The following is a 61,630-nucleotide window of genomic DNA, read 5'->3' as shown; positions in this document are numbered from 1 at the left end:
GTGGACTTTTCTACAGCAGAAATCTGCTTCTGTAGTATATCTTCCTCATCTGCATTCTTTGACACTTGATCTTGCAATTTTGGGTTAGTTTCATCAAATACAACATGCATAGACTCTTCAATAGTCATCAATATCTTATTATAGACTCTATATGCATGACTTTGTGTAGCATAGCCTAGAAAAACACCTTCATCCGCTTTTGCATCAAATTTGCCAAGACTTTCTTTGCCATTATTTAAGATGAAGCACTTACATCCAAATACTTTTAGGTGACTTAAAACAGGCCTTCTCCCTTTGAAAAGCTCATAAGGGGTTTTCTTCAAAATTGGCCTAATCAACACTCTATTTAAGACATAGCAAGCAGTGTTGACTGCATTAGCCCAAAAGTACTTAGGTAGTGAGTTTTCATTCAACATAGTTCTAGCTATCTCCTCAAGTGATCTATTTTCCTCTCAACAACACCATTTTGTTGTGGTGTTCTTGGTGCAGAAAAATTATGGTTGATACCATGCTTTTCACAAAAGTGTTCAAACTTTTCATTTTGAAATTCCCCACCATGATCACTTCGAATGGACACTATCTTGGAACTCTTTTAATTTTCAAGCATCTTGGCAAGTCTTTTGAAAGCATGAAAAGTGTCATTTTTGGCAACTAAGAACAAAGTCCATGTGTACCTAGAGAAATCATCAACAATGACTAATGCATAAAGATTGCCACCAAGACTCATGGTTCGAGATGGACCAAATAGATCCATGTGAAGCATCTCTAAAGGTCTTTCAGTTGAAACAACATTTTTGGATTTAAAAGAGACCTTAGTTTGTTTTCCTTTTTGACATGCTTCACACACTCTATCCTTCTCAAACTTGAGTTTTGGTAGTCCTTCAACCAACTGTTTTCTAATCAGCCGATTGAAATGCTGCATGTGTATGTGACAAAGTCTTCTATGCCATAACCAAGTATCATCCTCTTTTGTAAGCAAACAATGGATGTTAAATGATGCATGATGCAAGTCAAGTAGATATATATTATTGACTCTCTTGCCTATCAAAACAATACTACCATGTGCATCATATATCAAACAACTATTTGGTTCAAACATGACTTTAAAGCCTTTATCACATAGTTGACTTATACTTATCAAATTGTGTTTGAGTCCTTCAATCAACAACACATTCTTGATGTTGAAAGAGGATCAATTGCCTATAACTCCATTTCCAAGGATTCTTCCTTTGTTGTTGTCTCCATAGGTTACAAACCCTTCCTCCTTCAACTCCAACTTTGCAAATTTGGTTTTATCTCCTGTCATATGTCTTGAACAGCCACTATCAAGGTACCACAAATCTTTCTTATCACCTTTTATGACCTGCAAAACAGATTTGGATTATTTGGTACCCTTTGATAGGTTGGGTCCATCATGGTTATGCCTTTCTAGATCCTTTTGGGATCCATTTCATAATCCCTTTAGGAACATCATATTTTCTAGCATGACAGTTCTTAATAACATGACCTTTTTGCATACAATAGTTGCATGAAATGAATGGCATGTCACTTGGCATGCTTTTAGAAAAGAAACTAGAGAATTTCTTGGTTTTCTTTTGAAAAGAAGGATTGAAACCAAGTCCAGCTTTGCCGAACACACAATTTTGTGAACCAAGAACAGCCTCTAAGTTTGCTTCTCCTCTTGTGAACCTTGCACAGGTTTTTATAAGGTATTTCACTTGATTTTTCAAAACTGTGCAGTTTTCACAGGATCTTTCAGCTGATTGATTTCTAAAACAGTCGGTTGAATTACTGTAAATAATTTCCAAATGTTCAAGATCAGTTTTTAAATCAGCTGTTTCTTTTTCCAGTTGACTAACTTTGTTTTCCAGCCAATTGTTTAAGCCTTTCAACCGATTGTTTAATGTAGAAATTTTGTTTGCTTCATTATGCAACTCTTCAAAATCATGCAACAATTGATTATAGTCATTTAAGTCTATAGAACTTACTTGGCTTGAGGAAGATGACTCATAACCAGCCATGAGACACAAGTTGGCTTCTTCACTCTCATCTTGTGAGGAGCTACTTGTTGTTGAATCATCATTGTCCTCCCATGCAATGTATGCACGTTTCTCCTTTGGCTTCTTCTCCTTTTTCCTATCAACACTCTTCTCTTTTTCTTTGTTAGCATTTGGACATTCAATCTTGATATGTCCTTGTTTTCCACAGTTATAACATGTAAAATTAGAAGAGTTTGATTCATTGTGTTTGGAAGTATACCTCTTGGGATTACCTTTGATACCTTTCCTTTTGAGATACTTACCAAACCTCTTGACAAGGAGATTCAAGTTCTCACTTTCACTTGATTCAGCCACCTCATCCTCAATTTCCTCATTTTTCTTGGTGCTAGTCTTCAAGGCTATGTTCTTGACCTTTTTCTCACTTGACTCAAGCTCATTAAGCCTTTGCATCTCAATCTCATGCTCCCTAAGCTTACCAAACAATGCGGCTGTAGTCAAAGTGGATAGATCTCTTGTTTCTGAGATAGCCGTGACCTTTGGTTGCCAAGATCTATCAAGACATTTTAGCACCTTGATGTTTAACTCTTCCTTGTCAAATTCCTTACCCAAGCCTATGAGATGGTTGACTATGTGAGTGAATCTCTTTTGCACATCCGCTATGGATTCTCCTTGTTTCATCTTGAATAGCTCATATTCTTGAATCAAGGCATGCTTTCTAGCTCTCTTAACATCATTGGTTCCTTCATGAGTCACTTCAAGAACCTCCCACATTTCCTTAGCACTCTTGCATTGTGAAACACGAAAAAACTCATCCATGTTGAGAGATGAAGTGAGGATATTCTTTGCATTGCAATCATATTGGGCTCTCCTCCTTTCTTCCTCATTCCATTGAGTCCATGGCTTATTAACCTGTACATCTTCAACAATATGTTTAGGAGTATATGGTCCATTTATGATTGCATCCCATATCCCTTAATCTATTGACTCAATAAAGCTTTTCATCCTAATTTTCCAAAATTGGTAATTAATGCCACTAAACATAGGTGGTCTATGAATTGAGGCACCTTCACCAAAGGGTAACTTGTTTTCAGCCATTTCAAGTAGTTCAAAACAGATTTAGGACCTTACTTGATCAAATTTAAGGTACCTTGCTCTGATACCAATTGTTAGTTTTGAAATGGTTGAAAAGCCAATAAGGGGGGTTGAATTGGCTAGTTAAAACTTTAGGCTATTTTTGCAAGCTAAAAACCTCCTTTAATTGAATCAAATAGATCACCAAGTTAGGATGCAAACAGTACTAGACTATACACTTTCAGTCGATCAAAAACAGAGTTAACAGATTGATTTTACTAAACAGATTTTGTTCTGGTATAATCAATCGATTGAAACTGAAAAACAGTCGACTGAAATACTGGGAAAAATGCAGAAATGTGAATTTAAATTTTAAACCAGAAACAATGCTCAAGAATGATCAAGATCAGTTCCAAATGATTATACAAACATGCTCAATGCTTCAGATGCTATGGAAACATGCAAGAACATGAAAAAGATGATTAAAACACAAGTTCTTGAAACTTTAAAATGAAAATGCAAGAGAGAAAGGTTAGAGAAGAGAGGATACCACGAATTTTTATACTGGTTCACTCAAACCTGAGCTACATCCAGTTTGTCAAGGCAACCTGAGCTTGACTTTGTACTATTTCAAAAGTTTTACAAAGAATCCACCCTTACACTTCCAAAATATGCAAAAACACCACAAAAGACTCTTGAATCACACAAGAATCACACTAGCACAGCAAGAACCCTCTTGCAGACCTGGAAAACCACCAGGCACACACACAAAGCTTGAGAAAGATCAAACCTTAGTGGTACAACAGCCTTGCCTACCACAAACCACTTTCTCGAAGCTTCAAACCAAGCTTAAAGCTTCAAGAATTGATCCAAGATCATTCTTCAACAGCTGCAACACTTATGATCACGAAGGAGAGAGTTTCCACACGTTTCCAGAACCAAATTGTGCTCTAAAATGATCAACAGACCTCTCTTTCGAAAATCACAGCTTTTATAGTCAAACTGTTACGAAATTCAACAGGTTGATTTTCAAATCAATCGGTTGATTTCACTTGACTTAAGTGAAATCAGTCGATTAAAAACTAAATCAACTGATTGAATTTGTTGCAGTTTAAGACTATTGCAACCAACCTTTTAACCTGTTGAAAAACCATTCAACAGATTAAAAGAGACATTTTAACTTGTTGAAAAACCATTCAACAGATTAAAAACACAACAAAGACCAAACTACATCTAATTAATGCTTTAAGGTCTACAACATGAATTACAAACTATAAGTACACTTTCTTAATGATGTAACTACATGGAGAGCACACATTCCAGCTTTGATCACCATGGATATCATCAAATCTCCTTTCCTTCATCAATGTAGGCTTCATTCCAATGTTTATGGCTTCAAGATAGTTCAAAAGAGCTTCATTCAATCTTCATCAAATCTTCAAGAAGCAAACCACCTTGGCTTCTCATGTCAACATAAAGAACATTAACCCATAAGATTAAAAGTTCATGAAAACTTCAGTAACACTAGAATTTTTATTTTAATTATTTATTTTTAAATTATACTAAAATATTTCCAACAATTCCCCACATAATTTAAAAATAAAATAAAACAAAATATTGTAGTTCAGCGTAAGGAACCTTCCGTGTTTGAGCCTTACACCCAATCAACGGCGGACCTAGCATGTGACAAAGGCGAGCCACGACTCCCCCAAACTATTTAGTTTTTAATTTTATATATATTTATATATTTTTTAAATTTATATTTATATATTATTTTTATTATTATTATTATATATATATATATATTATTTATATATTTTTAAAAAATAAAATAAAAATTAATTTGATGGATCTTGATTAATAAAGGATTAAGGTTTTGTATTTGACAATAAAGTTTTTTTCACAACAAACCGTTAATAAAATGTAAATATGAAAAGAAAGATAGATTGAGAAATGAAGATGGGAGAACAGAGAGATCAAAGAACTCATATTCACAAGATCTCGTGAATCAGTATCTTAGTATCCTAGTATGATTTATGTAGGTTAGATTTATGATTTTTCTATTACGATATTTCTTCTAAATTAAATTTTTCCTAAATTAGTATGAAAACTAACTTGATTTTAGAGATTATTTGGTGAAATTGACATGAACCCTAATTATATTTTTCTCAAATTAGTATAACCCTACATTATAAAATGTTGTGATTTTATGTTTTTTAGTGCATACAATGAATTAGTTGAATAATTTTGAATTGGATTAGAAATTAGAATACTCATTTTGCGTGAATTCAATTAATTAGAAAGATTAAAAATTGAGAAGTGTGAATTGTAATATTAAAATGGTTTAAGTAAAAGAAATAATTTTTTTAATTAATAAATTATATATAAAAAATTTAAATTGGCACCCCTAAATTTTTTGTCCAAGTTCCGCCACTGCACCCAATGTTTATAAACTTCCACCTGAAAAAAAATGCAGAGACTTGATATTCTTGAGTTGCATCCTTGTGATCAGGTTTTAGTAAATAAAACATACAATATCAGTGTTCATTATAGGTTATAATTAGTGGGTCCACGTTACGGTCTTGTGCATGTATCTTGTTTCATAAGTGTCAATTAAAGACTTGCCCATGTCTCACAATGGCGGCTCCACCATCACACTTACTAGGCAAACTCTCAAATGGTGGTTTGTGACTAGAGTTGTCATTTTTTATTTTAACCCCTAGGCCAGCCCTGGCCCTATAAAACAAAGCCCCATTTTAGTGGCCCATTTGTTAGGGGGCTTTTTTAAAGCCCCTGACCCCCAAAAGCCCCCCAAGTAGTGGGTTGGGACAAGCTAGAGCCGGGTAGCCCCCTCAGAACCTCTATTCGTTCAAAAATCAACGTACACGCGTCTTCTTCCTTCAACAATTATTCTTCTTCCTAAATTTCTTTCACCCAACTTCAAGCTATATCTAACATTTTTCGACTACCACCGTCTACGACGAAGCTTGACAGCAACATATGATGGTGTAGAGCAGTGGTGATAGTGATAGAAGAGGAGAATCGTAATTTGTCAACCTCTTTGAAATCTAACTACAAATCCCCTTTTGCAATTTTTTCTTCAGTTTTAGGGACTACAATTCTGATATAGAGCAACTTTTAAATTCTTTCGTGATCTTAGGTCCTGGTTGTTCAGAAGAATAGTGGATCATTTCAAGGAATTAGAATTTGGAAATTCCCTACTAGAGTTGTTGACCAGGTAGATGTGTTGGATATAGTTCTCATTACGGTCTAAAAGTCTAATGTTTATGCATATAATCTACTCGTTCAATCTATACAGGGAGAAGATATTTGTGTAGTAGTAGTAAGAGAGGTCAAAGAAGAAACAAGGGTAAGTAATCTCATTGTTGTACTAATCAAAAGTGGTTAGTTATGAAATCAGTTATATATTTAAGTTTCAGTAGTAAAGTTTATGGTTGTTTCAAGCCTAACTATTTTGGGTTCTCCTAATTTTCAGGTTGATTTAGAATTTTGTGGAAGTATTAGCATTCAGGTAGCATGTTTATATGAATATATCATAACAATTTGAATATGAGAAGTTTCTATAGGAGACAGAATTTTTAAATTTCATTGATCCGGGGATATAGGGAATAAATCTCAATTGTAAGGTCCATTTATGTGTCTTGTAGAGTCTAACAAGAATAGTTTGCTATGTTAACATATCCATTTTAGCTATATTATTGTCTATGGGAGAATATGCTTGAAAGATTTATATTCTACAAAATCTGTTGATGAATTAGTGATTTCTTTCTTTTGTGATTAAACTACAATATGAATTATTGAGAATTCTTTTCTTGTTTCATCTAAATATTTGATTGGCAGACAAAGTCATAATTCATTCTTTGAGAAGTCAGACTTTTTGATCTTCTGTGTATATAAATGTTGTTGTTAATAAATGATTATATAAATGCAACGAGTCAATTATTTTGGAACATCCTCAACAACAAAGATTAACAAAAGAATGGTTAAAGATCTAAGGTAGTTTGTAATCAAGTAAAACTATTTGTAGTTTGATTTTGTATACTAATTCTTTAAGTTGTATTTTATGGGCAATCTCAACATATTATTGGAAATGTCTTGTTATTTTATAACTTGTTTAGGTAAAAGAAATGGATTAGAAAAATGGGGACAAAGGGATTGTGTAACTTTTAGAGGGAGGGAAGATGTTATAGTTGGAACCATTAAGGGTCACCATTTAAGCAAAGCAAAGCAAAATAAAAACCTTATAGTAACTATTACTATGCAGAGATCATTTTCCATTATTTGAATTACTAGTGTATTAATATATATATATATATATATATATATATATATATATATATATATATATATATATATATATATATATAAAATTATATCTGGTACAAGAATTTTTAAATTGATATTAGTGTGAGGAGAAATAAACATTTAAAAAGAGGACAACATAAATAATGAAGACAAATTTTAAAGCTTTATCCGTCGAGAAGATAGGAAAAAAAATTGTGATAAGAACATATAAATAATTTGATAAACTAAATGCACTAATTATATAATTAGTAAAATAATTCTTAAATTAAGAATAAAATGCGTACTCTTTAAAAAGTTTTATTCAAAAACTACTATTTTTAAAATTTTGAGTTTACAATGATCTTAGATTTAATGTAATATTAGTTGATACCTTTCAAGATTATCCAATATAGACATCTTCAAAATTTTGAGTTTATAATGATCTTAGATGTAATGTAATATTAGTTGATACCTTTCAAGATTATCCAATATAGACATCTTCGTAGTGAAAAATGTCTAATTATATTGTTTAGCTATCTATATTATCTAGCAATTTTAATCATTACAATGAGGATTGAATCATTTGTGCTAAAATATTCTATGTAGTTGTGTGGAATAGCTTTAAAATATGGATCCCTCTAAGAGTAACCCTTTGAATTTGGATGATGATCTTGTATCTGAAACTCCTGGTCCATCTAAAAGTGTTGTCACAAATAAAAATGAAGAATCAAATGCTTGGAATTTTTTCACAAGAATAGGTAAAGACAAGGATGGAATTGAAAATTCTACGTGTAAGTATTGTGGCCATCACTATAAAGTTGGCAAAAACCCTAAAACCAAAAACAATTATGGGACTTCACATTTAAGTCGCCATATCTATTCATGTAAAAGTATTGCAAACTTATATGTGGATCTCAGTCTTGATCAAGAAGGAAAGTTTGGGACACAGAAAATCAATCAAAAGGTTCATCGTAAGTTACTTGCGAGAGCCATAATTAAACATGGTCTTCCTTATAATTTCGTTGAGTACAAAGGAATTAGGGAGTGAATAAAATACATTAATCCAGATGTTGACATGAAATGTAGGAACACCACTGTTTTAGATGTGGAGAAGGAATACATTGAAGAGAGGGATAAAGTTAAGCAAATCATGTCTAGGATTCCTAATAGAATTTGTTTAACTTTTGATGTTTGGACTGCAATTACTTCTGAGGGATATATTTGCCTAACTGCACATTTTGTTGATGAAAACTAGAAATTGACAAGTAAGATTTTGAACTTTTGTCGAATGAAACCACCACACACGGGTGCTGAACTAGAAAGTGTTGTATTTGATTGCTTATAGCAATGGGGTATTGATAAGAAAGTTTTCCCCATTACCTTGGACAATGCTTATGCTAATAATACCTTGGAAGATATTTTAAAAAGACATCTTTGTGTTCAGAGAAATTTATTATGTGATTGTTAGTTTTTTCTCGTTCGATGTTGTGCTCATACTCTTAATTTGATAGTTCAAGATGGTTTAAAGGTGGTTGACAAAGCACTTCATAACATTAGAGAGAGTGTTAAGTATGTTAAATCATCGGATGGAAGAACTCTCAAATTCAAAGAATGTGTTAGTGATGTTGGCATAAATATGAGCATTGGTTTGAGATTATATGTGATTACAAGATGGAATTCGACTTATTTGATGCTTGAAAGTGCAATAAGATACAAAAAAGTTTTTGAAATTCTCAAAGTGGTTGATAAAAGTTATAAAAATTGTCCATCTTCTGAGGAATGGGATAGGGAAAAGAAAATATGTCAATTTTTAGAATCATTTTATGAAATCACAAACATGATGTCTGGTTCATCTTATCCCACTTCAAATTTTTATTTTATGGAAATTTGGAAGATTCAATTAATCATTGAAGAGAATTTGTTGAATGAAGATGTCATTTTAAAGACAATGTCTTTGAATATGAAGGAGAAGTTTCAAAAGTATTGGAAGGAGTATAGTATTGTGTTAGCTTTTGGAGCTATTCTTGACCCACAACTAAAGGTTGATTTTATAATGTATTGTTATAAAAAGTTGGATCTTCTAACTTATGAAGAGAAAACTAAGAAAGTGTTAGAAAAGTTCAAGATGTTGTTTGGAGATTATGCAAAGAACTTATCTATCTCTTGTGGTTCTCTTTCCCAATCTCCTACGGAATTTGTCTTCATGTTTCAGTCCAATATCGAAGAGAGTAAGGCCAAAAGATCAAGGATTATTTCGGTAAGTATTTTATACTTGGTGTTCATTGTTTTCATTTTTTCTTGTTTTGTTTTGATAATTAATATGTAAATGTAGGATTTGATGAAGTTGTGCATGATATTTTTGGACATGAGGGAATCACTGATGAGTCCAAACTTCTTGAAGATGTTGAAGATTGACAGGTTCGATTACTACTTCACAAGAACATGCTTTTAACTTCTGTTTGCTTTTGAAAAGCATTACTGTTTTAGATTCAGATATTTTGCATAGTAATAATATATGTAAATGTGTGAAATATATGTTTAGATCTTCAATGGATTTGATACGAATATATTTGACAACCAAAGTAAGCATTGATAACTATAATTAGCAATGACCGAGTAGATGTAGTGTATTTTGTTAGAAAATTTTCAAAATGAAGATATCAAAACATATCCCTAGAAAATGACAATCCTTGAAGATGAAAAAAAATGTCTTCGGTTGGTTTTTTTGGTTTTAGAATACAAAATTTATTTATTGCTCTGATAGAGATAATTTTTCAGATTTAGAAGGTTAGAAAAGACCACAAACCTTGACAAAAATTGTATAATTTGAAGGTTCATGCAGATAAAATAGTATGAAGTTTAGTAACTGAAAAAACATCTTTTCCTAATTTAATTTTAAGTATGACAACTAGCAAATGCTTACTTATTAGCATTGTGACCAAATTTCTCAATCATGTTCAATTCATCAGGCTAAGGACTATGCAGACAAAGATTTTGGTTCATGTCAAGCTAAGGAGCTTTTTGATCACTTGGAAAGTGTTATTGCTGGTGAGCGTGTCTTTGTTAAAAGTAGTCCAAACATTGTGGAACTTTCAATGTAATTTTAGGTTGGTCATAGCTGGAATGCATTTTGGTACTTGATTACTTCTTAAGAACTTGTGTACATCAAAGAAGTTAATTTAGTACTTAATTTCTGAAATGTGGTATTGCTCTTGTTGGACTTTGGGTGCATGGTGTGAGTAAGGGTATTTGTCGATCTATTTTATTTTCTAGCAGTGGTGCCTTCATTTATTGATATAAGGTAATTCTTGATTGGGAATGAATGAATGATAAGGTTGTGAATGTGTTGTATGAAGTCATATCTCTTTTTGGCATGGGTTGTTCTGATTTATGTACAATTTTCAGTGAGTGATGTGTTTATTTCTTTTGCAAGGGCTGGTACAATTAATTAGGATTTGGAAGCTTTGGACTTTTGTCATATAATTTTTTTTCATGTTTATAAAAAAGCCCATGGGCTGGCCCTGGCCCATAGGGTTTTTGTGGGCTTTTTAGCCTTGTGGCCTTTTAAGCCCTGTGGGATTTTTTAGTGGGAGGCTTTTTGGCCATGTGGGCTTTTTTAGCCCCAGCACATGTGGGCCAGGGCCAAGTCCTGTGGGTGCGGCTAAATTGTCAGCTCTATTTGTGACTCATACCCCTACAATAAATTGTCATTGGGGTTATTAAGAGGTATTTTCTTTAAAATAATATATAAGCATAATAATGCATATACATCAACCTAATTGTTGCCACAATTTATAGTACACCTCGCCATAGGAATGAGACATAAAATTTAATGAAATTAGTTGGTGAACTTTAGTCAACAACAACTTCGTTGTTACCCATTGAACTCCATTCCATGGGATCGCCATTCATGTGGAGTTGGGCATCCATTGTTGCAACTAATTTATAGGCTTTAATCTCATTCCCCTCAAAGACTCAAATTCTTGTTGATGCATCAACCCTTTGATAAGCATATCTACAATATTTATTTCTGACCTTGCAAAGTTAAGAGAGACAATATCATGAGTAATTAAGTTTCTAATATATTTGTCTCTAATTCTTATATGTCAATTTCATTGACATTTTTACTAAAACATTTAAATATAACAATTTTATTATCAGGATGCATTGGAAAAAGGAATAATTTATGCTTTCATAGTAGATCATGACAGAACAACAACTTTTTAACATATTCCATGATCGTGCACCTCCATCCAAGGTTAAAACATAACCATAACCAATGGTTATTTTTGTGTCACCAGAATCAATATCCAATTTAAATTAATATATCATTCAATCATCTCAAGAAAATGACATATTGTCATAACTAGAAGAAACAAAAATAATATTATCACTAGATGACAAAACAGTACTAGAAGTATCACAAACAAATTTAGTTAATTTATCATTTGAAGGAAACATTTCGAGAAATTTATCACTATAAATAACCAAAGATTTTTTTTTCACATCAAGAGGTATATTAACCTTTACAAGACACTCCCACACTTTGAAATATTTTAAATGTGGTTCTTTTTTCTTTCATAACTCATAAAAAGTTTTATCACAATCTTTTGTGTTCAAAATGTTAGCAGGATATAAAATTTCACTAATATAATGTTAGCCAAGCTAGAACTTGTAGAATAAAATTTACCATATCAAAGCATTTTTTTTTCGCTGCATCATTAGATTAGCACTATATGAAGATGTTACTTAATAAGTAATACCATGAATTTCACACAAAAAAACACTCATTTTATAAAGACATGTATCATTAATTCTCTATTTAATTAAGTTTTCACCTCAAAATTTGATAATTTGAATGGTCTCTAAGTCAACATCTTAACTTCTCAACAATTATAATAATAGCATGTCATATATCACAACTTCCAACATATGAAATAATCAAATAAGAACTACTAAATATTTTATTACAAGACAAAAGGTACTTAAACAAACCATACAAATCTATCATTTACCAACCAAAACCAAAATACATGTATAGAATAATAATAGTATTGCACTCAAAGACCACTTCATAACCTTGTTGAGTAGCAAGGAAATTTTGAATCCAGAAATAGGAAAAACTCCTTTTTTTTTTAAAAAAAAAGAAAAAGAACTCTAGAAGATAGTTTAATTTTACTTGATCATCTCCTCAATTTTTGATATGAAGATTTTTTTTATTAGCTCACCCACGATCATAAGCATGATATCAAATAAAATAATTCATTTAATTTCATGTCATTAACAATATTTTTAAATTCATAAATCTGATACAAATATTTATTATCAGTCATTTTTCTTTTCATATAAATATCAAGGTAATTTTTTTTCCTTGCACATGCATAATTTCATAACTCAATAATAATTTTAGTATGACAAACATTTTATAATTGTTTTTATACAAAAGTAGGTCCTGTGCATATGCACGAGTCTTTTCTTTCCTTTTTTACTTAGAGATGATATTTATCTATAATAATTGAGTATATTAAATTTGCTTTTTAGGTAGGTTTATTACTTAATAATATTTTATTATTTGTAGAAAGTAAAATATCCCTGCAATAGATTCAGGATATCTTTACAGTATCTGAAAAAAAAATGGGTTTTGTAAAAGTTAAGTTATCAAATCTAATAAATGCTTTTTTTAGAATACGTTTAAGGAGTCTATGGTTCTAGCATTCTGGTTTGATTGCAGCAAACACACTCTTGTTCTGAAAAACAGAAATGTTTCCTTCTTCTTCATCCATTGGTAAATATAGTTTCAAAAATCTCTTCCAGAATTCAATTATGTTACTTCATCCTGGTGAGGTAAGCTTAAATGTTCTTTTGTTTACTTAATAATCTTGCTTGCATGATTGATTCACATTTTTTATTTCTGTAGATATTTTCCTTCTTTGATTTCACTTAGTATATTCACCAAGGATATTTTTTTGTTAATTTATTTAGGAATATCTTTCCTTCGAAGAAGGTTTTATGATTGAATGGGGATCTAAATTGTCACTTGGAACTAATTACTTTATCGATCCAACGGGGAATGCATTTTATATGGATTTTAAAGAAAAGTTAATTAGGAACAAATTGTTTCGTATATCAGCTGATTTTAAAGATTTATATGATTTAGATGACGTGCATTATATATGTACTCTATTTTGTGGAGATCGTTATTTCCGAGTAAGGATTTTTAATTTGGGTTGGGATGAAATCCGATATCCTGGCTTAGCAAGTGCTGTTGTTGCTGAGGAGAATTTGGTATGGTCTCGTTTTTTATCTTTAGTCAGGGTGAAGTTATCTCCAGCAAAGGTTAGTTTTTCCAAATGTTTTGATGAAATTTTCCTATTTCATGTATTTGTTATCTATGAATGTAATTCTAAGTGTTTATGTCAAACAGTTATGTATCAAACTGGATGCGTTTTTTTACATTTTCTGGGAGAAGAAGATTGTAAATGGTAGGGAGATGCAGTTGATTGATCCAACTATGAAAAGGTTTAAGTTTGAGTTTTTTGTAAACGAAAGTGATAGGCTTTATTTAAATGGTGTTGTTGAAGAGATGATTGAATACTGTAGTTTGAAGAATGTAGTTTACATGCATTTAAACTATGTTTTCGAGAATGTGTTCTTGTATAGAATATTTACTTTAGAAGGTACGATGTTGGATTATAGGCGTGGTACATGATCTTTTTCAGATGGAATGAATTCTCCTACAAACACCATTATTATTCTAGTGATGTTTCGTTGATTAAACAATTAAGTTCTTATGATGTTGAAGTATCATCCTTGGTAATTGTATTTCTTTTTTTTTTTTGTTTGGTAATTTTTTGTTTCTCTGATACTGTAATATTTTGTTGATTAACTTCTTTTTTATCAATTTCAGTACCTGAAATCAAGCTTTGTTGGTACTGCATTCTCTAAGTCAAGGAAGAATTACGTACTTTGTGTTGAGAATTCAATGTACTGGCCATGCTCAATCAGATGGTCTGGAAGAACTCCAAATGAATGTTATCTGAGCTCTGGATGGAAAACATTCGTCAAGGATAATTTATTAGTTGAAGGGGATTCCATTAAGTTAGCAGTTGATAGAGAGTATGGAAAGATTATTCATGTGACGAAACTTTAGTATTTTTGTAACATCTGTAGTAAACGGTTGTGTTGTTTTACTGCAGGGATGTTTGTTAATTTGCCCGGTCCAGTTATTAAAGATCGTTAGTATTTTCTCAGTTAAAGAAGTTCGATTTTAAAACATTGTTATGGTTTTATGTTTTGTTTAGTACTATGTGGAACAATTCAGTTATTGTAAAATATTAATTTATTTTAAAATATCCATGTTATTGTTGTCATTTGATTTTGAATGTTTGTTTAAGAATTTCTTATAGCATTCATTATTGAGAATTATACACTGATGCATTATAAGAATGCAAAATAATATTTGTTATTATAAATTCATTTAAGTATTATAATATTTGAAAATATATTGTTATTTAAATAAAATGAATAAATAAAAAAGTTGAATTTCATTACTATAAATACGTACGTTTAATATAGTACGTATTTTGTTTGTATTAATTCTTTAATTTATTAGTAATTAATGGCATACGTTGATTATTTATGTTTTTTATTATAGTTTATGTATTAATGGCATACATTGATTATTTATGTTTTTTATTTAAATTGAAAATAATGATGAAGTTATATTATCACAACAGTTTTGGTAATGTACTATATCACATGGTTGGTGTTTATGATCAATAATGAGGAAATATAGAAAATGAAGATATTTAGATAGTATGAATGTCTTATAATTTTGGAAGACTTCTTTGAATACAACATTTGTTGTAGAAAGAGGTCTTTTCTCATTATCATGGATTAAGATCTTTAATCCTGATTTGCTTTGAACCCTAGAAACAGCAACGTACAATTGTGCATGGCTAAAAACTGAAGTTGGTAAGTACAATCCTACAAAAGCTAAGGATTAACCTTGAGATTTGTTTATAATCATGGCATAGGATAACATAATTAGAAATTGTCTCCTTATTAGCTTGAATAGCCATGGAGATTGGAATGGTGACATAGACATTCGGGAGATGTAGACCTCATTTGCATTTTTGTTTCCTGTAATAACCCTTGCAACAATGACATGATTTTCCAATCTTGTGATTATTAATCTGGTTCCGTTGCACAAACCTTCTGATTGATCCAAGTTCCTCAAAAGCATTATAGGGGCTCCAACCTTTAGCTTAATATTATGACTCGGAACTCCAGAACTTGTCAATGAATTTAGAAATTCTAGAGTAATGAATTCTACATCATCACTTGCTGATTTTTCATAATCATCTATTGAGTCGGCACTAAGATATTTTTTGGTTTCCCTTGCATAATATTATTTGTAATTTTTAGGACTGCAATGAAATGTATAATATATGAATATAAATATACACACACACATATATATATATATATATATATATGTATATATATATATATATGTATATATATATATATGTATATATATACATATATATATATATACATATATATATACATATATATATGTACATATATATATATATATATATATATATATATATATATATATATATATATACTAATTCATCAAAATTGGTAAAATATGAAATTATTTACCAGGAATCAAGGACAATACATAGTCATTTATTTGATCCACAGTCTCAATCCTACTAGCTAATATTGCTTTTGACTTTAAATAATTTTCGTCCGTGTAGTTTTGAAGTAGCTCAGGATATGTGGATGAAACTATTGCTTCAATAGGGTCATTGAATTTTGAAATCAAGAATTCTGGTGGAATTTCAATGTCAACAACTCCATCATTTGGTTCAGATAATTTTCCATCTCCAACTTTAACTATCCAATCTGAGAACTCTTAAATTTTTGATGTTGTAGATGTTTGCAATCCAGATTGTAATAATCACATATTCTTTGTTAATGTTAATACCTCACAGTGGTCCCATAAGTATGATGCATTAATGGTTGCATGGACAATGTCTGACCGAGTTCCTCTAGGAATGATTGGTAGTATCTGTTTAAAGTCTCCTCCAAAAACTATAACTTTTCCTCCAAGAATTGGATTGCTTCTTGTTTGGTCTTTCATTATGTCATTCAATGTTTTGTCTAGAGCTTCAAAACAAAATTTGTGTGTCATTGGGGCTTCATCCCATATTATAAGATGAGCTTGTTTTAATAGGTGTGCTACATCAGAACCTTGTTCGATATTGCAAATCAAATTTTCCTGTGTAGGTATTGGAATTCTGAATTTAGAATAAGTTGTTCTTCCTCCGGGTAACAAAAGAGATGCAATTCTACTTGATGCAACTGTTAGTACAATTTTGCCATGTGATCTTATTGCTGAGGATAATGTTTTCCACATGAACGTTTTCCCTGTTCCCCCATAGCCGTACAAAAAGAACATTTCTCTTATGTTGTTCATCACTGCATTATTGATCTTTTCGAATATTTTCTTTTGTTCACCTGCGTAAATAAAGTAGTTAGTTCATGATAGTATCATCTTAATCATATTACAATAACTGTTACCTGTCATGCAATTAAAGTTTCTTTCGAATATATTATGTTCTTCACGAACATTGTAATCAAGTTCAGAGTATATCAATCTATTGACACAATGAGCTGTTACAAATCCATCAGGGTAAGGCATAGATGAAAATTGCTTTAAGGTTCTTCTATTGTTTTGTAGAAGTTGTTCGATTTCCCACAAAGTCAAATTTTTCACAATTTCATTGCTGAGTTGCAGTTCTTCATTATAATGTATGAATTTTATAATACAAAATTTCGAAATAAATAATTCATTTATTATGGAGAAATTGTGTACCTAGATTGTTAGCTATTAATCTTTCCCTGAATAGTATTCCATCAGACAACCAATTCGAAGTTTTTTTCCATACTTGATTTGGATTATTGAGATTGTCAGAAAATAGCATGGTGACAAATAGTTTCCTCAGAAAATGTCCAGATCCCCAATCTTTTGCTTCTTTAATGGCTCCTATGTATTTATTATCATTTGCTAAGAATCTAGATGCTTCACAAGCATCTCTAAAAGTTGGGTACACAATATTTTTAACTGTTCTAATATCTTGGTAACACAATGGGCCTTTGACTACTATTAGCATTCTCCTTAGATAGAAAAGTTCTCCTGTGCTTGGCGGAACCCAAATTAATCTTCCAATTGTGTTTCCCATTTTCCCTTGTTTCCATGTTCTATCTTTTTTGACATATACAAACTTCGAAACTATCTGTGGATAAGTTAAACTTCTGGCTTCTTCATGCTTTTTGTTGCATTCCATCCAACCTGATGATGAAGGATTGACCCCAACCAAGGATGAAGGCACATGCTTAAGAAGACTAAGCATGTTTAGAAAGGAAGTTCACTAATCCCTCATCCCTTTCATTTGTGTTTGTTATTTTTGATTCCTTAAATTGACTTAGTTGAATCAACTTTAGTTGAATTGTTGACCTTTGACTAGGTTTGACTTGTTGACTATAGTTGACTTGACTTAAGCCAACATGCTAATCTATGTTTATTTGCTTTGTAGGTTAATTAGGAGTAAGAAAGCAATGCTAGGTGGCGCATGGTGATTGGGGAGCATAAATGATGTGGAGGAGAGAGTAAAGCAAAGGCATAAAGCATAAAGTAAAAGCCATGAAGCAAGTGTACCTATGTACCTTTTGTCTCCTTTGTTTTTAGCACACTTCGGCCAATTTTTGGAGAGATATGAGACACATTCTTTGTCTCCTTTTGTGCTAGAACGAAATTAGCCTTGCACACACCATAGTTGGCTCTTTTGTCTCTCATTTTTGTAACCTTATTTGACATAGCTTCTAGAAGCTAGGGTTAGGTTTTTGTAGAGACATCCTTAGGTATCTTTTATTTTCTTAGAGGCCCCTAAACTCTTCTATATAAGGGGTGCTCCTAGACATGTAAAAGGGTTGAACATTTTGAAGTAAAAACACTCTTGTTTCTCAACCATTTGTGAGAGTTTCCTCCCTAGGGAGTGAATACTTTTAAGCCTTATCTTGCATAGCAAGTGGCGGCACACATCCACTCATATTCAAGGTTGTCATGGCTTCTAGCCTAGCCTTGTAGTGGCGTGCTTCTCACATTTTTACCATTTCTTTCCTTTCCATTTTATGTTTTCTTCTTCCTTTAATTGTTCTTGGTTTTCTATGGTTTATGTGCTTTCCATTTCCTTTTTGTTTTGAATCAATCCATCATCTTCTTCTCTTGAGCTTTGTGAAAGGAACCTTCACATCTAGATAGCTTGCTATCTTAATGTCCAGTGGGAATTTTCAAAAAGCTTTCTTAAATAACTTCACCATATTCATAACTCTAAAAGAAAACAAGATAATCCTTCATCACCTGTGAACATGGATTCAACAACAATTGCTTTCCCTATTATATCTTCAATATGATCATTATCATTGAAGTAAACAGATTGCTCTCCAGGAAGATGGAAGTACAGTCTTTCTATGACAAGATTCCTTCCATGAATGGGAAACAAAAATATTCTCCAGCATACTTCACTCAGATATATATATATATATATATATATATATATATATATATATATATATATATATATATATATATATATATATATATATATATATATATATATATATATATATACAATCAAGATATTATTTGATCTCATATACAGGGTCGTGTAATGCAGTAGATTCATTAGTATTATTGACAATGGTTGTCGTAGTCCTGTTATAGCCCTTATTAATGTATTTGAATAGGTACTTTATAGAAGTACTTCTATTACACCATTCAACATTTATATGTGCTTGATATCTGAGTAACAACTTCGGGTTGTATGGAACAATATAATGGTTATCTAAAGAAATATCATTCTTTATAACCGTCGTGGAATTATCCCTCCTACGGTAGTGAGGAAAACCATCTTCAAAAATAGTAGTTGTTGCTTGAAATTTTTTAGGAAAAAACCGAGAGCATTTACCATTCTTCATGCACGAAAGTGATTTGTTTGCTATCCCACATGGGCCATGAATCATATGTTCTTTTACACATTGGTGTAATTTCGGATTCGCTATAGGGCATGGTATTTCAGCTGATATTACCTTGTCAATGTCATCTACCGTTGGATATTTGCTATTTGGGTGCAGAAAAAGAAGTAGATGTGCATGTGGCAGACCACGTTTTTGGAATTCAATTGTATACATATCTGTCAATGGAAAAACAATTAACTTAAACATATTCAGAATAGTTATTTCATAGTAATAGAATGTGGATAATTACTTACATGCAATAACTCTACCAATCAAGTGATTCTTAGTTAGGTCTGCAAGCAATTGACCAAATTTAATTCTAAAGACCCTTGAGATTATGTTTGTCCTATCAGCTGCTGTCAAATTCAGATTAGATAATGCCCTTCTTATTTCAGGCCATTTAGGATTGAATGTAAAGGTAACAAATAAATCTGGAAATCCAACATTACTACAAATAGCCATTCAATCAAAATATAGTTGATTCATAAATCTAGTGCTTCCAACAAAATTCGAAGGTAACACAACTCTTTTACCCTTGTTTGATCCTTCTTGCTCTGTAGTGGAATTTGGTTGACAAAGGTTGATGTACTTATCCACTCATAGCTTTGATTGGTTGTTCCTAACAAATGATAATCTCTCAGATTCTATCATAGTATAACCATTTACCACAAATTGTTGAAACAATCTCTTAGATCTTAGCAATGTTTGTGGTTCATTTTGTCTACTATGAATTCTAAAACAGAACCATTCTCTAATTGTCAGTCGATTTCTTTTGTGTTGGTTGAAATAGTTGTATCACGATGGCTAACATCGTGTCTATATCCATCTTCTCCATATGGGAACAGTAAAGGATACTGAAAACCTAAGTAACTAGTATGTAACTCATTAATTCTTTGTAGTTTTCCACTTTTGTTTTCCATTATAATATCCCTTGGTGAAACAGAATCAACATCACCAACTATCAATGCTACTACTTCAGAAACATTTGGAATATTATATATCCCGCCATCTTTAAATCTGTTAGCAATAAGTCGCAGTTTAAGAATAGCAAATTGTTGTTCTCTATAACGATCTCTTAGCATTCGAAATGATTTTGCATGAACATTATGCTCATCTAACATTGGTGTCAGTTTTTTCACAATTTCCACATCTATCTTGTTTTGATTCCTGAAAATACAAAGATATGAATTAGCAATGTAATATGATTTAATGTTCTATTATATAAGCAAATTATTCAATTCATTTACCTTAGTGATTGGATTCTATTATGAATTTCGTTCTTAGTATCGTAGATGTAGAGTTGGGCAAATTTTGGTAATTGTCCTGCAAGTGGAAGAAGACTTCCAATCCTATGGCAAGCTTGGCCTTGTATCCGCAGGTTAGGTGGACCATGCCCATTGTTATAACTGTTATCAACTTTGGCCCCAGGTGATGTAAATGCAAACATCATACTATATGTTTTGATATTTTGCTGATAATTTTTGTATTCATTTGAATTTGATTCAAATAATAGCTTCTGTAAACAATAGGTGGATCTTTCAACAAAGGCAACTGTACTTTGCCATTTCCGCAACATAAATGGAATTTTGGATTAGCCGAATGTGCATGTTTCTCAATCCTTTCTTCGTACCACATTGCTGCATTACAGTTTCTACATATAAATACTGCATCACCTATATTTGCATACAAAGTGAGACATCACACGTTTTATTAATAATCTTCATTTAAACAATGAATTTGTAAAAGGTCTTTAAAATGAACTATATTTCGTATCTTTGTATTGAGGTAGATGAATTCGAGGTCCCTCCAGATATTGAATTGTGTTCATCTGCATCATTATCTAATTCTGTAATATGGAAGTTACAATGATTATTTCAACAAATTTGACATAGTTATTATATTTATATATAATAAAAATATTCATTAATCCAAATGCGTTAATGATACCTTCAATATCATATTCAGTAACTGCATTACTATTGGTCTGAGCTGTTTGTTAATTTCCCAAAGAAATAGTAGGTATTGAAGATTGGTGAGAACTGCATTCCACATTACAATGTAACTGATTTTCTTTTGTCTGGCTTGAAGCTGCCATATTAAACTTCTCCAACAGACTTTGTCTTCTGAAGAATCTGTTATCTGAATTTGAATCATTATCTGCACCATGTATTGGTAAAGCATTGTTTATTTTGATATATTTATTCACAAAATGACTTGTGACATCACAAAGTGGGGTAAACATTCTTCTCTTAGATTGGTTTGTGGTTATGTTTGAACATTGTTCCCCATTTTTGTTGCTTATATTCTTCTGTTTCATAACCATTTTTCTTTTGAATCTTACATTTGCAGAAGAATTGTAGGATAATATTATCAATCATATATTAGAAAATTTTTATCTAGTAGATGTACCTGTAACAAAAAAATTAAATACATGACATAATTAGTTAATCTATCTCAATAAAATGATAAATGAATTAAGAAGTAGCATTTACCCATTTAAATAGCCTCTGAGTTTTTAGTAGATGTTGCAGCTTTGTTTTGAATTGCATTCTTCCATGAATATGCCCTTTCATTGAAAGATTTTATTTTTTTCTGGTTATATATGGATGAACAACCTTCATCTGCTATAAAGAATGCAATGGCACGAAAGTAAAATTCTTTTCTTATTTTATTAATGCAAAGATATGGTAAATTGTCATGTCAAATTAATAAAAGCTTGTGAGAAGAATGAGTGTTGTATGGTTTAAAGTCGAAAGTACAAAAAAAGTAATTATGAAAAATTATGTGATTTCTTGCCATGCATTTAATGACTGTTAGTTTTAAGAATCAGAATTTATATTTGAAGTTAAATTTGCAGCCTTTTCAAATTCCAGAGAAATAAATTGTTTTTCCTAAAAATTAACTAAAATGTCAGTTTTCAATAGTTATATATATATATATATATATATATATATATGTGTGTGTGTGTGTGTGTGTGTGTGTTTTCGTTAACATTACCACTTCTTCAGTCGTTTACCATCCCAAGAAATCCCTATTCTAGTTACCACTCAAATGGCTTCATCTTCTGGAAACTGCTCGAGGAACTTCCACCCATTTTGGATGTCCATTCTGAACCCTGATAAGGTAGAGTTCTTTTACTATGTAATTTCTTTACAATTCATTCATATGTTTTGGTTCAAAATCTGAACGAATCCAGATATTTATCGGATAAAGTCTTCATTTTTTTGAAAAGGGATTGATCAATGTGGGTAAAGATATTTCGTTTTAATATTAGGTGAAATCATATGATTTTTTCCTTACTATGTATGGGAATTCCTTTACCTATTGCTTTTCGATAGGAACATGTTTTGGATTATTTGCTTCCTGTTGATTGTATTTGTTTTTTGTTTCCTGTTGATTGTATTTTGTTATTACCATATACTTTAAGCAATACATGATTCATATAGAAAATAAGATGGATATGTTGTTAATGCAATATCATATCACATTTTATTTTTATTTAAGATTTCATAATTTTTGCTCTGTTTGTAGAATTACATAGGTATTGAACTGACCTTCTATTATTATTTGGAAAGGGAGATTCGTCTTAAAAACTTCAACTTTATTGATCCTGAAGGAAATGTGTTAGCAATTGAAATGGATGAATCAAATCTGCGTGAAGGAAATTTGCTGTCTTATTTGAAGTAGTAAGCTTATATAAAATAGGAAAGATGTCATTGTTAACCATCCGTTATTTAGGAGAAAACTTCTTTGAGTTAAGAATTTTTGATTTAGACTAATGAGATAGATTACCCTATTCCAAAGAAATCCAATCCCTTTCTGAAACCGCACAAATCAGTTAAGTTCTTCACGTGTTTCTCTGTATATTTGCTAGTGAAACTAGTAAGTTTTAATTTTTTGCATTTTAAATCATATTCTTGTTCACATATGTGGTGATATCTTTTGTTTATTGTTCAAAACAACAATACATTATACTTCACGATGGCTTTTCTCACTTTTGGGGACAAACATTTAAGTCCAACAACGTAGACACATATATGAAAGTAGATATGATTGATCCATTAGGGAAGAATCACGAAGTCTATTTTCAGGGATTATACTCCGGAAGGATCTATGTTAACAATGGAATTCTAGAAATCATATCCTATTATGAATTACATAAAGATCATGTCATATATCTTAATTATTTGGGGGATTACAAATTCCAGTTTAGAATATTTACTTTCACAGGGGATGAAATAATTTACAGTCAACCCCCAACGGTCAATGATGATGCTAGAAATGTAGAGAGTGATGATGAAAATTCGTTTTACTACTCAATGGAGAAGACTTTAACTGAGTACGACGTTAAATGTTCTTCCTTGGTATGTATATTTATCTAACTTAAAGTCTTGTAATACTCCCTACATATTTTCTGGTCGTAATATACTTTATTGTTTTAGTATTTGGATGCCCAGTTTGCTTTGGTTGCATTGGTGAGGGACAAGAAAAACCATTACCTTCGAAACTTCTTTGGTTGGTCGTTGAAATGTACAATAAGATGGACCAAAAGAAGATCATCAGAATGCTATTTAACTTGTGGATGGAAGTACTTCTGTTGGGAAAATGGATTCAAAGCTGGAGATGTTATTCGCTTCGGGGTCAATAAACAACGTTCAACAACTATTAATGTTGTAAAAGTTTAAAAACGCACTTTGTCTTTAGTGGGTTTCTATTTTGGTTTGAGTGTTTTGTTGACATTAAGTACTTTATGTTATGTTTTTAAACTTGAAACCTTTGTTCATAGTTGGACTACTACTTCACTAGCATATTACTTATATTATGCTTAATGTCGTGAACTATTTTATCACGAAAATGTACCGATTATAACTTCATGTTTTGATTTAATGTTCATATTCGATTGTAAGAAACCATTGAGTAAATCTATAATGTATTATAACTATATAATCGTTAAATAATTCAAATGACTTTGATCAACTTTTATATGTTGGACTACAATATTTGATTTATTTATTTTTATTTTGTTAATTCTGTAAATTATTGATAAATTTACACAATTTAAGCATTAAATATATCTGAAATTGGATTTAATTCTTCAAATAATCAACATTTTAGCATATTCAATTCATCTTCTAAGATCAACAACGTTATGTAAATATTAAAAAGTTACAACCACGACTTAGATAACAATTCACATTCCTATCCAACAAAGTTATGTAAATATTAAAGCATCGAAAATATTTAGAACAAAAGTTTAGTGACCTTCCAATCCAAAATTAAACAATTAAGAAGGTTATCCAGCATGACCATAGTTAAATGTATTTAATATGCCATTAAAGTTCGAAGTTATAATAATACAAAGCATAATAATTCAAAACAGACAAACAACACAGGAAGCTTAATTCTTCTCCTTCTTAATAGTTTTGATGCTCTTGGTGGATGATAGTTGGCCAGAATCAATGTCCTGGGAGGAATCACAGCAGTCCATATTAGTTGCCATAATTTTCTTAGTTGGGGTTTTCAATACATCATTTTCAGGTTCATTATCCGCTGTTGCGCTTAAACTCATCTGTAGAAATATTTAAATTTTGTTAACATTTGTTTATTAATAATAATTATCAGATTATGAAAGCTCAAATTATATGATACTTACTATGTCATTTTCATGGTCTACTACTAAATTACATACAGCTTTGCCATATAATTCAACAGTCTAACAATACAACAACATGAACAAATTAATGAATTTTGAAAAACTGAATGTCAATAGAACTTACAATGCCAATAGAACTAATTCGTAGATTAGTAAATAAAAGTACTTACAATGCCAATAGAACTGTCACCTTCAATATCAATCATGCTTTTATCACTACACTCAGCAATCTATTAAAAATAAAATGACAAAACAACAAAAGTTAAATTGATTTAATTTAAGAAAAACATATTAAAACAACCACAATATTAATTAAGTTATTACTTCTACCGGTTCTATCAGACTTTTTACATGATTCACTATATTTGGAACGTCAGTCATTTTTATCACAGAAGCACATATAGTTCTTGGTTGGGTTCAGACTTTAAATGCGAAAGTACAACCTAACATTACATCCAAATCATCAGGGAAGCACTTTGGATCATCTTCACCTACCTAGTTAGCAATAAAAACAAAAATAATTTTCATTATTTTGGAATGACAAATTAAATAAAATAGTCTAAGTGCAAAGGATTACCTCAACCATTTTCTTTTGTAAATCTGCGGCTGATATACCAATAATTCTTCTACACTCTTGATCCCACACAAAGAAGTTGGCAAAATTAAATGAATCATCACAAACTTGTAGTTGTAACCTATACCTAAATAAGATTCCAAAATTATAACAACACAAAACAATATGAAGGAAATATTTACATACTTGAAAATAGGCATGACATTTTCCATTTCACAATACGTGCATTTGAAAGATCTTGTTTCATAAGTCTTTTTATTGCAATGATTGCAAAGAAGGTAGAACCAGCCATCATTATCCAAATTGAACTTAACTGTGGTTCTGACAGTTGCACAAATAATTTCCTACATTAAACAACAATTCTAAATTACAGTAAATCTAACAAAATACGAAATCAAATTTACATAATAAATAACCTTAAATATATATATTTTTTTATGCATGGAATTTCAGACTAACCTTTCATTAAACATTTATACACAAATCTATCTGCATCACTATATTGGGAAGACTGAGTAAGTTGACTCCCACACTAGGTCATCATCAATTCATCAGGAGATATTCTGACATTCAATTCAAGAAAACAATAAGAATAAAATTGATTATAGAAAAAACACATAATTAAATAATTATCACTATATTACAACATATACAAATCGAAATTTCTATAACTTACTCCTTTAATTATGTTTTGAATTTAATAATCTCTGGAACATCATCATCCATGATTAACTTTGTACCATTCCACGTATTAGATACTGAAACTGGCCATTCTCCTGTTCAACAGAAATAATAAGTATTATTATTACTCATAATAAAAAATAAGTAAAATGAAAATTAAGTACCCGTTGCAGGTTTAACTTTGACTTGAGTAAGAATAACCACAAGCTTCTCGGAATCTGGTTTCTCATAATACCTTTCTAGAAACTTCCTACAATAATCATCCCATAATGTACAACAAACTACACCACCGTTGCAAATCACAAATTTCAAAACCCAAATAAAATAATCAATAAAAATATAAATAATCAATAAAAATATCAATATCAATATACATGAATATATTTCAAATGAAAAATAAATACAATTGTTTTTCATTACCTGAGGTCCATCAAAGAAAACATGACATTCTTGGATTAAACATTCTTAGACTACGACTTACTTTTAACGTTATCAACCCAACCAATCAAATCTAAAAAAATAACAAAAAAAATTATTCAGTGAAATAATAATAACAAAAAATAATAATAACAAATTATTCAGTGAAATAAAAAGATTCCATCTGTGCGACATACCAATCAACAAATCCGCATAGAAATTACCAGCTACTACTTCCAATATACTTTGAAATTCATACACCTTCTTCGGAATATTTGCAATAGGTTGGGGCTTAACAGAGGTGGCTCCAATAAAAAGTAGTTTAAAAGGGTGTTCACAAACCCTATATTGTCCATCATTCTTCAATATTTTGAAATTATGCATTATATATGTTTCACCCTCCAACAACTTGTCATCCCACACATCAAATTCTTCCTTCTTAACTACACAATGTATCTTGTCCCCCTAAAAACATGTAACACAAATAAAAACAAATACAAATTAAACACCTTCAAAAAAATATTAATGGAAGGAATATTAAATATGTACCTTTTGATCAATTAAGATCATCTCAAAGTGCACACTGGAATCACGGTTATTAACATACCAGTGATCAAATACTCTAACACCCAACTTTAGAGTCTCCCTCTTACCGTCAATATACTTGATCATATCGAACTTCTTCGCCATTACAACCTACCTAAGGGAAAAAACGTACTCCAAAACAGTACAATACCAAACAATCACAATATTAAAAACCAACACAAAACATAACAAAAAAAGAACATAAATAAACTCATCTTTTGAAAAGCTAAATGGAAAAAAAGCAACAAATGAACAAACACCATACCTGAAGCATTAGGGCACAGAAAAGAAAAACAGAACCAACGGCTAAAACAGTTCATAGGGTACATAAACAAAATGATAATGCAAAATGGAAGAAAGAATCACATGAAGAAGTAAAAAAACAGGACCTTTACACCAAAACATATAAATGATCGGAACAACAAAAATCAAAAATGCACCAGGAATGATTAAAGATGAATGCTAATGCAAAACAAAAACGATGAATAAGCTAAAGAAGTCAAAAAATACGTCAAAGGCCAGCAAAAGCAAACAGGAAACCACAATATAAAAAAATAAAACCAATCAAATACCCATTTCAAAGATGTAGACAAAAAGCAAGAACAAATGGAAACAAAACAACAAACGAAGAAAGAAGCAAACCCGAAACATTAGGAAACAACAAATAAAAAAAAGAAACAACTGTTATAACAGGTAATGGAAAGAAAAAATCACTTGAAGAAGTAAAAAAATGGGACCTTAACACCAAAACCTATGAATGATCGAAACAAAAAATAACAAAATACAACAGGAAGAGTTAAAGAAGAAAACCTAGTGCAAAACGAAAAGAAATAATGAACTGAAGATTAAAAAAATACCTTCAGAAACCCAGCAAAAGAAGAGCAAAATAAAGCGATCAGGGTTCAAATGAGCGGAATGGAAGACGAAGAGAAATGAAATGTACCTCCAACTACTACCTAGAAGCTTCTTAAATCAAAATGCAGTCTGAAATGAAAGATGTCATTTCATACACAGTATTCGCACCATTGCATGAAGAGAAAAAGTGGAAATTGGCTGGGGCAGAGGAAAAGTCTGATAAACCAGGAAAATGAACAGTTGTCGCCAATATAGGTAGGGTTATTTAGGTAATATCCCTACCAGTTTGTTTTCTTATAGTTATAGTAGACACTTAAAATATATCCATGATCTATAACATCTTTATCAAATGAAAGAGTGTAAGATATTAAATCATAAATTAATATAATAGAAAAAACATTAGCTTTAGACATCACAAAAAATTATTCAATGAACCAGAATTTTATTTATCCATAATTTCATTTGTTATTACCAATAGAAATAAAAAAACAATTATAGACATAAATTTGTAGGCTTAATTGAGACTTGTTTAATTATAACCATACCAAACACATTAGTCCATAACAAATGTTTTCAATCTTCCCCTTTATATTGTCTTTAATTTTAGAAAAGAATCCTTAGAGAGAAAACGCCCAAATTGCACAGGGCACAACAAAATCATATGCATTTCTCTCCTAAGATGCAATAACCCGTCAAATCAATTGAATACAGCGAAGGATCTCTGAACCTTATGAACACCATTATTTTAAGAGATAGTACATAGAAGAAAAGAATAACACTTTTGAGAAAACTTTAGTGTTTGTTGTGTCTTTGTTATTTTTGTTGTGTCTTTCCCCATGCACCTAGGTGGTATTTATGGGTAGAAAAGGGAGACGCAAGAGTAAATAGTAATAAGAAATATAGTCGTTAACCATAAATAACATTAACCCATAAGATTAAAAGTTCATAAAAACTTCAGTAACACTAGAAACTTTATTTTAATTATTTATTTTTAAATTATACTAAAATATTTCCAACAAAATGTACATCAAGAATGTCATACTTGACGGAAATAAACAAGTTTACATTGCTCCATATGTAGTAAAGTTTATCCTTATTTAATAAGTTATATATATATATATATATATATTCATTTTAAATATGTTTGAACTAATTTTCAAGCAATCATCATTAATAGTTGTTAATTATATCAGTAACAGATCATATCACTACATGGTTTTGGTCCTTGTGTAAAAAGCCTTAAAGTCACTTGAAAAATATAATAGATATGTATGTCTATTTAAAGAAAAACTTACTACTTCATTGACCTTGAACATACAATGTCATGTTTTATAACATTAAATGTTATTATTTTAGTGCTTTTAGTGCACAACACAAATTGAGTGGTAGATGAAGTGCCACAACTCAAAAAGTCATAAGCTTATTGAGCTTGTGAAATAAAAACATGTTAAAAATAACATTTCAATTGCATAAATGTTCTTTGAATATTTTGAAATGTGTTGATACAATTGTCGTTAAGTTAAGTTCATGAAAGGTGTGAAAATAAAATGATTAAAGCCTTATGTTTTTGAGGTATTTCAATTGCATAAGTGTGACAGGGGGAAGCCATGGCTCCCCCAATGATTTTTTTTATTTTTAATATATTTAAAAAAAATATTTATATATTATTACTTTATTTATATTAATTTGGTTTGAAAAAGCTTTTTTAAAATTTAAAAAATCATGTTTTCCTTCTCTATTATAATTTATGATACTTCTTTATTTGATTTCTCTGTTTTTTTTTTTCGTGCCTCCTTCTCTTTCTCTCCTCTTATTTTCATCTCAATTTTCACCATCAATTCCTTATTATTTTCAAAATCAAATTACACTATAGCAAAATTGAGGAGTTAAGGAAAATTTTGGACTGAACAATTTATTCTTTTGAGTAAGTTCATTTTTTACCATTTTTTTTGAAGCAATATGTTTTCCTCTTGTATGTAGCTTTTCTACGCTCTAGGCATATATCTATCTATTAGAGATAATAAAATCATGCTCTAATTGTTGATCAAATTCTTCTTTGTGTAGATAGAGCTATTTTAGGCTTTAAAGTTGTGTAAGGGAAGAGCAAGATTAGGAATCTACTCTAAGGTAAAGGAAGCTAATCATTTAGAAGTTATTAGTTTTCTTAAAATATTGAGTCTTTTTTTTAAGATTTAATTTGGGATATTTATAATTTTATCTATTTGTAAATAGGTGAGAGGTGACAAATTTATATTAGAAAAAATATGGTAAAGAATAAAAGAATTGATTCTTTTTTCAAGAGGAAGGCTTGTGATGAAGATGAAAATAATGCATCTACGTCATCTAAAATTGTGAAACTTCATGAGAATACAAAAAATGAAGAAAATAAAAAACAACTCTCTAAGGTTCCTAAATTACATATAATGAATTTGAAAATGCTTTAGAATGTGATCCGGGGAAGCGTATTTAAATTTGGCAATACCCACTAAATCAAATTGATGAGGTATGAAGGGCTTATCTAAAATGCAGTCCATATCAAATGTATCTAGAAAATTATTCGTTGTCTGGATTATCCAAGAAGATTTCAATATACATGATTTAACTTATTTCCTTCGTGGTTAGAGTATTCGCCATTAAAAGATGTTGCATATTGCTTATTATGCTATCTTTTTAGTAAAAAACCAAGCGGACGACTTGGCTCAAATGTTTTCATTGTTACAAGTAATTGAGTTGATTTTCATGAAAAGGAATATTGCAACTAGTTTCAGTTCTGATTCAATTGTTCAAGATTTGAAGTCATTGAAAGAACGTAGAGGAGCACTCTAACTAAAGGTAACTTTTATTTTTTTTTAATATATTATTGTTGATGATAAACTTTATGTTACTCTTTCATATATATTATTGCCATATTGTTTGGATTCTATTATCATGAGTGCTTGTTTTGAATAGAGAAAATGATATAAAGAAATGAAAAAAAAAATTAATTAAAAAAAATTTATATATAATAAATATAATTTGGTCCCCTAAAATTTTTGTTCAAATTCCGCCACTGGTGGATGCTTGAGTATATAACTTGTTAAAATTTCACTAGTTGTTATCTGTTGTGTTGTGGTTTTCTCCTACGAAAATCATATGCTATATGTGAGCAAAGGATGGTGCAGATGGGAAAGATGTACAAAGCAAGACTATTGAGAGCTTCTTTAAAGTGTAGTTTTCGCTTATGCTATGTTTGGATATGCATGAATATTGTTCATGCGGATGGAAAGTAAATTGCGGACGTGTTTGATTCTACTGATTTGTGCTGATTTGAGAGGACAAATTTGCACATGAGTTACATATTTTAACACACTCTAAAATGAAGAGAAATGCAGAAAAAATAACTTTAAAATTATTTTATTGTCCCTGTATATAAAAATTGATTTGTTTTATATATAATCGTTTATAAAGATAACATATATAATAATCGTTATATATATATATATTATAATAATTATATATATATATATAATAATTATAATTATAACTATTATAACAATTACTATTATATAATAAATTATATCTAATAATAATATATTAACTATATGTATAATATATAATGAATTATATATAATAATATATTAATTTTATGTATATTATGATAACACTATATATTAATATATATATATATATATATATATATATATATATATATATATATATATATATATATATATATATATATATATATATGTATATATATATATTTATATTTATATATATTATAACATATACTATATATAATAATCATATTATATATATATATATATATATATATATATATATATATATATTATAATAATTATACAAATATATTTAACCATTATTTTTTTAAATATGAAAAATAATAATTATAATATTTAGTATTATATAATAATAAATTATTATTATATTATTAATATTGTTATTCAAATAAATATCTTTTGTAAATGACTTAATTATATAAAATAAAAGAAATTTAAATAAATGTAAAGATATAAAGTAAATAGTCTATATTATAAATTATTTTAAATTATCATTGAGAATAATAATAATTTATTTTAAGTTATTAATGATAATATCAATAAATTATATTTTTCTAGTTTTAAATAATATGTTTAATTTTATTTTAATATCATTTCTTCTATTTACATCGAAGGGTAAAATAGTAATCATAATACTTACTCTATTAAAAATTATAATTTATTAAATTTTATCAATCACATCATATACAAACTTTCATAAATTTTCTACTCATATCCACTCAAATCATATCATATATTTTCCTTAATCCAAACAATATGATTTTTACCTATAAATCGACTCAAATCAATACAAATCCACTCTCTTAAATTCACACCCTCAATCCAAGCACAACATTAATCATATGACTTTCGTATTTTATAAATCTCCTAGTTTATTGAGTTTTTTATATATTTTAAAAGTTTAAAATTTTTATTTCTCATTGATGATTGTAAATATATTTTATATACTTATAATTTGATTATATTTAATACTTTAATAAGTAGGGTGATCTACTTAATTGGAAGGTTACATTTCATCCTTGTATCCCTTATAAAAATAAATTACACTTTTAACTTTTATTTTATTTTAACATAGATTCGCAAATTTACATGTTAATCAATATAAACTAATTAGTAAGGTAATAAAAATATAAAAAAAGATAGTATGGTGAAATTTACATTTATTTTATTTATATATTATAATTTAATAATATCTTTAATTGATATATAATTTTCGACAATAATAAAATTTAAAATTTTAAGAAAGACTCCGTATATATACATAAAAAGAATGACTTTTTTTTTAAGTATAAGAATAAGAAGAATATTTTTTTTTAAAGTATAAGAATAAGAAGGAGAGGGATTATCATTTTATATTTTTGAATGTTTGATAACTTTGTGCATTATCGTATAAAGATTTACGACATCTAAAATAAAAGTTATAAAATTAAATTAAATTTAAAGACTGAGAAACTGTTAATATTCCTTTTTTGCTTTTTATGTCAGATTGATTTTAAATTTAAAATAAAAAATTTAAAACATCAAATTTTATCTTTTCATTGCGTAATAATACTAAAAAATAATTTTTATTATATTTTTAACGTCACATTTTATTTTTAATTATTTCTTAAGTATCACTGAGTCAGTGTTATTAATTTTTGTGTTTACTAATTTATATTTATTTAATAAATATTTAGAGTAAAACTTCCATTTCGATTAAAATATATTAAGGAAATCCTTTGTGCTGTAATATATTTTTATGAAAATATTAGTAATACTAATTAGATAAAAAGAAAGTAAGGGATGATTTTGTAATATATTATATTGTTTAGATGTGTGCTTTGACTGATTTGTAGTTAAATATGTTATTAAATATGTGTGTAATTATTTTTTAATATTTGATTTTTATTTTAAAATATAATTAAAATTAAAATTAAAATATAAAAAATGTATCGAAATGCTTTTTATAGTTATATCGATTAAGATCTTTCAAGGGATAAAAAGTAACGTATGTATTAGTCAATGCCCGACATAGTTGATTAATTGAAACAGTTATTGATTTCTCCATTAATTGGCACTGCAGGGTAGATGTGATTGAGAAAATCATGTCAGCTCATTTACAAATTTAGTTTGGTTCAGTTGTTTCGTGCTCTTTATTTATAGGTATAATTATTGGTTTAATCTTCTAAAATATTTGGTTTGATTTATTTTTGTTTTTTATTATTATTATTTTTTAATTTAGTTTTTTAATAATTTAAAAACTTTTAATTTGATCATTTTTATTAAGTTAATATTAATCATGTGTTCGTACTTGACATGTGTTAAATCGTGAATTTTTTTTTATTTTCTAATTTTTAATTTTTAATTTTTTTCTACAAATATATAAATTGTCATGTGTTAGATTATATCATGCTATGTGGCAGGTTACTGTAGTGTCACGTGACAATAGGAGGAGTTATTTTCAATTTAATCTCTCTATTATTTAAGATCTAATTTGTTCATCTCCTTTTGAGAACAAATTAGTAAAAAAACTTAATTAGAAATGTTAAAATATTTTTTTAAAATTTATATATCAATCACTTCACCTAAATATTCAAATTATTTTTAAATTTTTACCCTTGTTATTTTTAACATTTGAAATATTTTACACTTATTTACTAATTTAGTCTCAAATTAGAGATGACAAAATTAGATTGTTCTAAGATTAAAGAGACTAAATTGAACTAAAAATGTAAATAGATGACTAAATTGAAAATAACTACTACCACTGCCACGTGACATGACGGTAATCTGTCATGTGGCATGATTATAACCAAACATGTGGCAGTTTATATATTTAGAAAAAAATTAAAAGTGAAAATTCTATAAATTGACATATGACATGTACGGATATGGTGTTAACGTCAACTTAACAGGGTGGACCAAAATGAACCTTTCTAAATATTTGGAGGACTAAATTGAATCAACAAATAATAAAGAGACCAAAATGAACAAAACCAAAAAATTAAAGGACTAAATAAATAATTATACCCTATTTATCTATCGAACTCACGCACACAGATAACAACTATCTTCCCTTACGTTGACTGATCAACCCCAAAGCTCTAGGACAACAACCACACCTTTCAACTCAAAGGATGTCTATCTACACACAAAAACATCACAAACATGATTAAATCATACCATCATATGATCATTGACCAACCTCTAAAAGAGAATTCTAAAACCCCACTTGCAACCAAGAGAGGGTCACATGCATAGGGGGTTCAAAGCGAGCCTTACCAGTCAGTCCGTCAAGAAAAGGACGAGTCGGATTGAAGTTTTCAACCTACCAGTTCGTTTTGGCCTAGCCAGCCTAACCTATCAAACTGGTAGGCCAACCTACCCTTGGGCCGTTGGCCCATTTTTTATTTATTTATTTTTTTAAAATTAAAAGTAATTAAAAAAATTAAATTTTCTATATTAAATTTTTGTATAAATGTAAATGTGCAATACTATTATAATTTAAACCATTGACACTCACAATTAAGTTCCAATTATTAGTTATAATAGAGTAATTTAACATGTAAATATAATAATTATTTTAATTTATCCAACTAATGATATTAATTGATCAATTAAAAGTTTAGAAAATATTTATATGATTAAATATGCTCTAATATTTATTTATGAGTATATATATATATATATATATATATATATATATATATATATATATATATATATATATATATATATATAACAAATTTTTATAAATAAAAATTTTAAAACAAATATTTTAAAAAAAAAAGTGGCAGGCTAGCTCGCCGACTCGCCATGTGGAGGGACAAGTTTCAGTTTCTAACTCGTTTTTCAAGGGCGGGCCAAGGGCATGGCGAATCAAAACGGGCCGCCCAAATCAGGAAGACCCCTAAGAAAACTAACAGAAAACCACTTACACGGTTTGAAGAAACTGATCAAATAGAAAGAAAGAGTTTACCAAAAAGATCACTCCAATGGTCTCTGATCTTTAATAAGACGAAAAAAGTGTCAGATAACTTAGAGAGAGGGAAAAGAACTTAGAGAAGAGTTTTTGGAGAGATAGGATGTTTTAAAGTAATAAAATCCATTTATAAAATTTCTATTTATACTTAAGTTTTTATTATTAAAATAATAGGATTCCATTATTTTTAAATACTACTCTTTCTAAAATACAAATTTTTAGGTTCCCATGGGCACAATTTAAGGCTTAACCTTGGATAATAAGTAGAGTCCAAAGCAACCTTCTCATACTTAGATTATATTGGTGTCTTAACCCAATAACTTGTTTAACATCTAAAAGAGGATAATTTTGTGATATAGCTAGGATAGATATAATGGATGATGAACATTGGGTAAAGAATAGATGTAGAATAGTAGTAGCAATTGTACTTATACAAATATTATGGGTTGTGAAAAATAGTGTGGATGTTGTTTACAATAGTTACTTACATTGATAAAGGATTATGTTTTGTTTACCTAGTTTTTAAATAGTAACATTTGAAAGAACAAATTACGTTGGCAGTATTGGTGTCTTTGAGTTGGGATGCAGGACCAGATATAGCAATATCCTTTAGGCACCTCATTTAAGGAGTTGGTGAGCTAAAAAGGAACATGACATATATGACTTCAGCGCATGGATATATGGTGGTGGTTGACCTTTCAGCTTAGAAGTGTATTGTGACATTTCTAACTTATATATGCACATCGTAGTGAAGACAGGAAGGAATATGATTGAAAGATACTCTCCATGACAAAGGTTCACACATATGAAAAATATAAGGTTTTATGCATATGCAAAGGTGAATCCTATGTCATAGAAAACTATATTTTATAGAATAAGGATGAAAAATCTTGTAATGTATCAAGAAAGGCCTTTTGAATAATCATGATATTTATAGTTATAAAATACTCTATAAACAGGTTAGAGTACTCCAAATGCTCTATTATAGTTATAAAATATTGTATTGCTAATAAAAAGAATATGAAGTTTAAACGGATGAAGCAAGAAATTATTCAATGTTTAACTTGTACAAACTTGGTTTTGGTTTTAAACTTATGAATGACAATTGTGTGAACACAATAATTACATGCAAATATTTTGAACATTAAGTTAATGAATATTTTAATATAGGCTTAAATACCTTTTGGTCCCCATTTTCGTAATGTTTATTGCGGATGGTCCTCATTTTGACAGAATGTTTAAAATGGTCCTCATTTTTATTAAATGTTTAAAATGGTCCTCATTTTCGCAATTCGTGTTTTATTTGGTCAATTTTTGTAACGTCGTTTAAATCATTAACGGAACATTGTATAGGTGGCACGGTTTGTATTAGGGTGTGTTACGTGTACTGTACAGGTGTGGTAATTAGATATTTAAGGATAAATAAGTGAGTTAGGGTGTTGGTAAGGAATGTTTGGGTAGTTGGTGAGTTTTGGCAATCTTGTTCCTCCATTCCTAATTGGTGTTGCTGGAATCCACCTACGAAGAAATATATCAATCCATCATCTTTCCAGTCAATGGTGAAGTCTTATGGGAAAGAACTCCCTACCCTGACGTCCATCCACAACATAAGAGGATCTTACCAAGAAGACCCAAGAAAAAAAGAAGGTTGGAAGAGTGGGAGTTGAGAAAGGATAACACAAATCAGCAAAGGAGGTCATAGAAAAAATGTAGCATATGTCGTCAGATTGGACATAACAGAAAGAATTGCCCAGATAAGCATGTGGATGAGCAGACTGCAACACCAGTTGAGACTGCACCAGATGCCCAAACTACTGAGAACGCACCAACTGCTGAGAATGCACCAACTGCTGAAACTCAAACAACTCAACCACCAAGGAATGAAGTGGAGAGTCAAGCAACACCGCTACCAACACCAGAAGAACCATCTCACCAGTTTAGGATGAAATTACAGATTAGGAGGAGGCCATGATAGCAACTACAAATGTCTTAGTTATTTTTTGAAATTTCTGATGTAGAATTCATTATTGATGTACTGCATTTTGACTTTCCTTAAACTTCGTTCAATTTCACTTTTGCCAAACATTGATGTAATGCATTTTGATGAGGATGAATTAATGTTATGAATTTAACTTCTTCTAAACTTAGATCAATTTAATTTTTCCCAAGCTTAGATCAATATCACTTAGTTCAATGCTCAAATTAAGATGTCATTTTGAATATGTTGGGACTAATATCAACATATCAACATAATCAAACTAATTCATTTCTTCATTTAACAATAGTACAAAACATATTGGACTTTAAAAGATTACACACAATAACAGTACGAATAATACAATAACAACGCAAGTGAATCCTATTACTAATTGCAGCCTCTTCTCAGTAACTTCAATGACTTCTCCAAATCATTAATCTGCCTCATTTGTGTTATGATGATGACATCCTTTTCATCAACACCACCATTTGAAAAAGTTGCAGCCCACATTATTGGAACTACCACTTCAACGATTACAACTACTGGTAAATGAAGAAGATTGAGACCGTAACAAACCTATATAATGGGATTGCAAGAAGAAGAAGATTGCAGCAACACCAATTGGGAATGGAGGAACAAGATTGCCAAAACTCACCAACTGCCCAAACATTCCTTACCAAAACCCTAGCTCACTTATTTATCCCCAAATATCTAATTACCACACACCCTAATACAAACTGTGCCACCTGTACAATGCTTCGTTAATGATTTAAACGGCGTTACAGAAAAGGACTAAATAAAACACGAATTGCGAAAATGAGGACTATTTTAAACATTCGGTAAAAATGTGGACCATTTTAAACATTCTGTCAAAATGAGGACCATCTGCAACAAACACTACAAAAATGAAGACCAAAAAAGTATTTAAGCCTTTAATATACGTTAAAATCTACTTATTAAGAAGACAATTAGCTTCTGAAATGAAAGGTTGGAAAAATTTTGTGAGGGAAACGTCATGTTAGGTCTGTCTACGTAGCAATCAATTTTGATCAAACATTTTGGAGGGAAAAAGGAGAACAGAGATTTTGGTTTTTGTGTGATTTGATGTAAAATTAAAAGTGAGAGGAACTACCTTCGCGGCTTATAAAGCCTCAGTCATTTGTTTCTTTTGTCGAAAACCTTAGCCATTTATGCAACTTACATGCATGATGAACTTCTTCTAGTGTTGTTTTCTACCGACCCAATAAATAAAAACAGATACGTAATTATAGCCTTTCGGATTGTGTTGCTGGCGGTGATCAACAATGCATTTTCGTCATTAATTCAGAAAGTGACCCAAACTTCCTGCACTCAGTAGTATCACATACGTAAAACTTTAATGCCCAGAAATTCTGGTGCCATTAATTAACGTAATGGAAACACTCTGTTACGCTATAGCCGTATTTTAAATTTTAATTTTCGGTGGAATATTTTCTGTTATTTTTCTTTGTATTTAAAAAAATACTAATTTTAATATATTTTAAACTATCAAAATTAATATATAAAATATATTTTGAAAATATAATATAGAAATAAATAAAAAAAATAAAAAATATTCAGAACTGGGAGCGTTGGCCTTCAATCATCGTGTTACAGAAAAACAGGGACATGATTGTGACACGATGTTGAAGAGTAGTTTTTTTTTTTCTTGAAGCTAATCATGTTACTTACCATATTTAAGGATGAACATGGATTCGGTGGAATATGTCTGTTTATAGTGGCTACCTGTGTGCTTTTAAGAGCACTTTAAGTAGGTTATTCCAATTAGTATCAGTTATTATGAGTTTTTGATTGAAGTGATTTCAATAGCTTTAAATTAAGGACAATCGTGTTCCCTCCGCTATTTTTAAAATAGTATCAAATTTATACTACCAAAGTATTCAACCCAAATTTTCGTTGTAGATGAGAGGAGATGTATGAGAAAAAAAAAATTGTTTAAAACTTGAGCATTATATAAAGCTTAATTAAGCTCATAAAATGGTTTTGAGAGAATAAATTAGTCCCAAAATCTTAGAATAAAGTTAGGTATAAACAATATACTTAAATTAATTTTAGGTGCTCATTTTACATTCAAAGGTGTGATGTATATGATAAAAGGAATTGATTTTAACTGTTTGGAAAATGAGCACACAGTCTCCGTTATTCAAATTTGAAATAAAGATTTTAGGTTAATCTCAATTACAAAATTTATACTTAACGTGAGAATTGCTTCCTAATATAAAAACATACATCAATGGAAATAGATGATGGGTTTACTTTCATATAATTTTTACTTTGCATGCACGTATGATTTAAATTATTAAAATAATTTCAAGATTCTTGTGTCGTAACTCAGATATTAACTATAAAATATAAAATGTGAGTTAAAATTTCAATGAAAAATCAACTTCTCGGTATTATGAAAATCAAACTTCGATTGAATAAAACTCAATTAGTGAATGTGAATCATGATTGTCTCGTGACAGAGGTCAGGTGGGACAAATCACAATCCAAAAGTGGGATTTCTAGTAAGACAATTGCTGAGGGAGAGATTGTTGTAGGTGACATCAATTGTCCTATGACAATGACCATGTGGGTCGGGTCACAATAGAATCATGACGCTTGGGCTGTTACACTCTTAAGTAAAAAGAATTGTATCATGACTAATGACTATAGTTTTTTGTCTAGTGGTAAGCGCTCAATACTGACAAGTGGTATCAGAGTCAGGTTATGGTGACCGGCTCAAATGAGTGGATTATGGTCTTTATATCAAAAGTCTTCATGACAATGATTCTAGGTAAGTGTGTACCATTAAGAAGAACGGCGGTACGAGAAGGGGTACTCGAATGCTTCTGCTAGAGAGAAAATGTATCAATGTGGTGGAAGGGACTCACCGTTGAGGGGGAGATTGTTGGGAATCCATGTGTGAGTCTAAATCCCACATTGGGTAAAAATGGGAAAGTAGAGTATCATATAAAGACGAAGACTCATAAACTCATTACCTTAAGATTTTGGGTTGCGAGTGATGTCAATGCTTTATGTGGTTGGGCTAAGGTTTCATTGGTGTTATATCTTCCCAGTAAATCTCCTTCCTTAAAATACCTAACAAGTCGTATCAGAATCAAAGTCACGAGTTTGATTAGCAATTGTTGAGAAAATAAGTGATTTGACTTTTTAAAACTTTAAATAATTTTTATGCGTTGCAATACAATTTTGCTTTGATTTTATTTTTTATTTTTGGTAAGGTGAATTTAAGTTTAAAGAAGAATAATAAGAACATATAGTGTAGCCACCCTCTCTCTAAAAGAAGAAGAATAATAACTATAACTTTGAGTTTGATCGTGGGATTTTAAGTGGTTCATTGGAGGTTTTATATTCAAATATGAGTACTATATATAACTGTACACAAAAATACACTGAACTTTATTCTATGTATCCTCAGATAAATCTTAATCTAAAAGATCGTTTAACTATGGATACCTATTTGTGTTCTTGGCAAGGGCGAAAGTATATTAACTTGTATTTTAAATAAGTTTTGTGACTAATTATGACGAGATTCAATGTTTATTCTAAAGTAAATTTTAAATACTAAAAAAATGGTAAAACTTGGTTTCAGTGAAATTAAATTTTAATTATTTAAACATGATGTTAATTTTTAAGTAAAAATAAATAGTACTATTATTAAAATGAGATTCTATTAAAGATTATAAGTTAAATTAATTACATATATAATATTAACAAATCTTTTTTTGGTTAAAAAAGAGAGTAAAAAGACACTAGAATATTAAAATTGGAAAACACTGTTTGATGCATTAAATTTAGCCAGTTTTTATTTCGTTGACCAAGTGTCCCATGAACACTGCACAATAAGTGTGCTCCTCATTTGTCAATGCAATTACTTCAAATCTTTTTGGGCATCATACAATAACTCAACAAATAGCTACTGTAGCAGCCGGTTTGACTTCAGTGTTACATCTTAAAAGATGTTTTTCTAATTTTTACTTCAATGCAACACAGTTGTATTAATGTTTTTTATCTTGTTGTTAATAGACATATATAATAAATAATCTAAATCATAGAAATAAATAAAAAACAAATTTTAATCAAAATTAGACACCAAATGAAAAATTACTTTTGCAATTTTGTACTTTATAAATTGATGTTTTAAATGTATCCATTTGGTTTAGCTAAAATCTATCACAATTTCAAGAAAAGGCCGAGAGATTCTCATAAACTGTATAACTAACTATTTTCAAATTTGTAACACAAACACATATTGAAGGAAAGATGTTATTGTCTCTCTATTTAAATACTCATAAAATTATTTAATTTCATAATAATTATGAAAATTAAATTTATTAAATATTGATTATTTCAAAAATATAGTGATGAGTTTTCTAAATTATTTCAGCCATTTTTATTTAGATAACCATCATGTTTAAATATAAAATAATAGTATTAAATATAAGATTAAAATACTTTTTTGGTCTCAATTTTCGTCAAGTTTTTGCAAATAAGTTCTAATTTTGGTTTTGTGTTCAAATAGGTCCTAATTTTCGTCAATTTTGTTCAATTAGGTCCTTTTTTGCTAACACCGTTTAAATCATTAAGAACTATGAACAGTGACTGCCACGTGTCACTTCGTGGTTTTTTTGATTTTTTTTTTTGACTTTTTTTTGATTTTCTTAAAATTTTTTTTAAATGTACAACGTGTTAACCCAGTAGCGTGCCACGTGTCACTTCGTGGTTTTTTTTGAATTTTTTTTGAATTTTTTTTTGAATTTTTTTATTTTTTTTAAATGTCCACATATCAACTCAGTAGCGTGTCACGTGTCAAAGTCAATGTTCTATATTCAATTTGGTCCCTATATTTGTTATTTTTGTTCAATTTAGTCTCAATTTTTGTTAACATTAACTAATTTAGTCCCTATCGAAGATGTGATCAAATTTAATTTTTATATCAAAGTTATAATTATGTGAATTTTAATATATTGTATAAAAATATTTAATAAAAAATATGAATTTTAATATAAAAATTAAATTTAGTTTCAATTTGGAAAGAGACCAAATTGCTTAATGTTAACAAAAAATGGGACTAAATTGAACAAAAATAACAAATATAGGGACCAAATTGAATATAGAACATTGACTTTGACACGTGACACGCTACTGGATTGACACGTGGACATTTGAATTTTTAAAGAAAAAATAAAAAAATTTAAAAAAATCACGAAGTGACACGTGGCACACTACTGTGTTGACACGTGTACATTTAAAAAAAAATTAAAAAAATTTTAAAAAAAATTCAAAAAAAAATTCAAAAAAAAATTCAAAAAAAAATTCAAAAATACCATGAAATGACACGTGGCAATCACTGTTCATGGCGTTAATGATTTAAACGATGTTAGCAAAAAAAGACCAAATTGAACAAAATTAACGAAAATTGGGACCTATTTGAACACAAAACCAAAATTAGGACTTATTTAATAAAACTTGACAAAAATTGGGACCAAAAAGGTATTTTAACCTAAATATAATTAAAATAGTTGAAATGTTCTTGTTGTTAAATCTATTAAAACATGACCAAATTATTTTATACCACAATAGACTATATTTTAAAAACAGAACGACTTGCTTACCATCATACTCGACAAAGAAAAATGATTTCTGTTAATAGTTCCACAATATGTTAATCGGTTTAATATGAATTTTGATGGTACAACTCAAGGTTGTCTTGGTTTGTGTATAGGAAATCATAACACATTTCTATAACAATTTCCTCCTTTATGTTCATGTCAGATAACAGTTCTCATATGTCGATCTTGAGTACCAGAAAGTTGCATTTTTTTGCATCATTCTCACTTGCTCACTAAAAATATCAGGCAACCACTTGTCATTCCGCAATGGATGATATTTTCTTGAAATGAGAGTTACCTGATCCCATAACGTCCATGAAGTCGTCAAGTTTTGTAGTGAGATTCTCAAACTATGAGTCCATAACATCTACCATAGGGGCTTTGAGTTTTGAACCTCATGATCCTAACGTCCCACTGGATGGGACAAATGGCACAAATTGTGTCAGACCAGGATTGTACTCATCCCTATGAGGTGGGGAAGGTGGAGTCAGATCAATATAAGGTCCTTCAAACATAGGGGACTCTGGGACGTACTCCATTCGATCGTTTAGGCCATGTTCGCTTTAGAGGATTTTCTATTTCAACGTAAATGAAAGGATGGATCAGTAGGGAAGAATGATGTTCGTTTTAGATGATATATGGGCAAGTGTTTGCAGTGATTTGGGGGATAGATGATTTTTTTATCTCGCTTGTGCAGGTCGGATTTGAAGGATTCCTACAACAAATGACCTTTTTATCCATTGTCACGTATAGCACCTACGTTGTTAAGCTTCAGCGGCGACTGTGTGAGAAATTTTAGTGCAGTGGATCGATCTATGGTGGCCTGTAACCGATCCCATTCATTTTTCATGCATCTTGAAGCTTAGAACGGATCCCTTGAACCTTGGAACCGATCCCAAACGTCCAGATCCGATCCCTCAAGCTTTGGAACGAATTTCCTCTTTGTTGGACTTCACTGCCTTTTCTAGCAATTGGGAAAGTGGAATTGATCCCTTCTTTGTGGATCTGATCCATACTCCTGCCTCCATGCTTGGTAAAATTTATTTCAATGAAAATAATTAATTTATTTTATTAAATTTTGTAAATTATTTATTTAAAGTGTAGTATTAAATAAAAAAATAAAAAATTGATTAAAACTTATACAAATACTAATTTATATTATTTATCACATAAAGGGCAAAATGGTAATTTCTCTTTTAAATATATTAAAACATTTTTGTTATCTATCACATCAATCAAATCAGTCACAAACTCTCATAAATTTTACATTTAAATTTACTCATAATCACTTCTAAATTCCTTAAAAAAACAACAACATACATTTCACTCTCAAATTCACTCAAACCCATCCTCTCCCTCTCCCTCAAACCCATCTACCCAAGTGAACAAAGCCTTAGATTAACCTCCAAACATTGTTGTTGGCACAAATGTCATGCTTGGTGTGTTGTTCGCACTCCACCACATGTAGCTCGATCAACCGCCCATAAGTTCTCCATCAAATTGTATTGGTGAATAATAGTAGCCCTCTATTTACACGCATTAGGCTTTACTCGAAATATAAGTCAACGGATGGAATCAGAATAAAAGTATTTACAACACCCAATGATTAATCACTCTTATTTACCTTTATGAGGTTGACCCAAACTTTATCATTGACCTCGAATCGCAGGGATATTGCATTCCATGCAAACTGACTAAGTGAACTGAACAAATCATGAACCTTGTTCCACTTCTCTTTCAAAACATTTTTCCTAATTTTGACATTGTTTTTCATTACTCCAACATACCCCAATTGATGAAGATTGTTTACTATATTACTATATGTCTGGGTTATCCAAATGCCATCAACCATGTTTTTAATACGATTTTCTTTTATCCTCGCATTAAGAAGTCGTTCGTCCATCTCTTCTGTAAACTCTCGGAGCCTGGCAGAAGAGCCCGTGCCAACTCCCTTTCTAGAGTTCATGTCAAACCTAATGAAAAGTAAACTTAAGACATTATAGTAAATCATTTAATACACAAAAGCAAACATTTTCATTAACGATGAAATAGTTACATAGCACAATTAATAACATCAATCTAAGAGTTTTCATAATCTCAACACATCTCATCTACTATATGATCTCTAATATTACAACCAAGCCTATAATCATCTTCATGTACTTGAGTAACTGTGGTGCCGTCCTATTCTTCCATCAATTCTCGATCAACCTCGTCAATTAACTTGTCATCATTGTTCACACCGCATAGGAAGTTGTGAAGGATGTAACATCCTAAAACTATGTTTGTCATGGTATCTAAACAATAATGAGGTTCACTTCCACTTGCTATTATTGGGAATATTTTTTCAAACACCAAATGTTCTTTCAATGACATTTCTCAATGATGAATGATGGTGGTTAAACAGTTCGCGGGGATTTTATGGCCTTCTTCATGTGAACTCTTTAAGATGACATCTGATACCTTTATATGGATTCATTACTACTCTTTTCAACATAAATCCAACATCTCTAAGATAGTATTTTTCCTATAATATTGTCGACATAGGACTTATCAATGCCTCACCACCTACAAATAAAATAATAAAATAATGCACCAATCTTCGGGAATAAATAAGGGATCATCTCGTACAAGAGCATTTTTCAAAATTCTTGAATCAAATGTTGTCCCTTCCCAACCAGCTAAAACATATGTAAATTTAATATTGAAATCACAAGCAGTAAACACATTTTGAGTTGGCTAGTCCTTTCTCCCTCCAAACCTAGGAGCATCATTTCTTGTGACCCTTACTCGTACACAAGTTTCATCAGTCGCCCCTAAACAATCCTATATAATATACATGACAATTGTGAATAAAGGAGCTAAACATTTGTGTGGTTTGCAAAAATAAGAATACACATAGTGACTATATTATCTTAAAGTATGGGAAAAATTGAGTATTGTTTACCAAATATGGATGAATTACCGTCCTCGAGGGTTGAATTAAAAAATAAATCAGACTACAAACTTAAAATTGCATCCAACACATTGTGAAAATGTTTGCTAATAGTGCACCAAGAGCGATGGAAGAAAAATGCCACACTTCGATTCTTCACATTATGACCAATTATGTGTAAAAATTTAGCAACTTATTCCTCCAACATTGATCGTATTGCATCCTTCACTAACCCATTGCCCTTAGCCACTAACATAAGTTAAATGCCTTGGGTCCCATTCGAATAATGTCATGACATCGATTAATATGCCCAAGATAAGATATCAATTGTTCCCTACGACGGTCTCTATCTGACACAAATTCCCTAACACTATTTCTTGAATTGGAATATATATTCAGCGCATGTGCAACAATGCATAACATTGTCACTACGACTAGTGTTATGTCTAACTATAATTGGTGGTGTAAGTATGTGACTATATTAAAGTCCACACCCACAACATCATCAACTAGATATTCGACATCCAAATATGACATATCTAATTCTTCTTCCAACTAAATGACCTTAAAAAATATAACCAATATTACATAAAGGTGAAGGTATTCAATTATACTTTTAACAACGTTTTATATCACTAAAAAACTTATTTACATTTGCAAAAAACTTAGTCAAGCTTTGTAAAGAATACAATCCAAAATTATATTAATAGTTTTATTTTTCACATTCATACAACTCAATCAATCGTGTAAATAATACATACTTTGTCATTCAAAAACAACAAAATTTAGTTAAAGTTCAATTCACATTAAAACACTTACCTCTTGAAGAGTTGTAGACAACGATGTTGTAAAGAAGGGAACCACGAAACAAGCACAAAGTACAAAACACCTCTAATTTCAAGCAACAAACAAGTATCACACACCTCATTCAGGCTATAATAGTCAAGTCAGTAGGGTGGGAAAAATAATAACACAAAACCTATGGGACACCAACTACACATAGTTACCTCACCAACATAGATCAAGCACCAACAAACCAGAGGCAGATAATATGATCTCTAACACCACTCTTTCACCAAGATGCATCACCTTCACAAACAACTACAAATTAAACCAACACTAATTAAGCAAGAGGCTACCTCCACGAACCACCACAAAAGTTCCACGACCTGCATGAGTTCAGATGGACGTCAGCTCCAACACCTCCATAAACCATGAAATCAGATCCACCATGTGGACAAGTAATCATGACATCAACACCACCACCTCACGAACTCAACTAAATGAGCTCCATGAGTACACTTAGAATGTCACATGCACAAATGACCTCATCCAATAGCTCCTATCCTACTACGATGTACTCCACGAGCCCTTAACGCCGAGAATGGCATCAACAAAGACCTCCTCACGATGATAAGATGTCCTGCAGCACAAACAACATGGTGAGGAGCGGTTGCAAGCAAAATATTCCCAATTCCATCATGATGGAATCATATCCAAGTTCTTCTTGTGGCATAGAACCGAATCACTGTAAATTGGAATCAAATATAGTTTCTTCTTATCATATTTGAATTGGATACAATGGAGACTAGAATCGAATCCAACTTCTTCTTCTCGCAGCGGAATTGGATATAGTGGATTGGAACCAGATACAAGTTGTTGTTCTTCTCGTAGTGGAACTAGATACACTAGATTGAAACCAGATACAAGTTGTTCTTCTTCTCGTAGTGGAACTGGATACATTAGATTGGAACTAGATACAAGTTATTGTTCGTGAATAGAACCAAATCCATTAATAGGTTCCAACTTCTTCTTTGTTCTTCTTGGTGGCACGATGGTAGGGAACCAGATCCAGCTTCTTCGTTCTTCTTGCACCTCCATCTTGACCATGAAAGCTCACCAACCTCCATCTTCACCATGGAACCTAACCATACATGATAACCTACACGTTGTTAGCCGTGAACCATACACCATACATACGAAGCAATAACTCACCTCCTGAAAGGCACTCAACTAGCCAACGCACATTACTGTCTACACCAACACAACAAAAAATGAACCTCTCCCAACTTGTACACTCCACCAACCACCTATACCAACTGGTTTCATATTCAATGCAATATTTATGGCTCATTGAACATGCTCATTGTAACATCCCGTCAGGATATTACGGATTTATAGATAAATAAAAGAAAGAAATAAATAACAGCTCATTTAATAATACCTCATTTTCCCAAAACGCGGGAAAATTTAAAATTTATTAAATGAGCAAATAAAGTTCATAATCCATCTGTTCCAAAATTAAAGAAACAATGTTATAAAATTACCCATCAGGGTTTACAATTGTTTCCAAAAGAAAATAAAGAAACATAAAATTCCCCAAGTCGAACCCCTCTCCGCGACTAAGCTCCACTTGAGCCACCTGCATCAACAACATCTGCTCCCGTGTACCGCGTACACGATCATCGCCAAACACACGCAGATAGGGTGAGCTTAACAGATATATCATATATATATTACAGATAAGTATATGTTCACATACACACGTATTACCATACATAACTTGAATTTTCCACATTATTCTATAGTTTAATTCCTAGCATCTGACCCCCAATCAGATCATTTGTGTTCTACATCATCTAAGGATTACTTCAAGGTGACTTGCTGTCATACCTATCGGCCACAACCGATAGAGCACGTGCGGGAATACATGCTACGGATCATACCCCGTAACGCCAGTTAGAGTTCCCATATACGAACATAGTCCATATCGTCCCAAGACTACCAAACTTGTCAGCCAACAACTGAGGAGGGCAATCTATCTGAACTCATCCGTACTGGCCACAACCAGCACACTCACACCGGTAACACTCGCCAACCCGAGCAACAACTCCAAGGTTCCTCGTGTTCATCCGCCATCCCGAGCCACAACTCAAGAGATGTCATTCTGAGCCACAACTCAAGGAATACCACATGCTTAACCCCTATCCTGAGCCACAACTCAGGGGATACGTTCCGAGCCACAACTCAAGGAACATCAGCAACCCACCTTTAAGGCACCACTAGATGCCTTGTAGATCACAAATACACAATCACAAAGCTGCAGCAGTACAAATCGCCTGGCGGGGGACACGTGCCACCAGGCGCTGCCAGCTCCTAGACCGCCTGGCGGGTGTCGCGTACCGCCAGGCGCCTCAGCGCCTATGATTCAGTATTATCGTCATAACCGCCTGGCGGGAAGGCCCCTACCGCCAGGCGCCTCAGAATACATACCCCCTGTTATCACGCTTTTGCTTGGCAAAACGTAGCTTGTCGCCAGGCGACGTATCAGTATCAACACACTGTTGGTTTTCCTCAAATTCTACAGTTCCTTATTTACTTATTGATCAGCTAGCAAATTACGGGTAGACTTACCTCTCTTTAGTGAATACAATTTGATGATCCTAGCAACTTCCTACTTAACATAACTCTAATCACATTATGGCACCCCACACTCGGTTCCCATCTTCTTTTCACAAGAGTATGTATCTTCTCATCTATTCTGTTCGCTCATTCATACACACTTAAAGTCGGAGGTTTTACTATTAATCTCACTGCCATTGTTCACATCAAAATTCTTATAGTTCGTCTCCATCATTCTTTCCTTTTCAACATTACCTCTACGTCACTCCGCTCTTATCTATCACCCTTCACTTCCATAATATTGATACCACATTTTCACAACTATACGTCCAATATAATATTCCCAACTACTAAACTTCTACTTCATATACGGTAGATAAACATCTCGAATTCCCTCTTCACTAAATCCGAAAACCCCATTTTTTGGTATAGTGCCTGGCGGCTGTCTCGGTACCGCCAGGCGGCATATAGCAGTTCTAGAAAACTCCCAACGTTGCTGCACCTAGAAACTCTCCATCGTCTTTATTTTAACAAGTTCATCAATTCTCGCACCTCAAACAGTTCTTAGTACAATATCACACGTAACATGCAACCCAATTCACAATGTCAATAATTCCAATCTTTCATCCCAAACTCATAAACCCTAACTCCTATCCATGCAAATTCATATAACTTCCCCTTTCAATCACGCATAATTTGAACAAGACCTTACCTCATTTCACTCACAACAACTGGGATAGTACTTTCATTTGATTAGAATCACCCTAGCGACCCCAAAATACCAAAAACGAATGTAATTGACTCACGTCGCCTGGCAGTCATTCACCCCCCGCCAGGCAGTGCATCAAAAAGAAACTCAGAACATTGATTTAGCCTTGCATCGCCTGGCGGCCGGGACCTTGCCGCCAGGCGGTTCTTACCCAGAGACCACAAATTGGCTTAACAGAGATGAGTCGCCTGATGGGTCTTCATCTCCCGCCAGACGGTTTCTGGAAAATTCCAAAAACCCAGAAAAAAATGACGTGAACAAAAATACACTCATGCACAGCATAATTATATATCAGATAAATATACTAATTACACAACTTAACACGAAACTCCCCTAACCTGGATCCTTTAGCTTAGACTTGAACAATTTGGGAAGTTCTCCTTTGATCACCCTCCTTCCTTGATTCCTCACTATTCAGCACTTCAACTACCACTCAAACCTCACAACTCTCATATTTTTCGTGCTCTCTCTATCTGGTATATTTTCCCAGCTTGCCAAAACCTTAGTTATTAACCTGATTTTGTCTTTTAAAAGGAACCTAAAGCTAAGAGATAAATTCCAAAACGAAAGTGGCATTGATTATGGATGTAATGTCCCATTACTCACGGCTGCCTTTCCAGCCTCCCTTGGCTACCCACTCACTTAGAGTTTTCTTCCATCTTTCCATATTCAAGCTAAAGCCAAAATACCAAAAATTATAAAGTGTAATGTAAGTTCTCCAAGGCTTTGAACCCATAACCCAAGCAATTGCCAAGTCATTATCAACCATTTAACCAAGTCATATTTCATGCTAATAATCATAATTCAATTATCATATTATACCATAACATGATTACATAGATTTAAAATAATAAAACAATAACACAAAAGTTAGCATACATAAGACTCGAACCCGAGTTCTCACACAAATCAAGTACTCTCCACCACTTGAGCTATTACTTTTCCACGTCACACCAACCATAATTTAATGTCATAATTATTTCCCCTCCCGCATTTATTAATTAATTAATTAAATTCTACGGGTCTTACACTCATGGTCAAACAAATTCAAACAAAGTCGTGCGGAAACTCTCATGTCATGCATCTTTGCTGGTGTGTGTGTGTGTATTGTTCAAGAATCTCAAGCAGTGGTTAGTTGAAGCATATGAAAATAAATGAGAAACAGACATGCACGTGAAGAAAAATGGAAATATGTTGAGGGTATAAGGATCTTTTACCATCAATCACCCTCAAATAAGCACATTAGAGAAAAGATGAAAAAATCAGACAATCCCGCTATTCCTCTCCTCTCGCTCTTAAATATCACAAAGTGAATGTGTGTTTCTTCTTCAAATCATGCATCACTATTCTCTTTTCACAATAAATCAATGCGAGTGAGTACAACACAAGAAGTAAGTGAACACAACACATGCATAGTTTAACTAAAATAAACAAAAGAAAAAAAACAATTGACTTGTTATTTGCTTGGTGTGAACACTAGGTCTTGGGAAAGTAGAAATTAAGTTTCCCTTCCACCACCCAATTGTGATTGGTTTTATTATACTGAATTTTTCTTCAAAAAGCGCGTTCCTATTGACCAACTCTGAAACAACAAGTACACCATTAATCTCTTTGAATCGGATTGGAATTGATAATTTGGTCAAATTATACTCAAAATTATGTTTCGATATTCTTTCATTAGGAGTTTAACATTTGCCATTGTTTAAATTAGTTTTCTTTTTACAATTTCAATCAAGTAAAAATCATTATGACCATTAACACATTGCTTAATAAATTTCAGTAACGTTATTCACGAAATGAAATTAAATATATATATATATATATATATATATATATATATATATATATATATATATATATAAATAAGATCTACTAATTTAATCTCAATAAAATCATCTGCGTACATGTCCACATAAAACATCTTCAGTTTGGATAATTAAATAAAATAAATACAAAGTAAAACACAGCTCCTTTGTTGAGCAAAATACAATTGTTAAGTGAAATACAATTTGTTGGGCAACAAATTATGCAAATATGAAATTCTACATAATTTTCTAGAATTTATTGAAAAACCAAAATAAACCATTTCACAATTATTAACAAGTTAAAAATGCATAAACGGACATGCATATTACAAACATAGCATAAATCAATTTGACAATTCTAGCTATTCAAAAGAACAACAAATTTAAAAGAAAAGTATTTCAGCTATTATGATTAGATGAATTTAGGGAGAAGTTTGATGTAGTAGAAAGAATGAGAAAGTTTTGAAATGGACCTTATGACTAAAGGTGGATATGGATTGAAGTTTTCAATATTCAATTTAGATTCAATCTAGATTCAATAAAATGGATTTGATCTATAATCCAAATTTAGTTAGATAAACTTATTTGAATTTTTTTTTTCGATCCAATTTAAATTGGATTAAAACTAGATTGAATCCACTTTGTTGGTAAGATTAAATTTAATCAAATCAATTTAATATACCTAACTATTAGGTCTATTAGATTTGAGTTGAATTGACCCGGCTTGGCCTTTGGGCTTAGGCCAGTTCAACCTAACTCTTTAGTTTAGATTGATTATGCTCAACCTTAGATCCTAGTTGACTCAACTTAATCTTCTACCAAGGTTGACTCGACTGACATTTGCACGTGGTCAACTTGATCAACCTTTGCCTAGGGCCCGCTCAACCAAATTTCAAAAGGGACCAAATGGATCGAATTTTTTGCAAGATTCAGCTCAATTGAATTTCAGTTGGATCCCGGATTAACTGAATTTCAGTCAGAACCAACTCGATCGATTTATCATATCACATGCAAAGAATCCTGTTAAAAGGAAAATTAAAACCCTAATGAAACCCTAAAATTGAAACTTTCATCTATGTTAAAATTTCCAACCCAGTTATTTAATCGTGAATAAATGGATTCTTATCCAATCATTAATTAATTTAGTTTAGATTTTCATATATACTATTTATATATGTGCTTAGATTTTTCTCTCTATAAGGCCCACTTTCATTCTGCCCCCTTTTCTTAGGGCTACCTTGACTATTGGGCCTTAGGGTTGGCCCAGAAAGGGAAACCAGACCCCTAAGTCTGCCCTAACGTCTCACTTCTTCCACTTTACAGAAAACGGCATCCCTCTCCCTTCGACTAGTCGCATCCTTCCGCTAGGGTTTAGACCTTAGTTACCTCCAAGCTCGTTCAACCCCTTCTTACTCCACGTAAGTTATCACTCAACTCACACTTCTTCTCCATGAGCATATGTCCGTTTATACAGTAGGGTTTCACCGTGAGCTTAGTTCCTACCTCTGTTTCACTGTCTTGTTCAGCTCGCAAGTCCCCGACTTGAGCTGCCGTGCTCCGTTAGTTAGAGTCGAGGCACCTTCTAGCTACTTCCAGGTAAGGGAAGCTAGAACCCTATTGTTTGGTACAATGATGGTTGTTTTGATGATGTTCTGTGATTTTCATGCTTATATGTGATTGTGAGTGTATGGTGTGAGTTGTATTGCTGTTTGGGTGTGAAACTATGTTGATGGCAATGAAGAATAGTGGCGGAGTCTGATGAACTCGCCCAGGCGAGCCTGCCTCGTCTAGGCGAGATTTACAGGGACTCGCCTAAGTCTTTCTTCACGAAGGGTCGCCCAGGCGACCCACTGTACTTTTTTGGGTGAGCAAACGTCTCGCTTAGGCGAGGAGGGTCTCGCCTAAGCGATCACGCGCGTAGGGTTCTCATGCTGGAGGTCGAGCTCTCGCCTAGGCGAAGGGAGCTCGCCTGAGCGAGGGTCCTCCTTGCCTGGGCGAGACCTTTATGCTTGAGCGAGATGCTGGGCGAGAAAGGGGTTAGTCTTGATGTTTTCTTGATTTCAAAAGTGGACAACATGCTTGTATGAGTATTACCTTTAAGTTTATGAACTGAATGGCTTGTATGAATGAGGTGGTGTATGAGTTGTGATTTGTGAGTTTTAACATGATGTGAACATGATAATTGTATGAGATGATTCATGAAATTGAAATGATGAGTTTGGTATGAGTTCGACATGAGACATGAAAGGGTTGGTATCTATGTGGCATGGTAATGGCATGAGACAGAGCTCCATATTCTAGGATCGAGAATAATGAGTTGGCATGGTTTGGTTGGGAATACGAAAGAGGTGGATTACGAGAAATTTTATGTATATGTATATAAATTGTGTGTATGCATGCCGAATCTGTTTGATTGATTAAGAAAGTTTGGTTCGTGTCAGTGCGTAAGTCCTTGGGGATCTCTAGGTGAGATTCCCAGGGTCGTGCTTCAGTGGTCGGGACGTAATCCCATGGCCCCTGTTATTGGGTGTCTATGGTGGTGCCCCATCTGTATAACTAGGTAAGGATTCAAGGTAAGGTTGCATCCTGACACTCTAAGGAGTCAGTTAGTCTCACCTAGAGCGGACTAACTCCTGTGGTGAGAGTAGCAGGAGGCCCGAAATTCATTAAGGGCTAACCTTGTGGTGAGGGAAAATTGATTCATTATAACACTTGTAACACATACCTCGGGGGTGAGCAGAGGTATTCACCATAAGTGCAAGCATCCGCTGAATCCGACCAGGTTATATGTATCCGGATAAGTCGAGTCGAGTCGTAGTGTATTGCTTGGGGAGTCATGACATGCTTGTGTGATGTATGTATTGTGGATTGTGAATATGTATCTGATTTAATTGATGAAATGATTTTGGTTCTAGCTTACCCTTTGCTTGTTTGATTGTTTTGTGTGTGGTTCTTCTCTTTTGCAATGATCATCAAATTATTGATGTGAGCAGAAGCGAGAGGTTCTCGCGGTCAACAGGGGAACGGTGACTCCACTGCATAGTCCATCTGAGCTGGAGCTGATGTTGTACTTTTGTGGGCTTTTCTTAGGGCCACGGCCCATGTATTTTCGTTGACTTGTGACCTCTTTATGTTTCCTTTAACTTTATGACTGGTTTTCTGTGGCACCTTGGTGCGCCCTACGTTGTAAGGAGTGAGTTTAAACTCCAGGACTACGCTACGATATTATTCTAATGTGACACTTTGTTAATTACGCTATTAATTAAATGCGGTGTTACACTCTCTAGTTTCTTCTTTGAATAATATACAATAAACTATAATTGAAAATTAATTATTATAAGAATCATTAAAATGAAAATAAATATTTAAAGTTATAAAAGAGAGTTATAAAATAAATAATTTTTATGAATTTGTTAATGATAGTTTCTTTTGTATAATAAAATTAAAAAAAAATAAAGTTGGTAGGGTTTAAAAGAGTAAAAACATTACAAAAATTATATAAAGAAACGGTCATAGAGATAAAAATTGTAAGAAAATATATAAAAAAAAAATTCCTTATTTTATATTCTGTGATATACTTATACACACACGTATATAACTTTTTGTTTTTTGAAGTTAGAAGGCATTTTTAATGAATGTTGTTGGAAGTAGAGAGAGGAAAACATATATTCTCTTTAATTAAACATTATATTAAACCAAAAAATAGAAATAATTAAAATCTAGCTGTTTACTCTGCTTAATTTCGACACTCATGCAATAACGGAGTACAGCTTGGCACGAGAGGCTTATATAAGAGCAGCTCCCCCAGTCCTCGAATGCACCATCACCCACAACCCATTCAAAATCATGTCAACTTCCACAACCATCTTCATCACCCTAATCCTCGCGGTGCTGACGCTGTTCACGACCACCAACACAGCAGAAGGTGCTCGCACTTTCCTCGTCTTCGGAGACTCACTAGTTGACAGTGGCAACAACAATTACCTCCCAACCACCGCACGCGCCGACTCTCCTCCCTACGGCATCGACTACCCCACCCACCGCCCCACCGGTCGCTTCTCCAACGGCTTCAACCTCCCCGACCTAATCAGTACTATTCACTTTCCATAACACATTCCGCCATCTTCATGTATATTTGTTATTCTATGGAGTTACTAATTCCAACATTGTTACACACAGGCCAGCATATAGGATCCGAACCAACGTTACCATACTTGAGCCCTCAATTAACCGGACAGAGGCTCTTGATTGGGGCTAATTTCGCTTCCGCAGGGATAGGAATCCTTAACGACACCGGTTTTCAATTCGTAATTCCACTTCTCTTTTTCTCGGTCTTGGTCTATACATTCATGTAGTAGTCAATTGATCAATGCAGTTAAATTAACCCTAACCTAACCACGGCATTCGCAGTTCATTGGAGTCTTCACGTTAAATTCGAAATTAAGTATTAATTGTTAGTGCTTAGAAGCATAATTGAGAATTAATTGAGGTGCGTGAGACGGTGCAGGTGGGGATATTGAGAATGTTTCAGCAGTTTGCGCTATTCCAGCAGTACCAGGGGCGGTTGAGTGCGGAGGTGGGGGCGGCGCAGGCGCAGCGCGTGGTGAATGGAGCGCTGGTGCTGATGACGCTTGGCGGCAACGACTTCGTTAACAACTATTTTCTGACTCCTGTGTCAGCCAGGTCTCGCCAATTCACTGTCCCTCAGTACTGCCGATACCTAATCTCTGAGTATCGAAAAATTCTTATGGTATACGCACTCTCCACTGTCTTCTTTTCCTTTCACTTTCTACCTGTCTTGTCTCCTATATTTCAGTTACTGTATTAATTGAACTGCACCAATTCATGTGATGGGGATAATAACTGCTTGAGGTTTGGGGGGAAAGAAAGAAATACATAGAGTAAATTTTTAAACATAGATGATAATCATATAGTATTTCTACTAATGAATAAAAATTAGGACATTAAACTTATGTTATGTTTATAAGACATTTTATGTGTGATTTTTTTATATTATAAATCATAATCTCCAGAAATTATTAAAATTTGTTTGGTTAATCATAAATATTATATATCTTTTGAAAAAAAAAAGTAACTTAGTATTTTACCTATAAGTTTTAATTATTTACAAAGCTAAATACTAAAACTAATGCGAGTGAAATTTTATTAATTCAGATAAGTTAGGCTCTCACTTTCCATTAAAAATAATTTTGTTGGAAATATAGTAAAAATTATTATTTTCCGTATAATATTTAAAGAAACTAAAAGGGGATCAGAGATGACTGTGAAGCAGCGTGGAGAAGAAAGCGATCGTTTATAGAGATTTTCTTTCGCATAGTTCTCTTTAAGTAGAGCTTCTTTCTCAGCTACAAAAACTAAATACATGTATAAAAAAATTGGTACCCACGAATATTAGTGAACAAAATTCCTAACTAATAAAAAATGAATATTTTATATAAATATTATAAATGGATATTCACATATAATAGATAAGGTATTTTATACCTACATGTTAATAGAACAAATATGGATATCATATTATCTGTATATGTGGATACCAATATCTGCTATAATCTAATTTAAATTTAAAAAACGTAATTAAATATTAATATATTAATTTTGAATGAATTATTTTTTATCAATTGGTTTAAACAAATTTATATTGTTTTGTAAACTGTCATTCAACTCTATTTAAATAGGTTATTTGAACTTTGTTTAAATTTTATGAATGTGATGTGTTATATTTTATTTGAATTTATAGTTAAAATATGTTGTTAAATATTTTTAAAAAATTGTAAATACTCGTATGTATCCGTAGATATTAAAAGAATATACGAGTACACACATAATAAATACCTGCACAAATATAAAAATGAGTATAAGATAAATATTTATCGAGCGGTAAGGTGTGAAGAAAGTGAAGAAATTACTATTTGTACCATACTTGTCTTATTAACCTCCACAGTTTTAGGTTGAGTTTTTATAGAATTATGCTTTTGTAATAGTTTTATATATTTATTTTTTTGGTAAAATTTATACTTTTAATTATTGAATGAGTTAGTTGAAATATTTGTAAATCGCAAGTCAAATCCTCATGACATAAAACATACTAGTAATGTAAAGTTGTTGAACTTACGAATCCGGTCTAGATACCTTTTTTTTTTCTAGACATTTTAAGAAAGAAGACAGTTAAAAAGAAATAAAATATATAATTTTTAATTTAAATCAATTTGTTCTCTTCTATTTTACGTAAAACTACCGTGGAAAAAAAATAAGGATTAACCTTGTACCATCGTCACCATCACAATAATCGTTTAATGTGATTTTCATCTTCAAACTCTCATTCTTCTAAACTCTACATATATAGTGTATGGTATAATGGAGCAGATTTGATAACTCAAATTATAAAACACATGTGAAATTTATAAGAAAAATTTATTACAAAAATAATTGTTATAATAAATTGTTGCAAAATTTGTGAGATTTCAGTATCATAATTCATACAACAATTCTAAAAATTGATTAATTAAATAGATCATATTTATGTAAATAATTGAATTAATTTGAATATCTCAAATTGATAAATTGTCAACATTATCCCACTTAATTCATTTATCCGATTATCAATCAATTTAGAAAAGAATGATGCTTCTAACATTCTCCCATACAAACCACTAATTTTTGTCAAACATCCCAGTAATATTCATATATATATATATATATATATATATATATATAAGTATTTTAAATATTTATTATTCTTTTAATGATTTATAAAAGTGTCAGTGTTGAAATTTTGTTAGGTATGTATTGTAACTCGGAAACCAACAATATTTCAACACATACGTAGTTGTAAGTGACTAAAAACATAATAAATAGAGTAGTTAGAAAATAATAAATAAAGTCATATAGCTGAGAGTTGCCGGGCTGCTTCATAAGAAAATGTGTGTTATTAGTTTTATTTAAACTTTTTTCTTATTTAATCATTTGTTTTTCCTGGGCACAACCTATTGATTAAGACTCGTCCAATTTTTGCAACGAAAGGGGTGATTTAATTTTATGGGTACATTTATTTATGATAATGCAGAGGTTGTATGAGTTGGGAGGTAGAAGGGTGCTTGTGACTGGAACTGGTCCATTGGGTTGTGTTCCTGCTCAGCTTGCTACCAGAAGTAGGAACGGAGAGTGTGTAGCTGAGTTACAACAAGCTGTTCAAATTTTCAACCCACTGTTGGTTCAAATGACCAGAGATCTCAACTCTCAACTTGGCTCTGACGTTTTCGTTGCTGTCAATGCCTTCCAAATGAACATGAACTTCATCACCAACCCTCAAAGATTTGGTCTCTCAACATCTACTCCTTATTTTCACTTTTATTTTTTTATCACTAAATACTCCTATTACTTTTCTAACTCTTCCACCCACTTTAAATCACTTCTACCACTTCAAATTAAAAACAATAAAGTTATTAAAGTTATACATAATTTCTTTAAGTGCACTTTTATTCGTTTGGAGTTTAAATTCAATAATAAACGATAGATTTTATTAAAGGCCCATTTATTACTCATATAAAACTATTTTTTATTTTTTTTAATTTAGGCTCTTTAAACTGGGAAATTAAAATTGGTTTATATTTTAACTTGGTCTTAAATTTTCAAAATAAATATAATATTTTTAATCCAACTATCTTATATTCTTTGAATATGTTAAAGAAATATTTTATATTGACATTTAAATTAAACATATTAAAATGTGAAACAAAAAACATATTTTAATTTGATATCCAAGTTTAAAAACCTAAAATATATTTAATCCTTTTAATTTAAAAAAATGAAAAAATACTTATAAAATTGTATTTACTATTTTTTTCCCTTTAAAATTGCCTCCAATGTAATAAATTTTAGACAGTCAAAGTTTTCATTAAGATATTTTTACCAAGAAAACTTATACACAGTTCTATAGGAACGTAGTGGGAGGAGATGTTTTTTAATTAAATTTAGAGTTTTATGCAATATGTAACATATTTAATAATAAAATACATACAATTTTTTAGATAATAATAACACTTACCATATTGATGTTAAATTATACAATTTTTGAAATATAACTTTTTTTAGTATTTATATTCAATACGTTTGTATTTTGAATTAGATATAATCCATGTATCCTGATTTTTAATTGTTGGTGTGAGAGCAGGTTTTGTTACATCAAAGATAGCGTGTTGCGGTCAAGGTCGTTTCAATGGGATAGGATTGTGCACTGTAGCGTCAAACTTGTGTCCAAATCGTGACACGTATGCATTTTGGGATCCTTATCACCCATCTGAACGTGCTCTAGGTTTCATTGTGAGAGATATCTTCAGCGGAACTTCTGACATTATGACTCCAATGAACCTTACAACCATCATGGCCATCGACTCCAACCTCTATTAATTAATTTACTTATTTCATCCACTGTCACCAAGTGAGGCAAAAGCTTCATTATCATTATAATTCTATTGAATGTGCCTGTAGTGTGCTATTTGTGTTTTCTATTTTGGTGTATTTGCAATGCAACATCACTTCTAGAGTTAGTGGAATGAATGAGGTTTTCAATGTAAGTTATTTTTAAAATCTACGACTAAATTTTCAAGAATTTATGCTTTCATGAATAGCAAGTTTTATAAAATTGGTTCAGTCAAGTTCATAGTTATCCATCACACATTATTTATGTTACTACTTTTTTCAGTAACTTTTTTCTAATTTTACGTTTTGTTTTATTCCCACTTCACTTGTTATACATAATGTGTTACGAATTATTAAGATATCATTATATACATAGTTAGTTATAATATTATCAGTAAATTTAGCCCATAATTTTCTAATGATTCTTCATTATTAATATTATCTTTCATGTATATTCTACATAAAAAAATAATTTTATATCTAATTTCAACTATTTTAACACAGTAGTCTTTAAGAAGAGATGATATATATTAAAAAATTAGAGAAATATTTATATAAAAAAAAATCACAATGATTGAGACTTATATTTGTTCATCTTTATTGAAAAATACAACTTTTAATTTTGGTTCATCAAGGAATAAGCTAGTAATATCAAGAATTCCATTGTCATCCAATAAAAAGTCATTTGTAGCAATATTCAAAGGTTTAATTTTCTCTTCTTTGTATTTTTGAAGAATTTCTTGAGAGAAAATTAAGATTACTATAGACACCAGTGTAGTAAAGGCTTTCTGCCCCGGTTATTTTCCATATTTTGCCTCGGGTCTGGAATCGAGGCATATTGGAGCGAGGCCAAAAGGTACCTTTTGGCCTCGGTTATCACCCGAAGCCAT

General features: G+C 31.3%; 4 protein-coding genes across 4 annotated transcripts; 1 reads left to right on the top strand and 3 right to left on the bottom strand.

The window, feature by feature from the left end:
- Positions 1 to 15,072: 15,072 nt before the first annotated feature.
- On the bottom strand, positions 15,073 to 21,146 carry LOC114191183 (uncharacterized; the record flags this gene model as incomplete). The annotated part of the gene is given in 11 exon segments (XM_085675952.1): positions 15,073 to 15,817; positions 15,977 to 16,910; positions 16,974 to 17,204; positions 17,254 to 17,745; positions 18,814 to 18,840; positions 18,916 to 18,981; positions 19,070 to 19,645; positions 19,724 to 20,156; positions 20,210 to 20,636; positions 20,717 to 20,940; positions 20,994 to 21,146. Coding segments are annotated over 11 exon segments (4,308 nt in total), but the record flags the coding sequence as incomplete, so codon positions are not given.
- Positions 21,147 to 24,867: 3,721 nt separating this feature from the next.
- LOC146884640 (uncharacterized) lies at positions 24,868 to 26,808 on the bottom strand. The gene is made up of 9 exons (XM_085675951.1): positions 26,798 to 26,808; positions 26,542 to 26,627; positions 26,411 to 26,472; positions 25,982 to 26,040; positions 25,700 to 25,823; positions 25,576 to 25,617; positions 25,293 to 25,352; positions 25,123 to 25,182; positions 24,868 to 25,038 (listed from the first exon to the last, which is right to left on the bottom strand). Exons 1-9 carry the CDS (start codon positions 26,806 to 26,808, stop codon positions 24,868 to 24,870), a joined length of 675 nt encoding a protein of 224 aa, XP_085532077.1.
- Positions 25,609 to 27,484, bottom strand: LOC146884639 (uncharacterized). Its single transcript, XM_085675542.1, has 7 exons — positions 27,344 to 27,484; positions 26,992 to 27,259; positions 26,542 to 26,888; positions 26,373 to 26,472; positions 26,156 to 26,259; positions 25,883 to 26,040; positions 25,609 to 25,755 (listed from the first exon to the last, which is right to left on the bottom strand). Exons 1-3 carry the CDS (start codon positions 27,482 to 27,484, stop codon positions 26,848 to 26,850), a joined length of 450 nt encoding a protein of 149 aa, XP_085531668.1. The 3' UTR covers positions 25,609 to 25,755; positions 25,883 to 26,040; positions 26,156 to 26,259; positions 26,373 to 26,472; positions 26,542 to 26,847.
- Positions 27,485 to 56,109: 28,625 nt separating this feature from the next.
- On the top strand, positions 56,110 to 60,976 carry LOC114190906 (GDSL-like Lipase/Acylhydrolase superfamily protein). The gene is made up of 5 exons (XM_028079975.2): positions 56,110 to 56,388; positions 56,478 to 56,605; positions 56,806 to 57,048; positions 59,386 to 59,638; positions 60,493 to 60,976. The coding sequence occupies exons 1-5, from the start codon at positions 56,145 to 56,147 to the stop codon at positions 60,726 to 60,728; spliced, it is 1,104 nt and encodes a 367-aa protein (XP_027935776.1). The 5' UTR covers positions 56,110 to 56,144; the 3' UTR covers positions 60,729 to 60,976.
- Positions 60,977 to 61,630: the final 654 nt, after the last annotated feature.

Source organism: Vigna unguiculata, chromosome 7 (assembly GCF_037176805.1).
Source record: "Vigna unguiculata cultivar grain cowpea cultivar isolate G323 ecotype 2 chromosome 7, ASM3717680v1, whole genome shotgun sequence".
NCBI classification, from domain to species: domain Eukaryota; kingdom Viridiplantae; phylum Streptophyta; class Magnoliopsida; order Fabales; family Fabaceae; genus Vigna; species Vigna unguiculata.
Note: the sequence above shows the minus strand (reverse complement) of the source record. Positions and strands in the feature narration are given on the sequence as shown.

Coding starts and splice junctions, on each gene's coding strand:
- LOC146884640 (XM_085675951.1), bottom strand. Junction 25,824..25,981: donor AATTTGGATAATGATGGCTG/GTTCTACCTTCT, acceptor AATCTTATTTAG/GTATAGGTTACAACTACAAG. Junction 25,618..25,699: donor TACAAAAGAAAATGGTTGAG/GTAATCCTTTGC, acceptor ATTGCTAACTAG/GTAGGTGAAGATGATCCAAA.
- LOC146884639 (XM_085675542.1), bottom strand. CDS start 27,484: ATGGCGAAGAAGTTCGATATGATCAAGTATATTGACGGTAAGAGGGAG. Junction 27,260..27,343: donor TGATCTTAATTGATCAAAAG/GTACATATTTAA, acceptor ACATGTTTTTAG/GGGGACAAGATACATTGTGT. Junction 26,889..26,991: donor CTATGCGGATTTGTTGATTG/GTATGTCGCACA, acceptor TTATTTTTTTAG/ATTTGATTGGTTGGGTTGAT.
- LOC114190906 (XM_028079975.2), top strand. CDS start 56,145: ATGTCAACTTCCACAACCATCTTCATCACCCTAATCCTCGCGGTGCTG. Junction 56,606..56,805: donor ACGACACCGGTTTTCAATTC/GTAATTCCACTT, acceptor GAGACGGTGCAG/GTGGGGATATTGAGAATGTT. Junction 57,049..59,385: donor AGTATCGAAAAATTCTTATG/GTATACGCACTC, acceptor ATGATAATGCAG/AGGTTGTATGAGTTGGGAGG.